The sequence below is a fragment of the Acipenser ruthenus genome, chromosome 7 (assembly GCF_902713425.1).
Source record: "Acipenser ruthenus chromosome 7, fAciRut3.2 maternal haplotype, whole genome shotgun sequence".
NCBI lineage: Eukaryota > Metazoa > Chordata > Actinopteri > Acipenseriformes > Acipenseridae > Acipenser > Acipenser ruthenus.
In genome coordinates this window covers 63849755-63915421 of record NC_081195.1, presented here as the reverse complement: position 1 = coordinate 63915421, position 65667 = coordinate 63849755, and the positions used below count along the sequence as shown (strand labels likewise).

Genomic DNA, 65667 nt, shown 5'->3' with positions numbered 1-65667 from the left:
ACATCCAATAACTAAAAACACTGATGTGCAGAATAGTTAAACAAAAAGGCACAACTTATATTCAAAATAAAATTCAATTATAAAAAAAAGAAATACAGAGGACTTGTGTTTTTAAGAACTAAAAAGAAAATGCGTGCGTCCGCATCCTGCCTTTAACATTGTAAGAATAATAAAAAATACTATTATTTTAACAGAAGTGATTTCTATCTGAGCTATGGTTGTTCATTACTGTTAACATGTTATGTCCAAAAGCAAAGCAAAACATTTGAAATTAATCTCACAAATCCTGACTAATTTAATTATCATACTAAATTCAGCTTCTTTTATATAATATTGCCATATAATTCAAACACAACATGCTTTGAAACAAAAGAAGGTAATTGGTATATTTAATAGATTTAAAACAAAACAAAACAAAAAAATGAATTGCCTTAATTTTTTAATCAAGAAAACGTGAATATGGCCTACTTCTGATTTGGCTTGTCCAAAGTGTGTATCCTAGCAACGTGGTACTCTACCGTACTAGCACTAAAAGAAGCGCACTCTCACACATTCAAGGTTTTAATGCAAACCGGCAACAGGAGACTTCAAACTGGGTTCTAATTTGATTAATCGACTCACCAATATGTAATCGAAACTTGGGACATGTAAGGACATAATCAATAATCGATGCATCGATTAATTGTTGCACCCCTATACGAAACGTATACAATTATATTAAACATCACAGAGTCTTTCTAAATATCTTCAATACCTGGCATAAAACATTTGTCAAATAATTCAATATTTGTCTTTCATGGTATAAAGATTGTGAAAGCATAGCAAAGTGTAAAAGTTAGTGTTGCATTGCAATTATGATTCCAATGTAGGAGCTACTCAGTTCTGTCCCACTACACTACAATGGTGCTTTAAATTTGAATCTAAAGATGGGTGGTGCTTGCATGAAGACCAGCTTAAAGTTACAAGAAACTTATCAATTTTACTACAATATTTGTTCGAGCTTTTTTAACTTATGGATGGATTAAAGTGCAGCATACTATGGATAGGAAATATCAGAGTTCTATTAACCAATGCATTCTCCTTTTTTGGATTATGTTTATATCAATTTCTGTTTCAGTCATCACGCCCTGCTGACTTTTAAAACTCCATGTGTCCTCCAGAGCTCTCAGAATTATAACTAGATGTGGATGATTAACTGCTTGGGTGTTTTCTGGGTTGCTGGCACAGTAAGTATTGCCTTGTGTTTGGAGTGAGATGATCAGCAACATGGAGTGTAAAGAGGCAACTGACTTGGTCATGGGATTGGAGGACACCCAGTGACCTTTAACAAATTCCTTTATAATGCATTATTATTTTAGCAATTACTCTTTATTGCTAAGGAATAGACATGAAAAGAAAATCTAATAGGCCCTTTCCTGAAAAAACAATAGGTTGAATAGAATGTTCTTTCGAAAGTAAACCTTAAATGGAGGTCCCAATAGAGTCTCATTAGAATGATGATCTTACCAGAAGAGTTTAGGATTCCTGCCCAAAATAAATCCAGTAAAGGGCTCTTTTAATGGTGTAAACACCTACCCATTTACACACCATTTTGACTACAATCTTCTCAAGAAATTCAGCTGTTTTAAATCTGAGACTGTCCACATTTTACATTGCCAGCATTGCCCTGCAGTCACATATAATTTGTAAAACAGGAATGTACCAGTTTGTCCATTATCTTAATAACATTCAATTGTAAGCTGCTCTCACATTAGAATTTTCCACTGAATTCCAAAGTATGTGGGGAACACCAAAGGCATAAATATTTATCATTGTTGTAACTTTATCGGTACTGTAAAGATGGCATATGATACCCATTTACAATGTGGTAATGTTTCTACTTATTTATTTATTTATTTATTCACTTTTGTAACTGTACTTGATCCTTCATAACAGCAACCATAGACATATTTTTTGCTCATCTTCCATTTCTACACAACTTCTCAACAAGCCAGGAACCCAAGAGTGACATTACTGTATGCCAATCAAAATACAGTTTATAGTCATTATTGACTACCAATAATATTTTTAATTCCTCAAGCTAGCTTGTCTTGAAAAATATTACACACCCTCTCCACAGTATGCAGATTTGAATTACGTTGTGACTTTGTGTCCTATTCACAAAGGGTGTCCCTCCCTATGATTGTTACCTTTATCTTTATTGTAACAAACACTGATCTCATCTCTCATCTCTTTAAAGAATGTGTTGAAATAACTGTCAAACCCATTCACATTCCCTGCTAAAAATGACATTCATTCAAGTTTTGCCTTCAGGGCTTCTTCAAGTTAGAAGGTAGACAAGAACTTACCACAGCAGACTATTTGCATACAGTACCTCGGGGCGTGGGTGTTGTACAACTGGATGACTTGTCTGTGTAAGTAAATCTTTTGTAGCAATACTATTGCACTAATGCACTATTGCACTAATGATACTGTTTGTGTAATAGGACTTATCAAACATTGAGACAAAATGGGCCCTCTAGAAAAGAATACATTTTAAATATAAAACTTACAAGAAACTACTCAGGAAAATAGTGAAACTGTTCCTTTCTGCAACTGTACCGTGTCTCCCTCGCTATAGGCTCCCTCACTATAAGGCTCTCGGTTATAACATGCCTCGGATACAACGCTCCGACAGCATGTCCCCCAGTTCCCTATATAGTCCCCGTGAAAAACGCGGTCACAGATCGCGGTACGATTTCGCGGAATGCACTCTGGGTTGCTGAATTATTGATTTTCCACGGCAACAAGCCTAACTAGCTTTCATAAGAACAAATTCAAGTTTTTTAAACAGTCCACAAGGTGGCACAATGAGGTTTTTGAATACCTCTGCTTTGTTTATCTTGCTCAACCCGCTCTTAGGAAAAGCAAACCACTCGTTTTAGACGCTGACGTGCTGTGGCTATTAAAAACCTCAGCTAACATGGATACATTTGTTAAGAGCAAACATGTGCCTGGAGACAAAAGCCACTTAGGAAATAAAACAGCCGCTGGTCGTGCTGGAGAATACCCGGGGCTCTTGTATGAGGAAGGGGGTTAACTGTTTTGCAAACCATTGCTCACTAAAATCTTTACTGTTTTTGCAAAGAGGAGATGATAACCTATCTAGGGATACCTCAATATTTAGTGAGCAGCCATCTAAGGGGGGTAAATGGGTCATCCAAAGACGTGCCCCCATGCGTTCTGTAAAGGTTATAATGGGCTACACTTTGGGGTGCTGCTGATTGTTGGGTATGGCTTGCTCACTAAGATATTTAGTGTTTTTGCAAAAAGGGGGTTAAACCCTATCTAGGGATACCTCGATATTTAGTGAGCAATGTGTCTAAGGTGGGTTAAATGGGGCAAAACAAGCGGGTAATATAGGGTACCGCTATGCTGCTGATACAGATTTGTTATTAATATTTTCATTTTTTTTTAAAGAAGGAGCGATTATTTTTTAAATAGTGGCAATATATTAATTGAGCAAGATGTGTAAGTGAGTTAAAACACACAGAAAAAGGACATGCTGCTTTGTCAACTACACCGCAAATAAGGAACCGGGAATAAGTAACCAACTTCCAGGTGGTGAAATTAGCAGAGCCCTGTTTCCTCTACGTAATCGGGAAAGCAGGACTTTAAACACCTGACACACAGTCCTGAGAAAATGGAGAACATTTTTTTTTCATTTATTTATTTTTATTTCAGGTAAATTTTATAGTCTGTAGTTGCAGTTGCTCACTTTCAAAGTATTTTTTTTCCTCATAGCAGTAAAGGTTTAAAACTGGAAAACGCCAGTATTTATTTGATAATTTATTTAATTTTCTAACAGCTGACAGTGGCCTCACAATTTTGTTTTTGGAATTAATAAAAGTTATTGAAGTTATAACAAATATTTGTGTGTATTCATTTGCTATTCGTTTTAGTATGTACTGTAATAAACTTTGAAAACAGCCCTATAAAAAAAGGAAATTAACAAAGAACCGGGTTGGTTTTAACTTTTAAAAGACTACCGCAGAATTCAAGAATTTCTGTTGCGGAAATCATAAGAACAAGAACATAAGAACATAAGAAAGTTTACAAACAAGAGGAGGCCATTCGGCCCATCTTGCTCGTTTGGTTGTTAGTAGCTTATTGATCCCAGAATCTCATCAAGCAGCTTCTTGAAGGATCCCAGGGTGTCAGCTTCAACAACATTACTGGGGAGTTGGTTCCAGACCCTCACAATTTTCTGTGTAAAACAATGCCTCCTATTTTATGTTCTGAATGCCCCTTTATCTAATCTCCATTTGTGACCCTGGTCCTTGTTTTTTCAGATCGAAAAAGTCCCCTGGGTCGACATTGTCAATAACTTTTAGAATTTTGAATGCTTGAATCAGATCACCGCGTAGTCTTCTTTGTTAAAGACTGAATAGATTAAATTCTTTTAGCCTGTCTGCATACGACATGCCTTTTAAACCCGGGATAATTCTGGTCGTTCTTCTTTGCACTCTTTCTAGAGCAACAATGTCCTTTTTGTAACGAGGTAACCAGAACTGAACACAATATTCTAGAAGAGGTCTTACTAATGCATTGTAAAGTTTTAACATTACTTCCTTTGATTTAAATTCAACACTTTTCACAATATATCCAAGCATCTTGCTGGCCTTTTTTTATAGCTTCCCCACATTGTCTAGATGAAGACATTTCTGAGTCAACATAAACTCCTAGGTCTTTTTCATAGATTCCTTCTTCAATTTCATAATCTCCCATATATATACACACACACACACATATATATATATATATATATATAGAGAGAGAGAGAGAGAGAGAGAGAGAGAGAGAGAGAGAGAGAGAGAGAGAGAGAGAGAGAGAGAGAGAGAGAGAGAGAATACAGTGAGTTGGAATGCTTCCCAGTGATGTCAACCTTGTTCAACATCGCCCTCTACTGGGCACACTACAATAATTAATCTGTAGGGCTGCTAAAGAAGCATTAAAGAGAGCCCTGGTACTAGGGACCCCCTGTGTCTGCTGGTTTTCATTCCAACTGAGCTCTCAATTACTTAACTAGACTCTTAATTGAACTGATAATTTGCTTAAATAGACCTTTGTAATTGTTTCCAGCTCTTAAACAAATAACTTGAACTCTGCAACTGTTTAAGAGCTGAAAACAATTACAAATTCAGTTAAATTAAGGGCATAGTTAAGTAATTGAGAGCTCAGTTGGAATGAAAACCAGCAGAGACAGGGGGTCCCCAATACCAGGGTTGGGACCCACTTAAAAAGAGGATAAAAAGTAACACAAAGGAAAAATCCTATGGAATGTATATCCTATACATTATTATAGGGAAGGGGACTTCGTTGCTGCTCTCCCTGGGGGGAAAGATCAAAGGTGTGATAGATGCCTAAGGGCTTTCTACATGGATAACAGATAGCAATTATTGTGTGAAAAGACTAGGATCATAAATTGGAATAGAAGATTAACACATAGGTTCTGATGGTAATTTATTGTTATGTTAATTGCTGTAACTGTCATAGTATATCATGCAAATTTAGAAAACTGGGATACAGATTCGATTTTGTTATGTCATTTGATTTCCTGGATCAAATAAAAGAAGTCTGCTGGCTGTTCAAAAAGCTTAAATAACATGGTTATGGGAAATTGTGTAGCACAGGATAACAACTGTGTTCTGAACTTTTGAACACTGTCTGAGAGGGGTAGCAAATGTTGGGGAAATGATTGTACTGATGGTGGGAAGAATCCCACTGGGCACCTGCCCCCTGCTGATTTCACCTGACCCTTGTTATTAGCTATGACAAGAAAAGTTAATTTTTCGAGAAACCACACATTCCCTGTCATCTGTCTTCCATGCATCAAATAAGCAGCTGTGATTTTCCCAGAGTTACATTTTGTCTGAAAATTATACTTTCATATTATTTCCAGAGAAGATTAAAAGACTCTGCACTGTTTTCATAAAGATTCCAGAGAAAATGATCCATTGCTGTCGCATATGTAATTTGATTAAAAATGTGTACATGAAACTTACACTATTTCTAATAATCATTAATATACCGCCAGTGTGTTCTTTACTTTTTGTCTTTGTAGCTGGTAGACCAATCATTGAACTATTTGGATTTATTTTCCAAGCAAGTGTGCCTTAAAAAACACAAACAAATGTATTTGTTTCTTCTTTACTGTGAAAAGGAACTGATTATTTTGTCTGTTGTGATGAAAGACACAAGCACCAGATGCACAGGAAACAGACCAGTGGGATGTGGACAGCAGGATTGTTGACAGATGAAGAACTCCTGAGAAAAAAAATAAAAGCTGAAGACTGAACTGATAAAACAGAGAGCGCTCCAGCCCTGTGCATGCTTATCAATGTACTGTAACAAAATGGTTGAACTTATAGTTTTAATATGAAGTCTTTATGAAGACATCTGGCACCACTTTCATAGATTGGTTCCTCTGTTTTGTTCAGTAAACTATAAGAGCACCTTGATGTTGTTTCTTGGTAGCTTGAAAGTTCACAGCTTTGAATCCTGCTGCCTTCTTTGGTGTTTTGGATTGTGTGCAGCTGCAGGAACTGCAATGTAAAGTCATGGCTGCATTTGCCTCTTATTGTTTATTTATTTATTTATTTATTTATTTATTTATTTATTAGCATACAGTCTTATCCAGGGTGAATTACAATTGTTACAAGATATTACGGGCAGCAGTGTGGAGTAGTGGTTAGGGCTCTGGACTCTTGACCGGAGGGTCGTGGGTTCAATCCCTGGTAGGGGACACTGCTGCTGCACCCTTGAGCAAGGTACTTTACCTAGATTGCTCCAGTAAAAACCCAACTGTATAAATGGGTAATTGTATGTAAAAAAAAATAATGTGATATCTTGTAACAATTGTAAGTCGCCCTGGATAAGGGCGTCTGCTAAGAAATAAATAATAATAATAATAATCACAGTACAAAGTATCGCTTTATAAAATATCACATTACAGAATATCATAATACAGATAAGAGCAGTGAAAGTACAATAAAATCAATTCAAGTAGGAGCAAAATAAACAATACAGTAAATTATAAGTAAGAGTGACTAAGACTAAAAGCAGTTTAAATTTATAGTAAATATGTGCTTATATGAGTAAAGTCCAGTAAGAATACGTAGTAAGTATGATAAATGGATGAGAATGATTTCAGATAAGAGCAATTACAAAAAATGTGAGTACGGTTACCTATAAGAGTAAAATCAAATACAAGATACAGTAAGTAGTTATAGTTAGGAGCAGTAGTTGAATGCGACAAGGTATGGAGCAGTTCAGTGCAAGCTGATGCAAGTACTGGTACAATTGGGAACCATATAGTCCAGTATGGTTAATATTTGTGATGTTTGCAGATGCTGTCTGAACAGGTGTGTCTTGAGGACGTGCCGGAAGGTGGTCAGGGACCGAGCAGTCCTGATATCTGTGGGTAGGTCGTTCCACCTCTGAGGGGCAAGGGTGGAGAAGGAGCGGGCTCTGGAGGCAGGGGAGTGGAGGGCGGGTACAGCTAGTCTGCTGAAGGTGGAGAAGCAGAGGGGGCGAGAGGGGATGTAGGGAGAAATGATAGTCTGGAGATAGGAGCAGAAAGGTGAAGACAGCGATAGGCGAGTCAAGTACAAGAGTTTTGAATTGGATGTGAGCAGCGATAGAGAGCCAGTGGAAAGAGTGGAGCAGCGGTATAGCGTGGGAGAAACGAGGAAGGGAAAAGACAAGGCAAACAGCAGAGTTTTGGATGAGCTGGAGCATACGGGTAGCAGAAGCAGGAAGGCCGGCCAGGAGGGAGATGCAGTAGTCAAGGCGAGACAGTACCAGGGCCTGAACTAGGAGTTGAGTGGAGTAGTCGGTGAGGAAGGAGCGAATTCTGCATATGTTGCTGAGGAAGAAATGTCAGGAGCGTGCCAGAGTAGAGATGTGTTGAGAGTAGGAGAGGGAGGGGTCAAGGGTGACTAGTGATAGAGATAGAGAGATCAGCGGTGGGGGAGGAAGAGGGGGGGAAGAAAAGGTCTTATTTGGAGAGGTTGAGTTTGAGATGATGCAAGTGCATCCAGGAGGAGATGGCCAAGAGACAGGTAGAGATACGGGAGGAAATGGTGGGAAAAGAGAGCAAGATCTGGGCATCATCAGCATAGAAGTGATATGAGAAGCCATGGGAGGAAATGAGGGGACCCAGGGAGCGGGAGAGAAAACAGGAGGGGTCCCAGGACTGAGCCTTGGAGGACACCTGTCGAAAGAGAGCAAGAGACAGGGTGAGCCACACCACGACACCCGGTACGTGCGCTCGGAGAGTTATGAGGAGAACCAGGCAAGAGCAGTGCTGGGAACTCCCAGGTCAGCAAGGGAGGACAGGAGAATAGAGTGGTCAACTGTGTCAACTGTATCATTGATATATGTTCTTTTACGGATAACTTGGTATCTATATGGTATCCCAATGGTATTTAACAGCTGTTTATTATAATAGTAAAGGTATATTAAAACCAGAATTCCTGCTATTAAAGAAAAAATACACAAACTACAAGATGTGATAGCCTATAACTATACACTAAAGAACCTGTATGCTCTTAGATAATCTACGATCACATCTTGATTGCTTCACGTTTCCGTATGTGTTGAGGCATCTGAATCCTTTTTGCAGCATTGTATCTCTATAAATGTACTATATATTAAATCCAGCACGGTACATTTTTTTATTGGTGATATCTGTGGGATGCTGTCTTGTTGAAAGGGTCATTATAGGAAATGCAGTATCTGGGGCATATCCCTGCAGCTTCTGCTTTTTGACTGGAAACAGCACGCATACATGTGACAGCAAATGATACCTCATTATATACCTTTATCCTTGAGGGAAATCAGTAAGCAAATCATGGTGTATGAACTATAATTACTGTAATGCTGGAATGTGTATTTCTGATTGTGTAATTTAGTGCAATCCCTGTTTGAACTACTCATATGTTCTCATTAAGCAAAAATGAAATGTGAATCTGGGAGAGAAAGTTACTTTACTTTCATAAACACTGGAATGCATTACACTTACTGCTACAGTATTAAAACATCTACCAGTACAAATATATTGCTATTTAATCATTTGGTATGATTTATGTTAATAGATTTCATTTTTTTAGATCAAAAATCTTTGACTGAGTAAACAAACCTAAAACAACGATGCAATTGTAAACTCTTTTGCTTTTTTCTCCAGGTTTTTAAAAACATAATGGGAGTCTGATAATCTGGGAGGAATGTAATACTGCAACCAGTTTGCACTCAGTCTAAACCTCGCTGTTCGTGGATGAATTGAGTGCTCTTTCCTTTTCAATGACAGTTACACAAGGTTTTTATTTGTTATGATATTTTATTGAAGAATCACACTGTTATTTGACAGAGAAAACATTGACAATACGCAAATGATCATAAAAATACAATTCCATTATTTATTTGCTGAGGCTGCTGGACTCATTTTCAGACTGTGGCTCATTTTAGGAGGATTCAGACACATTAAACATTAGACGTTCTCATCTGAACTCAGGTTATATTTCTTAGACAAAGTAATGTTTTATCAAACCTTAAATTGGATGAAGGAGACCACGCAAAGATGGAGATGTTGGTTTTCTTTTTATGGTACAAAGAGTTTTTTGAACATGATGGCTGTATTTAGATCTAAGTTTAGAACAATTTAATAGCATTGACTCTGAGATTAATATCTGTCCTCTTCATTCCAAAAAAGCGTAATTGCTTTTGCTGATATATGTTTGAGATTAATGTCAAAAATAACTATAAAAGAAAGCCACATAAATCCATGTCTTATGTTTGCACTTTTTTCTGTGTTTTCCTGAAGCGATGAATTGGTGTCGGTAATAGTCTCATCCCAAATCTCTAGCACCATCTCAGACCCAGCCATTCATTCTTAAATTGTTCAGGATCAGTAGACAAGTAAGATTTACACTGCTTCAGTTTGCCATGTGGACCTTTAATACAGACACATTTCCAGAATGTTGATTACAATGCTACTGGTATCCTGACAACACTAATTAATTAGCAACTGTGCTGAAGAGGAATGATGTGATTTTGTTCAGTTTGCCATCATAAATACTGCATTGCCTTGCATTATATTTCTTAAGAAAGTACTTTAGATGGAGAATTTGCTTATAAGGAATGGTCAAAATCCAAACCCATTAATAATACCAAAGAGGTAGAAATATAATTCGGATTACTGGACAAACAATAACTGCAGTTTTCGGTGTTTGGGATGTGGCCAGGAAGTGGTCATAATCAAATAAAGATAAACAAATATCCAGCTAACTTTACACTTCCTCCGTTAGAGCTGCACGGACCGATTATTCGATTATTGGGAATGAGCTCTCCACAGGCGAGGGTCTTTGGTGCGGATTGGGTTAATTTACCATTCCAAGTGAAACAACTGAAGAAACCGCTGCTTGGTTTTGTGTGGCTTGCTGTTCTCCACAGTCTAAGAAAAACAGCAATCATCACAAACCCAAGCAGCTGTTTCTTCACTAGTTTCACTTTGAATGATATATTAGCCCAGTCAACCCCAATGACCCTCACCTGATTGTCAGCGCCTGATTTCTTCGGAGAGCTCAATCCAAATAATCAAATGATCAGTTCATGCGGCATTATTCTCAGGGATGGACAAATCTGTAAAGCTGTTACAAATTCTGAAAATTTTAAACGCCAGTAAATCAAATTTTCACTGTGTTTGAATTTTGACCGCCTCTTGTAGGCAAACTCAGTAGATCCAAAGATACCTGGTTGAAAGACAAATCTCCTGAAGACTCTGATTCACATTAGGGATCATGAACTGGGCATAGAGAACATTTAAACCCATTTCAAGGCAGTTCCAGGCTGTGATTAAGTCCAAGCGATAATCCACCAATGCTCACTGGAGCAACAAGAGACATATTTACATCAATTTTGATGCCTATTCCAAAAGTAACCAGATAAGGGATTTATTTATTTATTTATTTATTTATTTATTTACACAATGCATTGTATCGAGAATATCTTGTGAACAAAATAAATGGTTTATTTTCAGTAGTTTGTGTTTTTTAATACATTTTAGGATCACAATTATACCTGTTATAACCATCATGTTTTACTAGTAAAAAATATAATATGATAGTGTGCATGAGAACAAGAGCAGTTCACAGGTTTGTCTGGGAAAATGGAATGGACACAAAAAATGCCACAAGCATGTTGTATATTCCGTAATAAAACGTTGGGAATGCTTCAACAGTATCACAAGGTTTAAATACTTAAATTAGTGGCAGTGGAGCTGCCGCAGTGAAATATGCAACAAAAATTTTAAGAACCTATTCAAACTAGAGACTTGTTTCTGTATGAAACATACGTGGCAGCAGTGTGGAGTAGTGGTTAGGGCTCTGAACTCTTGACCGGAGGGTCGTGGGTTCAATCCCAGGTGGGGGGGACACTGCTGCTGTATCCGTGAGCAAGGTTCTTTACCTAGATTGCTCCAGTAAAAACCCAACTGTATAAATGGGGAATTGTATGTAAAAAATAATGTGTAAAAAAACAATTGTAAGTCGCCCTGGATAAGGGCGTCTGCTAAGAAATAAATAAATAATAATAATAATAATAATAATAATAATAATACGTACATTACATTAACAGCAACAACTTGTAGGCAGGAACAAGTAATATATAAAACATCAGCACATCCACTGGATAACTCTGTCAATATTACATATTTACTTTGATATTACACATATAACACTGATGTGAGGAAGGTAGCTTTGGGAATCTGGTATGCTACAGTGTAGCATTTCTAATATCAGTCTGATCTAAATTAAAATGTATTATTGTTATTTTTTTAAAGCTGTAAAGCCCCATAATATTTATGCCCACGTTGATAATATCAGATCTGTATAACAAAACCACCATCTGGAATAAATAGAAACCCCCTTTAATTCCTGCTCTGTAACAGAAACTGAAGATCTCATTTATATCATATATAACCTGCTACTGCTGCAATGCCGGTTTAGTTTACACAGACATAACTGTGAGGTGACAACTTGTGTGCCTGTAACTGAAATTACATTTGGGGAAGGTAGACAAGCTGGATAGTCAACAAAGTCTTGTTTCTATGAAGTAGAGTGCACAGAAGACTACGTTATTGTGAATGTACATTACTAGACAGTATCTGAAGTTATACATTTAAGTATAAAGCATGGTTGTGAGACACTGCAGCTTTAAAAAGACAACATTCTTACAGGAAGTGAAGGATGCTGGCCTTGAAGAATCCCAATTGCTTTAATGAAAGTGTAAACAACACAAGTTCTACAAATGGAATACAATTAAATACAGATACATTATACTCACTTTATACTCACAGGATATGCAACCACAATTGTAAATTAAATAGACACAATCAACAAAAACTGGTCTGTTAGTTCATGTAAGATTTCATGTTAGCTCATGTAGTTCACATTTCTTATCTGTTTGCTTATAACTAGCTCAAATATTGTTAGCAAGTTTTTTTTTTTTAAGTTTTCATTAGGACTCCCCCCCCCCACACACACACACCAAAAAAAAAGAAAAGAAAAGAAACCCCAAACAGTCAATTAGCAGCATTGCGTTGTTTTAAAGCAATAGAGACTGATGGACCTGAATTTACGTTAGAAATATTTCCCAGTATGAATAGTCTTGGTAGGTTGTGGTGCTGTAATTTCAAATGTATTAAACTGACTTTTAAAGGTATTGTGTCCTGTATGGTTTATATATATATATATATATATATATATAATATATTTTTTAATTTTAGCAGACACCTTTATCCAAGGCGACTTACAGAGACTAGGGTGTGTGAACTATGCATCAGATGCAGAGTCACTTACAATTACATCTCACCCGAAAGACGGAGCACAAGGAGGTTAAGTGACTTGCTCAGGGTCACACAATGAGTCAGTGGCTGAGGTCGGATTTGAACCGGGGACCTTCTGGTTACAAGTATATATATATATATACACACACACACACACACACTAATCTTATTGAAAATCAGCTCTTTTTGTGTTTCCTCTGCAATATATAGCATCAGCATAAAACACATTTTGGGGAAAAAAGGCAACCAACCTTGTAAAATGTTTGTTTTAGCTTCCTGAGCGCTGCGATATAACCTCTTACTGCTGAAGGTAGAATCAGGAGCCTGTCTCTGTCCCTGTTTCAAGGTTCAAGAGGGGCAGGTGTCTACCTTCAGCTGAAACTTCCTTTGAGGAATGTAAACAAACTGGACTGTTTCCAGAAAAAGTAGTGTGTAAAGGTTACAAGACTGGATAAAACAGACATCAACCAATCATATTATAGAAAGAAAAAAAAAACTGAACATGACAACGTAACTCTAAAAGCTCTTGTGATGTAGTAGGACCTGTATTTAACCTCCATTACACTTATGCTTAGTAAAACAAACATCCTGAATGATTTACTGTACTCACAAGATATTTGTAACATTTGAAAGAGATTCTATTCTATTCTATATGCTAAATAAATAAATAAATAAAACACAGAACTGTCAGTTTACAGATTAGATGGAATAATGTAAAACTGATCATAAAATGAACTATTCTGAATCTCTACAGTTAGTAGATTTTGCTGCCACATTGTATTTATTAAATCTGTATTAGAATCATATTGTGATACTATGTGCATTCCTAAGGACAACAAAAATATGTTGCATTTACTTTTGTTTAGAAAGCAATAAATAGTAAACCTTAAGTAATTGGTGGTTATAAGTCAGTATGCCCATTTGTAATGCTATGATAGTAAAACCACTGAGCACAGAGCAACGACTCCTGGCAGATAGACACAAATAATGAGATTCTTGGACTATCCTCCATGGGTCATACCGTCGGTACTAAATGTTACATTAAATTAAAAACTGTAAAAGCTAAAACATTGGCTTTCAATCTTAACAAAAAAGAACCAGATACATTTAATTATATGTTTGGTTTGTACCTGTGGTTAAATCTCATTGTACATTATTAATGAATTAGGCTACTTAAAATATACAGTATTAAGCAAAAATGAGTCGCATGTTCAAACCTTTTGTCAACCTACTACACCTAAGAGGTCAGGTCTGAGAAGTGCCCAGTATTACACAATGTGCATTGTAGTTCTCCACTTACCATCAGGCAGTCGCACAGTGTACTCTCTGTGTATTTTAAGGTGAAAGTCCCTTATACAGTAAGCCTTGTATTGTTAACGCCTACCTCTAGCTTCTGTTTTTGCCCCTGTTGGTTTGCTCTGTGTTCAATATCCATTACATTATTATTTATGTTCTTTTGGGTTTCTATTTATTTTTTAGTTCTGACTGACTGACTTAGTTCCTACAATTTCAGATATTGTCACACGCCCTTCTTTTTCTTTCATCAATTCGCTTGGCAATACAAACAAGGTTTCTCATTGGTTCCTCTTTGCCTTGTTTGCTGTCTGTCTTTGCTAGCAGGGCTCGGTCATTGGCTCAGGCACTTGTCTTTTCTAACAGAAGCACACTAATCAGGTAAAGTGTTTTTATCCGTCTCCAGCACATTGAAATCAATTATTTTTAAAATGTCAACAGGATTAACCGCCATGTATTTTTAAGTTAATGTTCTGAAGTAGGTAGGCTTGAGACTTTAAAGAGAAATATCTATCTATCTATCTATCTATCTATCTATCTATCTATCTATCTATCTATCTATATATATATACACATACACACACACATATACAGTATATATAAAGAAAAAGGCACAGGTTTGTCTAAACAAGCTAAAAATAACAGTTTTATATAAGAAGAGCTGCGATTCTTTTGACGAAGGGAATTCTTGACATTTGCTAGATGAACCAAGTCTTCTTTAGGCACAAATTCTGAAAAAGAAGATACAAGTTTTAAGTAAAATACACATCCACTGGGAACAATGTGTAGGTGAGAACTAGTCTGTTAGATCAGCAAGGATCTGGAATAACAACCAAATATGAAATAATAAGTGCAATTTACTAGCTAACAGAGAGAGCCAAGTCAACTCATTATGTATTGGTGAGACGTACAGTTGGATAGTATGTATTAAACTAAAAGACTAATGTACTATATTAGATTTAATACAGCACTGTTCACTATGTCTCACATTCTTCATTATGAATAACCCCACTTCATTAAGCAATCCTACAGTACTGGAAAATACACATGGCTCATCAACCTCGACAGTGCATCTCTCCTTGATTTACAGGTGTGGAGGATTGGCAATCTGTTGTGGGTGCAAAGTACTCCGAGACAGGAGTCCGAGGTCTGGTGCAAAACACCACAAGGTTGTTGTTTTATTTAAACATGCTCACAAAAACAATGTAGGCACACATGTTAAACTGGGGTCTCTGTTAAAAACAGTCCAAATTGTGTCTGAGCCCATCAAAACAAAAATAAACAAAGGTATATACAGAGAAGCAGAGGGAGTTTACCTCAAAACACACTGTTAGGAGAATTCCCTTGGCGCTGGGTGCTTGCCACTCACCAACTGGAGAACAAAGGCCAGCAATCCTTATAAATTTATAAGCCTGCCTCCAATTTAGCTGTATCCAATTAGGGCGGCCAGCAGTTGAAACTAATTCAGTTCAAATTTGCCACTCTTAAACATGGCCCTCCTGAAACAGCTTCTGAAGTGCTGGTCTGCCCTTCACCAAGATGGCAGCTACCTTCCCTCCAATGGCGAAGAGCATGTTCTCCATTGGTGAGGAGTACCCTTTAAACCAGATGGCTGAACTACATGTTGATGGAGCTGCAATTGATGGAGCCTCAGACCCTCAAAAGGTTAATATTGTGCAAGGAAACATGGTTGTCTTTAGTAGAGGATACAGTCAAATCTAAGACTTAGCCAAAAAATAAATAAAGACTGTTTCTTTGCTATCTTTTAGTCAGCTTTTAGCTTTTAGTTTTCAATAATTTTCACTTTGTGTTGTGACTCTTTGGAGTCCACTAGTTGTCAGCATTGCTCTTTTAGCCAACACAGGTACAATGTTTAATTGTCCAGAGAAAAGCCATATTGTATAACAAGTGTGACTGCCATCTTGAAGTGATTATTCTGAACCAGTTTGGGCCTTGCTAAAGAACGCAATGTCACAGTGTGGCGCTGCATAGTGTATAGGGCTTGAAATAAGACCCTTTTGCAGTGATTTCTGGGATAACGATGCTCAGGTGCCCATTATCATGCCTCCAGTATTTTCATGTACCCATTTTACGACCAACTAAAAGAGAGCTAACTTATCTTGAGGCTATGTGTGTCACATCACTTCATTCTGCAGTTTGCTTGAAGAAAGTCCAAATTTATTGCCCACACGTGACCACACCCTAATGATCTCAAGCCTTTGTGGGTTTTAGACAGAATACTTATACCTTTCACTATTGGTCAAGGAGAAAATGTTAAATCACAGATATAGCCATTGTAATACTTTTCAATATGTTACCATATCCATTCCAAGGTAATGGTAAAACTGCTGACATGCCTTACTAGTTTTCAGTTAAAAGGCCTCTCAATTTCTTTCTGCTAAGTGCTCAATATTTCCTTAATGAATGTTGCATACATCTAATGCTTGCTTGCAAAGAAGATGCCACTTTTCCCAGGTACTTTTAAAATAATTGATACTGTATGGTATTAGTAGTGTGGTATGCTTCCATTACTGTCCATTACTTTAAAAATGTGAGTTTTTATTGTATATTCTTTACACTGCCAAAAATACTGTAATCCCTTTCAAGAGGAACATACTCACGAAACTGTGTAAGAAGCTTTCACATTTCATGTCCCCTAGGTTCTTATTGCAAATAAGATGGGGTGCATTAACATCCAACTTGTCTGCCCTCAGCACTGTGTGTGAAACGCATGGCATGTGTCTATTTATTTTTTTCCAACCCCTGTAGTACACTGTATGTTTGCTATTGGAGTCATGGCCTCACTTGCTTGACCCCGTTCAACCTGTAAAAGTAGGGGAGCTCTCACTGATGTCGCATTGCGTCTCCAAACCTAAATCATTCACATTATTGGACATTCATTTTTCCAGAGGTACAGGTATTGGTTGAACTAGTTAATCTGCGGTGACACATAGTATTGACTGTAGCAGCTTCTTAACATTGAGTTACTTGGGTGGTTGCCCACCAAAGAGCTAAGCAGTTTGATTCTTTAGACCTTCATCCCCCAAGCGTCCGGACAGTGTTTTGCCATTGATTAGGTAATAATCTCCGGGCTATTTAAGGACAGCTTTTTTTTTTTTAAAGGGGTTGTTGTCAGTACTTCCCTGCCTGATTGAGGAAAGCTTGGCTGGGTCTGACCTCAGATTCATTTTGCATATAAAAGATAGCAGTCACTTTCTCATACCAGCCAATAAAGTCCTAGAAACTAAGCCACTAAATACCACATTTGAGAAATTGACTTCAAAGTCCTTTATAGACAATGCACAGGTATTCCACTCTTCCCATCAGTGCTCTGCGAGCTCATCTCACTCCTAACCTGTATACTCCCTGCTTGTCAGTCCTGGGCCACTCTCAAGTAAACACACTGATCTGTGCTTTGAGCTATGATTTTTAACTCAAATTCAATTCAATCCTAGGATCTCTATAAACGCTTTTATTTTATAGACCAGTCCTAGCACTTCAGCATGTTATTTGCTTGTTTCACTCTTGATGTCATGTGTGTCTGTCTGCAGTGGTAACAGGCACCTCAGTGCTGCTAAGATTTTTAAGTAACATTGCTGCTGTTGTTATAAAATGTTTTAATTTTCACTACACAGCAGAAAGTCCTCTGGCTATATGTAATGTTATTTGTTCATGAGTTCTGACTAATTGACCTTTTGGTAATTATGTAAGGTTTTGTGAATACTACAGGCTCTTTCTTGCTGCAAGACCGTTGTGACATTTGTCATTTATTTCAAGTCAGCTTATGCTTGGATAGGTTTAAAAAAGCAATCCCAGTTTAGCAGTGCTTAGGGCACTGTTCATAAAGCTTTAACTCATGAGTTACATTATTTAAAGTTGTGTTGCCGATCACATAAGCCACCTTGTCAACGTTATAGTTTTCACATACACAATACCATTTTACTCCCTAACTATCACTCCTTGTTACCTAATTCAGATTCATAATTCGCTTATGACAAACAGCAAGGTTGCATCACCTACAATGAAGAGAGAACAGTAAATGTACAAATTAAATGCATTAAATGACCTCTTTGAACCACCCCTTAAACAAGCTCAGTAAAATTCATCATGCAGTTTCTGTCTTAGACTAATTGTAGCTAACAAAATAATTCCATAATTCTTACCTTCTTACCTTGCCCTTCCATGTCTACATACTACTATAGATCCCAAATGTGCAGTCTGGAAATCAACATGTGTTACAGCAAACATTTTCATTTTAAAACATGGTACGTGGTACTACTTTAAATGAAAGAAAGTTCTCAGTTTCTATGCCGCCTTCTTTGGATACCTGTTACACTTGCACTTCCTGAGTCATTTCACCTCAGCAGTGTCTTCTGGGTCAAAACATGCTACTGACTGAAAGCATGTATGTCAATAGGGGAGCAGCTGGTGGGTTAATTACAGGAAAGAAACCATTTAAGTGGTGAGGCCAATTTTGCCCTACAGGTGAAATGAACCAGCAAGTTCAACACTAACTGAAGGCATGGCTTGAAAACAGAGATTTCTTTACCCAAGTGTAGTACCATATATCATGTTTTTTGACTATAACAAATTTGACATTTGAGAGGTAATATTTATGAAATGATTTTTAGTTAGCTACAATCACTTTAACAAGGCTCATTATACTCTGTACTGTTCCAAGTAACCCAGATCCACCCTAAACCAAAGGCATGCCTCATCCTTGGCTCTCTTTTCGTGTTGTCTGACTAAAGATAGAGACCCCTAAAGTCACTGTTTGACAAGCTTGAACAAAAACCACAAGGGGTCCTTCAGTCCATGGCACAACTGATAAGCCCCTCATCCCGATTTATATAGCGAGAGTGTGAGCGAAGGAAAAATCCTCCGAGGCCTGCTGGGTTTATGCAGGGCAGCAGTCAAGAGTGAGACGCCCAGAGAAAACACTGACTGCCCATTCCAGCACAAAGCTCTTTATTCTTGGCATCACTCAACATACTGCACACTAGACTTCACAATGTCAGGACACCACAAGCTTCAAAATGCTGTAAAAATATATAGCATAGTCAAGACCATGTTTACCTCTTTGTAGATCCACATATGCCTTGTTGGCTAATAATGTGAATATATACTGTTCTGTATAGTTAGCTATAGAAGTATTTAGAGATGTCTATAGAATATATATTCATATGGTTAACATTATTTTACCATTTTATAGTATGCACATTTCAGTAGAGTTCCATAGAGATACCCTATCTATTACAATCTCTTCTGTAGATATTGTAAAAGTGTGACTTGTGCACCTGTTCTGTATCCCCTGTGGGGGATAATAAGCAAGGTATCTGAGTGGGGTAAAACAGGTAACAAATGCCCTGTCTGATGCCCCCACTTGCAGATTAAATTCAGACCTAGTTATGTCCCCCTTGTAGCATTAGCATAGTACATCCACTCCATGCAAATGAGTTGTTAAAACACAGACTAGCACTAAGTTGTATTTACCAGGACCATTCTAACCCCAGAGGAACATCAGTTATGTTACAAATAACCCCATTCTGAACTTTTTTTTCTGTTGCTGTTAATACATTATAATGTCATGGTACCACCCTATACACATTAAATAAATGCAGCACAAGCTCTAGATTATTCTCACAATGACAAATCTATTTTGAAAACATTGAATAAACCATTTGAATTTGAGTTTGATAATGATGAGTTATCAGGTTACAAAACAGTGCTGTATCAGTTTTGAATCGGTTAGCAATGAATCGCTATCAGTGCCAAAAAGGTGCTCTTTGAAGTGAAGTTCTTGTTCCTTTAGGCGGAGCATTTACAATGGGACAATTCTGTTTCACCACAAGGCTGTTCCCTAAGCCGTTAGGAGGTTCCTATACACGGAGACAACTGTACACTGGTATTGTAATTGTATGCTGCTGTATTTTCAAGCCTTTCTGTTTAGGATAGAAATGAAAGAGAGTGAACATGCCACTTCCATCAGTTTTGTTAACATATGGGTTCATCTGCATATCTCTTCTTGGTTTAGGCTAATGTTTGACTCTGACTACACAGTGTAATAATGGATCCTGTCTCTCCCTGCTATCTGCCTGGCCACCTGTAAAGCGTGCTGAAGGTCAAGATGACCTATGTAAGATTACGCCTGGAGATTTCTAGGACAGAGTCTGATAACAAAAGACAGGGCACCTTAGTTCCAGGTCCTTTTCATCAGACAATACTGTTGTTACAAAACTCACTGGAAAGGTGATACTCTACTCAGTGAAGTACTGAATGCAGAGTCTAGCAGGTGAAAAGCGGAATCCAATATTGATACGGTCAGCTTTCTAACCCCCCCTCTTTCTCGGAATTGGGTGGTGTTACTGGTACTAAAGTGTAACTGATGCTGCTTATTGTTGCAAATTAATTTTTTTTAAACTCAGTCAAAGATGTTTTAATGTTTGTACCCATGTGCCTTGGGTCTACCCTAGCCATTTCACCCACCTTAATGTAAATCTTCTGAACGCCATATTGCACACACTTGTGTTTTAAATTAAAAAAAAAAAAAAAAAAAAAAAAAAACCTTAATCATCTACTTTTACTGAAACAGAAAACAGCAAAGCAAGTTCAGAGGTTTTACTTGCACAGAAACATGCTTCAATATGAGACCCAGAAGAGATTCTTCACAAATATACAGTACAAGCGGTGGGGAGTGACTTCAGTAACATTCCCCTGAAGATGAATGATCCAGGATGAATGATCAAAACAAGCATGAGGCAGAAACAGTAAGCTGTGAGAATCTGATGAAAGTCAAGAGAGTTCGCTAAGACTCTAAAGGACTATTTACTAAATAAGGCAAAATTAACACATTAGCATTTTTATTTTTAGCCAGACATGACTAAAAAAGGACTGCATTTGACAGCACTTGAAACCCAGTCTTGCCAAGTTTCATCGCTCTGCATAGTTGTTCCCAAGACCATCTTGGTTTTCTAAAGATTTTCCCACAGACCACTACCAGCGTGGCACTAAAAACATACTTATTGATACTACATTTAGTACAAACTACACAAGTAGTGGTAAGTTAGATATTATTGTTAAAGGGGTTATATTACAGATAATGAAATTATTCTAAAACTCTTAAATGTCATGCATTTCCATTCACTATGCAAGTCTCGTGTGAACACTTCATGAAAGAAGTTCACATTATAGCAATATATATATATACTGTATATACAATTATAAGAAGTATATAAGAAGTACAATTATAAATAGAATAGCAGAGCCAGTAAGAGTCAGGGGATTATTGAATTATTTATAACCTCTTTAATTAAAAAATACATAAATAGGTTAATTATACATTCTATTGTCTAGTTTGACCAAATCATTACACAAATGAATGTCAAATCCATATGTTCATTAATAACTGGTATCTATTTCCAGTATTTCAATTACCAAACGTATACCCCAATAGATTTTTTAATCTTCTATAAAATCTTAAAACACACCACCATGCGCAAAATGACTCTTGCCCTAGTTGGTGATGTCCGTGCACTGTAGGTTTTTCAGCATTTATTTAGTGGGACCATTTATAAAATACTGTCCTCAAAAATAATAAAAGGACCATGCACCTTGAACACACGCGCACACACACAAACACACACACACACACACACACACACACACACGCACACACACCCCAACACACACACACACACCAACACACACAAGCAGAGATATGCAGACACACACACGCACCCTTTCCCTCTCCTTAACATCTCCAGTAATTAACTAAAAGCTGGTGTTTGTTTATTGTTCCAATGCAGACAGACAGAGAGCTCCATTACAGGGCTGGATAAGCAGAGGAGTGCTCTTGTGCTCGACCCCCCCCCCCCCCCCACTGTCTGGATATACACTTACTCTGGGTCTCCAGTGCCTCTGACTCACCAAGGGTTCAGTTTCACTTCCCAATTAGCACTCTTAGTATGTGATTCTCCATGTCTATGACAGCTCCCCTAACACTGAAACCTGGTAACTCCCCTCTAATCCCACACTCGATCACAATGCTATTCAAGTGGAACCACTTGCCCAGCCAAGGACAGACATTTACCCCTTTAATCGCCATCTGGACCGCATACAGTCCACCAAAATGAAATGATGACTCACTAACTAGCAGCCCCCTTGAAACAACTGGCTTCTAGTGTTACAAATGGAAAAATAGGGCTCCCGAGTGGCGCATCCAGTAAAGGCGCTCCGCGCAGGATGTGCCCTATAGCCTGGAGATCGCAGGTTCGAATCCAGGCTATGTCACAGCTGACCGTGACCGGGAGTTCCTAGGGGGCGGCGCACAATTGGCTGAGCGCTGCCCGGGTAGGGAGGGCTTAGGTCGGCAGGGGAATCCACGGCTCACCGCGCATCAGCGACCCCTGTGGCCGATAGGGCGCCTGTGGCTCTGCAGCGGAACCGCCAGATCTGTGTTGTCCTCCGGCACTATAGGTCTGGTGGCATTGCTGTGGATCTGCAGTGCGAAAAATGACGGCTTGGCAGGAGCACGTTTCGGAGGACGCGTGTTCCAGCCTCCATTTCCCGAGTCGGCGCGGGGGTTGTGAGCGGTGAGCCGGGGATACAGATAATAATTGGGCATGCTAAATTGGGGTGAAAATCGGGGTAAAATAATTGGCGACGACTAAATTTAAGAAAAAAAAAAAAACAACAAAAAAAAAAAAAAAAAAAAAATGGAAAAATAAATAATCATAACATTTGCAATTTCCCCTTTGCATACATTTGAAGAGGAGGCAATACATTCTCAATGTGTTCAATGTATATATTAATTTAAAAAATCTTTGTATTAAAGTTCCACAATATAAAAGTAGTGCCTAAGGCACATACTGTAATGCAGTTTAGGTATCAGGTCTGTCATTTTCCAAGAAGTTAATCCTGTTCAATCACAACAGATGGTAATGGTGCCAGTGGACACACAAAGAATTACATGACTCTCACAGTTATGAATGACTGCGTCTTCTTCAGTATTAAGTTGTATCAGTGTAAGCCATCCCAGTATATGCAATGGCATGAGGCAATATCTGCAGAAAGCACAAGAATAGAGCCCCTGGGGTTGATGCTTGGATCATATTGTATTTGTTTAAATAACCATGACTACTTGTGAACATAACCTACAATATCCTGCTCCAATAAAAAAAAAAAAAAGAAAAAGAAAATTGGGCAACATTTGTAATTCAATTTAATTTTAAAAACATGGTTGTAAAACAAACAACCAATGCGTTTCGACACTAACGTGTCTTCATCAGGTTCTTGCGGTAAGCCATCAAAACTGAAAGTTTGGCTGAAAGAGTTCTGAACTTTTGTATTGCTGTAAAGACATATAGACAGACATCTCTCTCTCTCTCTCTCTCTCTCTCTCTCTCTCTCTCTCTCTCTCTCTCTCTCTCTCTCTCTCTCTCTATATATATATATATATATATATATTTTAATGAACACAGATTTTCATTTTATTTTATTAGCCAGAAACGGTTAATTTGCCAAAGTACTGATATAGTCAGCTCTGTTTATTATTATAATTTCTCCTCGGTCCATTTGAAGTGATATTGAAGGTTTTGACAGACAGTTTATTGGGAGTCATGTTTGTCTCACCAGTCAAGCTATGATAAAGGATGAGGAAAACTACTATGACTACCTACATAGGACCAAACTTCATAGGAAACCTAGGGTATTGCCACAGCTATCCCAGGTGTTTCAGTGCCATTTAAATTAGTTTTGCTGGACAGCGTCAAACACTAACATATCATACAAAACAATATTTTATTATCTGTTGGTATAATAGGAGAGGAAGGCAGTACAAGGTGAAAACACATTTTTATTCATGCTCTCCTTGTTGAAGAGGAAAAAACATATTGTAAATGAACATGGTTCCTTTTATTTATGTACCTACTGGTTCCTTCTGCAATAAAAATGTGGCAAATCTGCCACTTGTGTCTAGTTTAATTTAGCCATTTTTATATTAAATGTCTAAATTAAACAATTAAAGGCATGACCTGTTTTTGTATATAACTTGGCCGGTCCCTTTATTCTAACATGGTTGTTTTTGTACTGTACATGTGAAATGTTTTTGGACAGATATTTTATTTTTTTAATGTAAATATCCAGCAGAGGGCCCCAGCACTCATCACTGCTGCTGCTGTAGAGGTTTCATTCTGTTCCTTAGACAGCAGTGCAGATGGAACTGGTCTGTGTTCATTTTAACACTGCTGGTACTGTATGCAGGTCACTGGAGTAGGACATAGAGCTTATCATTTCTCTCCATCAAATAATCTTTTTGAACGACCGGTAGTATTCAATTTGTGGACTGAAAGGTTTATTTCTATAAACCATATTAAACAATATGGTTGGGCTGGTGTAAAAAAAATACAGTGACACCAAAAAAAAAAAAATTCTAATATTTTAAAATTCATCTTTACACAATTGTTTAAAAACCAACTAAGAATGATACCTACCTTATTATTAAAAATTAAAACAGATTATTAAAATAAATAATTACATACAATGTACGGTATTGTACATGAGTTGGAGAAACAAAAACATTATTTTAGCAAGAAAAAATTCCATATTGTGCTAATTAAACAAATTCATGTCAATTGAATAAGCGGTCAGGTTATTTATGAAGCAAGCTTCAGGGGTGTATTACTAATGGCCTAGAAAAATATAGATTACAGCAGCAAAAAGGTAAGAGCTAACATTACAACCCTTAGAAACACATTTTAACAGTTATATATATATATATATATGGAATAACTTTCATTAAAATTAATACGTCTTTAATAGTAAAACATACAAAAAGTCAATCTTAGAGTACTGTGATTCTCCTACCTGTTTTACGTACTGGGGACGTCCTATCAAAGCGTTCTTTGTTGTGTTGGTGTTGTCTTGTTCATCGATGGGTGAGTCTCTGGCTTCAGTGTTGGATTTTCAAGACACAGAATTCTAATAAAACACAGTGGGAGAGTCATAAACACTCAATGTGACGACACCAAGGATTTATGATTTTCTGACAGTACTGTTCAGAAGCCCAGTTTAAAAACATGATGTACATCATACAGCATTTGCACAACAAACTCTAGTGGTGGGTAGCTGAGCCTGCGGCCTACATGTCTCTCATCTTGAAACAAGCCATTCGGAAACCCCTGTCAGTTTTGTAATTTAATATTGTAAATATGCAACTGGTGCACCTTGTTAAATATTGACAAGTACTTCCAATACTTATATTACATTGTGTCCCCCACGCTGTTGGTTTAGTTTTATAAACGGGATTTAATATGCTTGGTCAGATTGCATTATGCTGGTGTTTGCAGGTTGTTAGGGATTCAATATCCACAGGGGTCCTTTTCTGATGACTCTAAAGTTAATAACAGTATGAGGCCTCCTCCACATGCAGGTGCTGGGAGTAGAATTACAGCCGTTTACCTACAGTGCATATAGTTTGATAAGGGAGGGATTTTCCAGTATCAGTATCACATTTTTTTCCCTCCAGAAGATCAAACATCCTATCCTGCTACTTGGTAGACTTGGGAGGGATTGAGCCATATTTGTTTGTAACAAGAAAACCTAATTGTTTATGTATTTATTTATACAAACATAGTAACAAGTCATTAGAATGCTTATTTAGGGATTAGTATGTGTGTCTATACAGTTAGTTGTTACTATATATTTTGGTTTTGTTTACTTTTTATTTTCTTTCACTAATCTGTTTTCATGTTACATGCCCAAGACAGAGAAGGGATTTCAGTCCATATAATCCAGTTCTTTCTCTTGAAAACACAGGAATTGTGTGATCCACATAATGATACTGTGGAAGTTGTTGACAGCACTAAACTGGAGTGACAAGGTTCAGATGATTTTGCAATTGGAAAAAAAAAAGGTTGAACTTCATACTGATTCAGAAATACGAGATTTGTTACCAATCTAACTTACTGTTACAATCTTCTGTGGTGTACCAATCCCTGCTGCAATATGTTTTTCAACCCGGTCCTAGGTCAATAATCAGCTGTGGAATAGAACCAACAGTCCTGTATAACTTTAACATCTGCTCACACTGAGAACCCTTCCGCTGAAGGTCCTATCCGTTTTTCATATTCTAATGACTGCTCTACTTTAAAACTGTGGTTCTACAGCTGCTGTTTAATTTGTTCTTTCCCATCGACATGTTTGCAAGGAGGGAAAGAGGATAAAGTTGAATGGAATCCTTTATAAAACCTTACCATGATATATGTTGATCAACTCTGAAAATGGTCTGGAAGTCAGCATGCTTTGGTGAGTGTTAAGAGTGAGATGTTGGAAGACATAGTTATTACAACACTTACATTTCCACTCAAGGGACAAATACTTTGATAACAACATACAGCATAGTTTAAAGATGGATTAGTCCCCTTCAGTGTGGGTGTTTACCAGAGCACTATAAATGACAGCTGTTGAGGGGGTGATCAGTCAGAAAATGGATATGCTTCCTCCTACCCTACGATAAGATGTAATAAATCGTGTGATGCACTAAATTGTGTTTTTTAGTAGCCTATTTGCATTAAAAGATCCATTGTAATGTACAGTAGAACATACTGGAGCTACTGCTGTAGCATCTGAACGAAGGCAGCACAACCTTTGCAATACAGTAGAACCTCAGAGTTACGAACACCAAAGTTACAAACTGAACGGTCTACCAAACACCCCACTTTCAACCAGAAGTACACAATCACTCAACCATGAGTGCAATGCAACCACATAGGCGCTCCAATAAGCAGCATGCTGGTCATGGAGAAGGTAAAATTACTGAACCAACAAATGCATTCAGAAAGGTGAGGCAGATTTCAAAGCAAGTACCAGCAATTTTACTGGGAACATTTTAGTTTTACACAAAGCACAGTTTTCTTTTTTTTCAAGCCAAAGGAGGCCTTTCTGACTTGTATCTATCATTGATTCATTCTGAATACTTTAAACCCGCCCCAACTACTGAGTGACAGCACATTCCTACATATCTGTTGGAGACTCTGCCTGCGAGATTTAAAACGAAATTACAATCAGGATGGAGGCTTGTTAGCGGGATTTAAAACCGTATTACAATTAAGATACTGAGGATTTAAAAATGCATTCAGAAATGTGAGGCAGATTTCAAAGCAAGTACCAGCAATTTTACTGGGAACATTTTAGTTTTACACAAAGCACAGTTTTCTTTTTTTTCAAGCCAAAGGAGGCAAGCTGCACAAACGCATTGTGTTTAAAACAAGCACGACCTTAACCCAGGTTTTCATATTCATTTAAATCTGTGTTTTTGATACAGTTACGATTTCAATGTCAATTTAAATGTAGCCTTTTTCCAATTATAATACTGTTTTAAAGACTTTAGAACCATAACAATATGAGCATTACATTACTGTACTGTGTCCTTGTATTATTCTCCAGATTGAGGGTGTAGATAGCAGGTGTCCACATTTAATAAAACCACTGAAAATTCAGTTTTCAGAGTTACGAACATTTCAGACTTACGAACTCTGAGGTTCTACTGTATCACATCTGCAAACAGACTCTCAGACGCCCGATACCTTTCACAAGCAGGCTTGATTCAAGATCAACAATGTCCTATGAAGATTCCAGTCCAATTCAAGACAAAAAAAGTATTAAATTATTATCATTTAAAAAAAGAAAAAGTGTACTAGAGAAGGAGAGTTTTCTCCAGGTAGACTCAATGCATCCTCTAGAAAAACCAGAAAAACTGTGGAAATGGTTAATCAATTAATGTTGACTCCACCTTTTTCCCATTAAAAATTAAAACCTACTACAAAAATAATAATAAATACATTTCCCAGTGCTGCTGGGCAATGTCCCGCCTTTCTGACTTGTATCTATCATTGATTCGTTCTGAATACTTTAAACCCGCCCCAACTACTGAGTGACAGCACATTCCTACATATCTGTTGGAGACTCTGCCTGCAAGATTTAAAACGAAATTACAATCAGGATGGAGGCTTGTTAGCGGGATTTAAAACCGTATTACAATTAAGATACTGAGGATTTAAAACAGAATTGTGGCGGAATGTACAAAAATGCCTACACACAAAAACCCCAGAAGAATGTGCACGTAACCATAGGGATTTCATTGTGGAAGACAGCAAAGGAAAGAAGGGACAACTTAAGTACTGTCGAGTTACTATACATATTTTGACACAAAAAAAAAAAACGCTCAAGCGTTTTGGAAAGTAACCGAAAACACTCATTTCATACTATATCAAAAACGAAAGCCTCGAAAAAAACATTTTACATAAAACTCGAAAATAGCTAAAAATAAGCACCGAAAAATACAATTAATAAAACCAGAAAAACAGAAGCCCTAAATATATTGTACCATTAAAAACTGCCCCCAAAGTTTTTCTAATTGTAGAAAAAAAGATATGAGGACATTATTATATGTTTATTTAAATAGAAAAGTTTAGTTAACAGTCTTTTTTTCTGAATAAGATATTATTAATTGAGTACTTGAACCATCTTCAAGTATCCTGTTTTAAACGGCCTTGTTGATGTTAAACAACTACAATGGCTACAATCTAAGCAGGTTTGAGCTTGGCTGCCATTTAGAATTCTATTAATCAGGTAGTGGAGGCGCGTGCTAGTCTGTGATGTTATTACTGCACACTTGAAACCACTTCAGATAAGATAAGAACAAGAAAACCGAGGACCCTCCTACTTACTAGTGCAGTATCATCTTTTTAAAATGTAGCTTAACCTCTGTGCCAGATCAAGGGTTGTCTCTTACAAAATATCATATGTGACACTATGTATTATATAACCTAATTCAGTAAGCTGTAATAGTATAGTAATGATACTGAATTCAGTACAAGGACGTTACTCTGCAAAATGTATTCTGACTGCAATATAAAATTCTGTGATGCTATAAAAATGAAGCCCATTTATCCAACCACACTGTGGATAGCTCTCTGTGCAGCAGGTATTGGGATCCCACTTGACTTAACTAGAGTCATATTTGCAGAAAAAAGGGAATTGTATGTTTCTATTAGGATGCCCAATACCTGTATCACAGGAAGTGAATCTGCAGTTTAAATGGAGTCCAAATTAAATCAACAGAAAGTAAGTCGTTCTGCTAATAAGAGCCATAAAAGCAGTGGAGTTATTGTACATACAGTACATGTACTTGCTTCCTATACACATTCAGCGAAGCGATGTTGCTTTAAGCACTCTTTCAGAAATGTTACTCTCACTTTTAACCAGCCTGTAATCTTTGCTGTAGTAACCAGCCTGTAATCTTTACTATAGTAACCAGCGTGTAATCTTTGCTGTAGTAACCAGCGTGTAATCTTTGCTGTAGTAACCAGCGTGTAATCTTTGCTGTAGTAACCAGCCTGTAATCCTCATTCCAGTGTTAAACTGGGGCTGCCCAACAAGAGAAGGCTGTATAATAGGTGTGAAATGCGCAAGATATTAACTAAAATGCACTAGATACAAAACAAAGGAGGTCACAATATTTCCTAAATGTCCAGTCAACCCAAAGCTTGCTGCTGTTGGGGGCTCCTAAGTGGCGCATCCAGTAAAAGCACTCACTAGAGTGCAGGATGCGCTCTATAGCCTGGACGTCGCCGGTTCGAGTCCAGGCTATTCCACAGCCAACCGTGGACGGGAGCTTCCAGGGGGCGGCGCTCAATTGGCCGAGCGTCGTCCGGGGGGAGGGAGGGTTAGGTCGGCCAGGGTGTCCTCGGCTCACCGCGCACCAGCGACCCCTGTAGTCTGGCCGGGCGCCTGCGGGCTTGCCTGTAAGCTGCCCAGAGCTGCGTTGTCCTCCGACGCTGTAGCTCTGAGGCGGCTGCACGGTGAGTTCGCAGTGTGTAAAGAAGCGGGCAGCTAACAGCACACACTTCGGAGGACAGCGTGTGTTCATCTTCGCCCCTCCCGAGTCAGCGCAGGGGTGGTAGTGGTGAGCTGAGCCTTAAAAATAATTGGGCATTTCAAATTGGGGAGAAAATAATAAAAAAAACTAATTAGCAACGACTAAATTTAAAAAAAAAGCTTGCTGCTGTAGACTGTAGCAACCTGTCACAGCGCTTCAACTAAACTGTTTCTTGCCAGTTGCCTTTTTGATCTTGCTTGAAAATAGGGCCTTGGCACGCTGTCTCATAGACGCCCGCTTCTGACCCCACAGAGCAACTACACATCACAGCCATGTCAATCAAGCTATCAAATTAAAGTATAACCTGATGCAGACCAAGAGCCAGCATAGAGGTTTCTGTCAAATCATTTCATATTTTTCTATAGCAGTATAGTACAAATCCTGAGATTATACCAATTTTACCATATAATTGCTCATCTTAGAAGGGAACTGTAATTAATTACAAGATGCTTTTTTTCATTTTCACCAACACAGTGATTACAGATCTTAGGGATGGCATTGCTACTGAACTGGAATTCATACGGTCAGCAGAATGCACAAAATAATAATACAAGAATCACTGTAGTGCGTGTTCCTTATAGACAGTAGATGGCAGCAGAGAGCCATGTCTGTAGTCGACATTCATATTGTTTACCAGCTGCAGGGAAGGTGCTACAGCACAACATCTGTGTCATAAAGAGTATATGAGGTTGCTTTTTCTCTTTTGATGGTTACATGACACCAGTACTGCATTATTTGCTTGTCCCATATTATAATCACAACTTTCCTAATTTTTTTTTTTTTTTAATGGATCACAGGCAGATATTATTATTATTATTATTATTATTATTATTATTATTATTATTATTATTATTATTATTATTATTAATAATAATAATAATAATAATAATAATAATTATTTATTTATTTCTTAGCAGACGCCCTTATCCAGGGCAACTTACAACTTACAATTGTTACAAGATGTTAGTTTCAGGTACTTCATGTGGTGAAACTACAAATTTTCTTTTGCATGCATTCAATGAAAGAATGCCTACAAGAGAGAGCTAATTTGAGCTGCTTTTGCAAATTGATAGATCCTATACCTATAATACTATCATTCTGAGTGATTCTGAGTTTTAAAGCACCAATATTTAATTTGAATCTGTGCTCCACCTTAACCATGCTGTTACTACGGAGCCAGCAGGGTTGAAAGGTCACTGCATCATGTGATGTGCCTTTCTGGTTCACTAGCCAGGTCAGGCAAGGCTGGTGTTAAGATATAATTGGCATGCAGCTTCTTTCAATACCTCTGCCCAGTAACACTCTGGGCTAGGTTTCAACTATTCAGAAACTAAATCGAATGTTACCATAACAAGTAGCTGGGCAACTGAGACCTGTTGCACAATTAATATATTTTACTGATGTTTCCGTATAAACTGAGTCGCCTCAAAATCTGTATGTCACTCTAAAAGGTGATTTGTTACATTACTGTGTGTATTTATCAAATACAAACACAGATAATAAAGGGTCCTTGAAAGAAGTAGCAAACAGTCAGCTGGCTTGAAAATTGTACACTAAAATATAACTTCTTGTTGTCTGTTTGCTATTCCTTGAAGTTAGTTTCAGCTTTTCAGCTATTGGGAGACTAGCTTTCTCTTGAAAGCTGCTTGCCACTGCATCAGTCTATGAGACATGTGGGCATGCCCTAGCAGAGGTTATACATTGCATCTTAATGCTGTCATAGCTCAGGAAGCAAACAGACATTTACATAGGGTTACCATGTGGCTCCTGATTAACCGGACGTTATGAGACAGAATGGGATTTCAAACTTGCCCCTAAATTGAAATAAATGAAGGTGTAAATGAACCATCCTTAGCTACAATTAATAAAGGTGCTTAAATACCTGCATGCGCGTCAAATAATTGTATTATACCAAGAATGAATTGCAGCCAGTCGCTATTTTTTTCTGTTTGTTAAAATTCAATCGCTCATATTATTCTGCAAATACAATTTCATCATCATCTCGTTGCTCTATCGATAGATTAGCTATTCTTTCATTAAGATCTGATCAGAAGCAGCTGATCAGTGTGAATTGTTTGCTGCGCCCAAGCAATTCCACCACAGCAGGATTAATCCCAGCAAAGGTGGAGATCATTTATACGTGAATTACTTTCAATTTAGGGGGAATTTTGAAATCCCGGTCTGTCTCAAAGCATCTGGTTAATCTGGAGCCATATGGTAACCCTAATTTACAACATTGTACGGTTTACTGGTTTAAGAGCCACATACTACTACTACTACTACTACTAAGTACTACTACTGCTGCTGCTACTACTACTACTACTACTACTACTACTAATAATAATAATAATAATAATAATAACACAGATTGTTTTATGATGATAGGTTCTACTGCTGACACATGGACATTGCTCTATGTGTTATACTGTATATTAGTAGTATAATCCATACATTCCCCCTGGGGATTTATATAGCTAGACAAAAAAAAATAACAGCTTGTTTACGGTTGTGCTTTCCATGAGGAGTAGCGGGTAAATCTCTTTTTCTTGATTAAATGACGTGTATTAATACCTCCTTCACACGTTCATGTTGCATGCTATCCATAGAAAACATCAAATATCATATACAAATTCCATGCCATGTTCTTCATGATACAAAATCTCATGCAAAGAAAAACACCCACAATAGAAAAGGACCAGGCTGTTGCTTTCACCATGCAATAAAGTTCACATACAGTATGTTAACTTTGTGTTATTATTATTTAGCTATAGATGCACTGCATCAGCGTTTAAATATATTTAAAAAAAAATATTAAAAAAAGAATAGTATGACATATAGAAACGTATATGTGACAATAACTATTGTGTCAGTATACATGTAACTCTTGTCAAAATGCAAATCAAAACAACCACAAAAGCTTAAAGGATCAAACAAGCTTATTTTCACAAAGAACGGGCATGCTGCTGCAGCAGTACATCAGTGCACCAGATTGTTAATGGGATATGTGAGTACTGTGCAATACGGAAAACCTGCACAATAACCCAACAGTTACGTGCAAGCAGCCAACAGCAACAGACATGTGCATGTCTTTTAATGTACCCTTTTAACAGTAAGTCAGAATATCCAGAGGCTCCTCCAGTCTCTTCTTCTAGACTCAAAGGTCATTTATCACCAGAGGCACCAGTAGCTGACTACATTTAAATTTCCGTACTTTCTGTACTTATGAAGGAAATGTATTCACTTGTTTATTTATAGCCTACAATATCGTACATACTAAAATACAGACAAAGGTAGATGTCAACATAAGAAAAGAAATTCCATCCAAGCCTACATAGATGGCTTACGGTATTTTTTTTTTCTTTTTAACCAAACAAAGATTGCAAAATACTAATTAAAACATCCTCCTGAAGGGCTCCAGAGTGGCGCATCCAGTAAAAGCACTCACTAGAGTGCAGGATGCGCTCTATAGCCTGGACGTCGCCGGTTCGAGTCCAGGCTATTCCACAGCCGACCGTGGACGGGAGCTTCCAGGGGGCGGCGCTCAATTGGCCGAGCGTCGTCCGAGGGGGAGGGAGGGTTAGGTCGGCCAGGGTGTCATCGGCTCCCGAGTCAGCGCAGGGGTGGTAGCGGTGAGCTGAGCCTAAAAATAATTGGGCATTTCAAATTGGGGAGAAAATAATAAAAAAAACTAATTGGCAACGACTAAATTTAAAAAAAAAAAAAAAAAAAAAAAAAAACATCCTCCCAAAAGACTAGTGGGGTTTCATTTTTATTTATTTATTTATTTATTTTTTAATCCATGCCGTCAGATTTTTACCCACGCGCCAGATAATTGTAAATCAGCATTTTATATGTGAAGTGTTCTAAATAAATGTCCATTCTGCATGACAAAATGTACAATTTTAAATGAAGTTCACAACATAAATATTCCCATTACTTTTTATTTCAATTTGGCTGCTGCTCGCTGGTGGGAGAGCCGTCTCCCTGTACGCTAGTAGTTTCCATAACAGCAAATTATGCTTCCATTCATTGTTCTTGATCTCGTTAACATGCATTTTGATTAACGAGTTCCCCTTATCTAGTCATTGAGACAGGAAGTGATGTAGGTGACCTGCGACAATTAAGCTTTTTAACGAGAAATGCGTTCATTAACGATCTCATCGACTCAATTTCAAAGCATTAACGGATTGATTTAATTAACACATTTCGTTTGAAAATCACTTTCTACTAAAGCTCTTGTTACTATACCATGAGTTTGATACAATAACACTGTTTTTTTTATTAAATCCTGCCCCATAGATTTCAAGTTTAAACTGCTGCTTCCTGGTTATCTAATCACATCCTGATTGGAGTGAGTTTCATCTGAAACAAAGCAAAAATGATTGGGTACCTTTATAGAGTGAACACTTTTACTGAGGGTTTCACAGATCCGGATTAGCATCGTAAAATAAGGTGGTCCAAGACTCGTTCTAATCATTGGTCTGTGAAACAAGCTATTAGTCTTAATTAGATGGCTTCAGCATTGATGTAAAATAAAGCACAAAAAAACCCAGGCGGAGTAGTGATCATGACCTAGCGCTTCTAATAAAATGAGTGCTGAAGCCTTGCTTATCATTCCTTTAAATATGAATACTAGTGTCTTATTCCTAGCTATGTGCAGTAGGGCAAAGGTCTTGGGTGTCGGAGTTAGGATCAACCCTGATTACAGTGCATGCAGCCCTAGTCTCAAAGCCTTCAGAGCTGGGCATGAATGCAGTACATAACATACTATTGAAATGGAAAGTCTAAACCTCTAAGCCTGCTTGGAAAGAAATCTAAATTTATTTCAGCCTGGGCAAAGTTTCAAGAGTCCCACTTGAGATCCCACCCAAAATGCTTTATAACAATCCTGCCTAGGAGTACAGTGCAGCTCAGTTAGTCCACATTGACAAGGGCTGGAAACATTCCCATTGTCAGATGCTCCTAACTCATTATTATTATCCCATGCTGGCGATGAAATCCCCTGTGAAGGGGCTATAGTGGAGGTGGTAGGACGTACGTATGTCACACTTCACATATTTTTGGATTCATCAGGTGAACCACTTATCCATTTGTCATGAAACTTGATATTAACACTATTTAGCACTAGTTATTGAGAATATCAGATCCTGGAAATAGATGGGGGTGTCCATCTGTATGTCACACTTACATTTGCATAGATCTGGAGAACCGCTTGTCCACTTGTCATGAAACTTGGTATTAACACTATTTAGCATAAGTTAGTGATAATATTGGATTCCAATGGAATTTTATTCTTTAAAATATTGGAGATAGATTCTGATTTTTTTGGTTTTGTTTTGTTTTTTGACACAGCTTGTGGTCATTAGTTAGCATTCTATTATTGTATACTTGGTTTTCACTACACCAGGGTTTTTGTATTGTATTATATAGCCCAATCTAACTGACCATCAAGGTGAAGAGGTTGGTTAAAGGAAGACAAGTACTAAGCAGCTGAAACTGATACAGAGTCCAAAGAAATCTGCTAAGCTCAAAAAGCTTGTTATGGCAAGTTGTCAAGTTGCTGCTAAAACCAAAGAAATCCATACCAGACTGTCAATATTTGTAGTTTTCTTTTACTGAAAATCTTTTTTTTCTTTTTTTAACTTTATTAATGCACTCTGTAAATTAAATGACTAAACTGCTTCTTCTTAATAGCAATTACAATTACCTAATTAAAAGCATTTAACATCCAAACACAAGTTAGGTCCTATAAAGTGCATATAGTACAGCCACCTCCATTAAAGTACACAATGCAGACTGTACTATGTTGTCGGGCCAGTGTCTGTTCATCATGATACAATGCAATAATTGAGCGTGGATGAGATCCACCTTGGCAGCTATGGTTTATTTATTTTTTGCTGTTCACTTGTAAACCTGCCAAAGAATGTGAAAGTCAAATGCTGGAGAATATGCTGATATTGTACCAAACTTTGGTACAGTAAACTTGAATATATAAATAGAGAAGCAATACATTCCAGTAAATGAATATCCTACCACGGTAGTTATGAAATTTGTAGTCCAGTGCCAGTTTCCCCCCCAACAAAAGAAATTTAAGGAGGCAGTGTGGTCCAGTGGTTAAAGTCCAGGGCTTGTAACCAGGAGGTCACCAATTCAAATCCCACGTCTGCCACTGACTGACTCACTGCGTGACCCTGAGCAAGTCACTTAACCTCCTTGTGCTCCATCCTGCAGATGATATGTTAAATCAATGTCCTACTGTAAGTGACTGCATATAATGCACAGTTCACAGCCTACCTCTGTAAAGCGCTTTGTGATGGTGGTTCACTATGAAAGGTGCTATCTAAAGATATTATTATTATTATTATTATTATTATTATTATTATTATTATTATTATTATTATTATAGCTTCAGTGTTCTTAAAGTTATGTCCACTGCTATTGTTTTGTTCAGCTTCTTATTTCAAAGTCTTCTCTTCTCTGAAGCACACTGACAGCTGCAATCTTCTCCATCTTGGTATGCACTTTTTTTAGTTTCAAAGGAAATGTTTAACTCTCTCATTCCATTTTAGTAAAGCAGGGTGGTGCAGTATTGTGGAGTAACCAGAAAGCTACTGTATGTCATTTGTCCACCAAAGAGCTTGGTGAACTAGCTGTAGACTTTGGTGGAAGAAAGGGCTGCTCTTCAAAGAAACTCTTTAGTAGGAAGTATTCCTTTGTCTTGTCTGGGCAGTTACCACACTGTCTGATTCGATGCCTGATTCAATTTACGCATAATGGTGTAGTCACCTATACATTGAATGTTGCCATGGTGACTTGTAGAGCCTTGATCACACGATGATCGCTATTGTTTATATTGCTGCTGAAGAGGCAGGACCCAACCCGAGCATCACACTTGTTGCACACAGGAAAGTATGAGGGGTTACGTGGGGTAGCATTACATGTAACGCAGGCTATGAAAAGGATGCCCCCATCAGATGTTTATTGTTGTGAAAATAAACCCAGGAAATAAACACTCTTATCGACCAAACTAAGCGTTAGAGCTGTTAGTTAGAGTTTTGCAATTAATGAGGTAAGAAGGGTTTCTGAAGAAATCCATTACATGTTATTTTTTTTTTAAAGCACAGTGGGTCACATCCATGTTTCTCATCCATCTGTGCATTATTTTGCAGATACATTTTACTTTATTTGATTGAAGAATTACATAGCTGGAATTCCTGCTAGATACTTGACCTCTATGGAAAGCAAGGTCATTGTATTTTATACAGACGTGCTCAAATTTGTTGGTACCCTTACAGCTCATTGAAATAATGCTTCATTCCTCCTGAAAAGTGATGAAATTAAAAGCTATTTTATCATGTATACTTGCATAGAATAAAGCAAAGAAGCTGTGAAAAGAGATGAATTATTGCTTATTCTACAAAGATATTCTAAAATGGTCTGGACACATTTGTTGGTACCCCTTAGAAAAGATAATAAATAATTGGATTATAGTGATATTTCAAACTAATTAGTTTCTTTAATTAGTATCACACATGTCTCCAATCTTGTAATCAGTCATTCAGCCTATTTAAATGGAGAAAAGTAGTCACTGTGCTGTTTGGTATCATTGTGTGCACCACACTGAACATGGACCAGAGAAAGCAAGTTGTCTGAGGAGAAAGTTGTCTGAGGAGATCAGAAAGAAAATAATAGACAAGCATGGTAAAGGTAAAGGCTACAAGACCATCTCCAAGCAGCTTGATGTTCCTGTGACAACAGTTGCAAATATTATTAAGAAGTTTAAGGTCCATGGAACTGTAGCCAACCTCCCTGGGCGCGGCCGCAAGAGGAAAATCGACCCCAGAGTGAACAGAAGGATAGTGCGAATAGTAGAAAAAGAACCAAGGATAACTGCCAAAGAGATACAAGCTGAACTCCAAGGTGAAGGTACGTCAGTTTCTGATCGCACCATCCGTCGCTTTTTGAGCGAAAGTGGGCTCCATGGAAGAAGACCCAGGAGGACTCCACTTTTGAAAGAAAAACATAAAAAAGCCAGACTGGAATTTGCTAAAATGCATATTGACAAGCCACAATCCTTCTGGGAAACTGTCCTTTGGACAGATGAGTCAAAACTGGAGCTTTTTGGCAAGTCACATCAGCTCTATGTTCACAGACGAAAAAATGAAGCTTTCAAAGAAAAGAACACCATACCTACAGTGAAACATGGAGGAGGCTCGGTTATGTTTTGGGGCTGCTTTGCTGCGCCTGGCACAGGGTGCCTTGAATCTGTGCAGGGCACAATGAAATCTCAAGACTATCAAGGCATTCTGGAGCGAAATGTACTGCCCAGTGTCAGAAAGCTCTGTCTCAGTCGCAGGTCATGGGTCCTCCAACAAGATAATGACCCAAAACACACAGCTAAAAGCACCCAAGAATGGATAAGAACAAAACATTGGACTATTCTGAAGTGGCCTTCTATGAGTCCTGATCTGAATCCTATCGAACATCTATGGAAAGAGCTGAAACTTGCAGTCTGGAAAAGGCACCCATCAAACCTGAGACAGCTGGAGCAGTTTGCTCAGGAAGAGTGGGCCAAACTACCCGTTAACAGGTGCAGAAGCCTCATTGAGAGCTACAGAAAACGTTTGATTGCAGTGATTGCCTCTAAAGGTTGTGCAACAAAATATTAGGTTAGCGGTCCCATCATTTTTGTCCATGCCATTTTCATTTGTTTTCTTATTTACAATATTATGTTGAATAAAAAATGAAAAGCAAAGTCTGATTTCTATTAAATATGGAATAAACAATGGCGGATGCCAATTACTTTTGTCAGTTTCAAGTTATTTCAGAGAAAATTGTGCATTCTTCGTTTTTTGTGGAGGGGTACCAACAAATTTGAGCACGTCTGTACATAATACCCGCTATGGACAATGTTAACTATGTTATGAAGTAAAAAAAAAAAAAGGGGGGGGGGAGGCGACAATGCAATCTAGGTGGATTCCCTGTTACTTTTGCTCTAAAGGAAATCCAACTGTGAATTATCCCTTCAAGATTTAAATTGATCAAATCAAACCCTTTTCGAAGAGAAGATTTCAAAGTGAGGGTAATGTAATATAATGCCCGCCCTACTCAGAACCTCAGAAATAAAACCTCATGAAAAAACTGCAAGAATATATCTGGTTAGCCACTTATTATATTGCCTCAAGAGCTTACCCCTGTCTACAGGCTGTACTCATGGTTTGTCAGGTTAATTTATCTTTTCGGGCTTGTTTGTAGTATAATGCAAATGCTAAGTCAAAGTGAATCAGAAAATGCAGCATTTATGTCACAATGCAAGTGACACATGCATCCGGCACAAGGACACGTCTGCCATGCTTTGCATCACTTGCATGGCAACTACAATCCAGTAGTGAAGGAGGGAGGAAACAGTTTCGTACAGAATTAAAGGTGTAGTAAATATTTTTTCGCAAGATTACCCATATATCAAAGCCCATATATCAAACACCACAGCTGTTTGATGTACAATGCTATAAATACACACAAAGTTTCTTTCCTGTCTTTTCCATACAATTAAATGCTATACACCTGTACATATGCAAGATACGCTGTAGTACTTAATGAAAAAGGGATGGTTTCTTATGAGGGCTTTCTGTTTGTTTACAAACATTCCCAATATATCAAATCTTAAACGTGTAGAAAATGAAAGTAAAACCCTAATTCCTGTTTGTCTCACACAGTGGCTTAATAGCAAGCAGGCTTGAATGGGGAGGACAGTAATACTGCACCTTTGGGTATTACAAACAAGCTCAAATGTTAATAAAGTTGAGGACACACAATGCTTAACTATGAAGGACTGCACTAAACAGAACCCAAGGAATATATTTCAGTGTAAAATTGAACATACATGTGGGCAGCTTTAAGCTACAGATAGAGACTTGGCTTTGCTTGGTCTCCTGTATGGCAGTGGGTGGAAAGGGAAAACACATGCTGAGCCTGAAGAAGCAAATGTTCTCCCAGCTTTACCAACGTGACACATTTGAAATATTACACATTGCTGTTATGTCGCCCTCGGCCGATGCTTAATCCAGTACATTCCAGTATGTCTTTGACGCAATGCAATCAGCTAGTACATCAATCACTAGTACATCAATCACCAGTACATCGCGATTCACATTATTTCAAGGAAAAACAATATAACTATGTTAAAAATAGTTATTAATGACTGAAATGAGAAATGTTAAAATCCCAACTTTCAACTCTCTTTGCCTAATGACTGGGGGAATCTAGAGCTGGAAGAGCCAGGGATTCAATATTTTCATTAATAGCCCATGTTTGTGCTTTTTGTTTCAATCAACTGCATTTTCCTACTTAAAGAAGTGAAACAGGCTTGGAATTGCTTTGTAGCATGGTAGTATATGAATCTTTGAGTCTGTCTTTCTAGTGTCACTGTTTGTCAGATCAATGCAACATCCAGTGAAATAGCCTGGAATGAGCTTTAGTGTTTCTTTAGCACAGGCTCCTACTAGCCTACTGCTACTGAGCTGCGATAATAAAACAGCATACCCTCTCTCTCCCTCTTCTATCTCTGTTCATTACATGCAGAACATTCTTCCCTCTGCTTCAAGGCCTCAACAACAAAACAAGGCATCGCCCAGGTCACCATGGAAACCAATGAAACGACTGGATTCAGTTGCATAATTGCCATTCAAGCTGCAGACAGTGCAGCACAATAATTTTCAATTTTCAATCTCCTGCATATTCAACGCTGTTAGAATGCGGTTGTTGTTGACATCACTATTTGTTTACGTTCTCTCTGGGAATGCATAATATGACTCCTAACAGTGGTGTAAAGAATGATTCTAATGGGGCTAAGTTTACAGAATGTATTCAATCTCCTCAACTGTGGCTGCAAATACAACATTAGAGCTGTCATTATCATAAGAAGTAGCTTTTTACCAGTATAGCAGAAGGACTGGGTGTATTACCCTCAAGTGTAGTCCACCTGCCTTGTCAGTCACTATTGCAGAAAATAAAAAAACAACAACAGCAGTAAATGGATGTCAGTAAGCATTATTATTTGGGGTACCACTGCACGATCTGAGTGGGGTAAAATGCCAGCGTATGTAACAAGTTTGACACCGCTCTATATAAACAGTTACCAGGTTCTCTAGTAAAAATGTAAGTGTGAAACTACATCTATGCGTACGTGCGTCTCCACTATATCCCTGTTGCAGGGGATAATGTAACATTTTACAGCCTCCATTATTTAGGCTACCTCATTTCTGTCAAACAAAGGCCTCATCTATAAATTATTGGATGTCAGCAGTCCAGGACACATCAAAGTCACCACTAAAAGCACCTGTACAACACGCTTAGCTTTAACACTAGAGTAACAAACCAAAGCCAATGCAAAACCCACAACCTGAATCAGTCTGGAAATACATGCACCAGAGAAGCCATTGGTAACACAGCATTAATCTCCATACTTGAAAGAATATAGTCTCTGTGCTATGAAACCAGAAATTGGGTCATAGATAAAGAGGTTAGGCTGGTACCTTTATTTAGATTTAGCTCTGGTACAGTCTATGAGTTATCTAATCCAAGTTTTATCTTGCTGAACTCTGGGTAATGTTCACATAATGGATGCTACAGGTAGTGGACAAAAAAATGGAAACACCAATGTAAAGTCACTTAATAGGGCGTTGAGCCACTATGGTATCCTGCTTTGTGGCGTTCTCGGCGGACCATTTTTGATGAAACTGGCTATTCATGCCCCAGGTTGAAATTTGAAATCAATTGATCTGCAGTTGCTCGCCTGTTTTGCCTTGCACTTCAAATTAATTTTTCAGCCTTTAAATTAAGTATTCAAATTATAAAGCAAAAATTTTAAGTTGATGCTATTTTTATGACCTATTCTAATACAATGTCAAAGCGATTAAGTTCATTCATATTTAAAAAAAAAAACAAAAAAAAAAAAACGCATGCACACACAGACTAGACTATAATTCCGAGCTTTCTTTATTTTTTCAACAGATACCGGTACTGTAGTGTAAGAAATGTATTATAATATAGTGCTTTTCATGTAAAACATCTCAGAGCCCTTCACATAACTAAATATTGTACATATAAAAAAAACTAAAATAAATAACATTTGAACAATTCTAGTACTAGTCGCCATATTTAATGTCACCAAATTGTTGTTTTAATCCAGTCACCAGTGGATGTACTTCCGGCTCACTGATAAATTTGCAGCAGTGAATAAAACAACTCACCCTATTACTGCTCATTTTGATGGTGGTTGCTGTGACCTGGAAGACAAAGCTTAAAAACTATGTGTGATTGCAGTCATTTAGCTTTAACCATAGGCTGGATTTAGGGTTACAAATGTGGGATGGGGTGGGGCAAATTCACAGCTACAATGCAATATTCATGACCAACACCATGGCATGAGATCATGAACTGTTTGTTCTGTTTTGGCATTTTGACATACTGAACACATGGCATTGGTATTTATTTACACTGTCTGGTGAAACAGCTTGACGGCAACAAGTTAAACTGAAGGGAAACTGTTCTATATCTGATACATTCAATTTAGTACATGACATCTAGTTAGCATTGTATTTTAAGTTCCATGTGCTAAGATATAAAGTATTTAATGTAGCTAATCATAGCAAGAACTGTTACAATCACAGCTGGTCAAGAAAGCTATTTACTAGTTATCACAAAGAATGGCACTTATCAAGTACTTACACCGATCAATTCTTACCTCGAACACAGTGCTTTGACCATGCTTGTCTCACTGAGTTAAGTAACTGCTTAATATGAAGAAGCAGTGATGTTTTCGCGTGCCCTAGTCTGAGTCCTATTGTTTCCAAGTTGAAACTCCCTTCCAATTGCTGATATTAGCTTTATGATGCAAGGGCTGATGAGGTTATGCAGGCCTGCTCAGTAATAGGTTACAGTACATTAATGTTCTTCAGAAAACAAAAAAAAAAGAACCTGTTATGAGCATTGTGTTTATACCTCCTGTACTGCTCATCATGTGTTCACTAGACCCAGCAGCCCTTTTGTACAGGTTGTCAGAGAGACAGTGCATCCACTGTAGCGCCTGTGAATTGATAATTAACTGTGGTACCCGGCTAAACAAGATCTATTCATCAGTGGATTTTGCCGACACAAGCCTATTCTTGGCTTGTTGTTACTATGCTAAAAATGTGCTTCCCTTGCACTTTTTGCCATCCTGATCAAAATTGATAACGAAATTGTAATGTTTGCTTCCTTGTCAAAATCAGCCACAGTACCTTTAATAATCAAGAAGTCGTCCACAATGTCAGACATCTAATCGTAAATACCGAGGTGAAACTGCTCTATAAGAAACTGAAGGCCCAATTCAATTATCATTTCTCTGGGGAAAAGCATAGCAGTAAAACAGAAATGTATGCAATAAACAGTGCTTTCAAATCCCTGTTAAAAACAATACAACCTGCCCGTCTTTTAACTGAGTGTTCTTTTTACAACTATCTTGTTCCTTAGGGCTTTCCCAGAAACCTTTAATAAGCAAGCAGCCAATTAAAATAATCATTTTACATGCAGAACAACAAAGGGTTCTATAAAATTGAACAATTGGTGGTTTCACAACACAACAATTTAAATATGTATATAATTGAGGAACCATATGGCATTAAAAGGAACTATATTTTCTTAGCTCTGCCTAAATAGATTGAACGCAAAAGGACACTAAAGACTCAGACTAGTCTACATGATTTTAAAGACAACATTCTTTTCACCAATCAGGAAATAAGTAATACAGAGATGCATATTTCCATATTTTTCAAATAAATCACAGTGCCGATACCGCTGTACAAAAGAGCTGGCTCATTTGTATGGAGCGTATATCGGGCTTATGTCTTCGCGTTTGATTACGTCACCTACCAGCCCTTCTGCTGCCCTACCCCGTGCACGCTACACTATCTCCTGCAAGCCTCAAGTCTGCCCCGGACTTGCTCACCAGGCTACAGTGGGTACTTGCATCCCACACTGACACCAATGTAGTGATCACGGTTAAAGCAGGCAGGCGCATGACACGGCGAGGCATCCACACACAGGCGAAGGGCGAGAACCCGGGACCTCTCGCACTAAAGCATAGCGCCAATACCGCTGTATACCTTGCAAGATAAAACTAAAACTCAAGGGTCACTTATAACTGAGATGTTTGTCGTTAAATCATAGGTAATCTCGTACTGTACATTAATAATAATAATAATAATAATAATAATAATAATAATAATAATAATAATAATAATAATAATAATAATAATAATAATAATAATTTGAGCACTTTGCAATTTGAGGTCAAAGTTAGGAAGAGGCAGTGCTCATAGTTATTATAGTTATAATTAATATTACCTTGATATTAGCGGATTCTTTGTAACGAAACGCTTATAGATGCCCACCTCTCAATTACTACAGTAGCTTTTCTATGTGCAGCTGAGCTCCACATTTAAACTCCTACTTGAGAAAACTGTTAATGCTCAGAAAAAATTGCCATTGCATGAACGAATTAAAATGATTGAATACTTTAGTGGTGTTTTTCTCTTTTTCAATCTTAGTGTCCTCAACAGCTATGCTCCTTAACATACCACCGGTATATACATTTTGAACATGGCCTAAACGCTACTACACTTTCACGTTGTGTCATAAAAAATGACAACATCCAAAAAGGTTTAATTAAATTGTTTTAGGTGTTTTACCCACAACAAATAATCCGATTGTCGGTCTTCCATGCATATTTAAGTTGTGTGCCGATATAAACGAAAACATCTCAGTCTCTTAACTGTCCTATCAACAACATCTTGTAATCAAATGAGTTTTACGAGTTTGATACACTTGCCTTTCGCATCCATGCCAGGTATTGCGTGGTGCTGAAAGAACAGCGCCAAGTGACTCAACTGTTCGCCCAGCTAGAAACGATAGTCAAACATTAACATTTTCCGAATTAAAATAGAACGCACAGTTTTAGGAACTCTCTGGTCGTTACTATCCTTTTCCCCAAAATGTTAGACAGTTCTGGGTTTGTGTTTTATTTGATAAATCTGAGTGTAATCGATATACCTACATAGGCCGTTTTATGTTGTGAACACTTTAATTTACGGTACAATTAACTCTTATGCACTGTAAATGCTGGTAAATAAAAACACAGTTAGGTACTTATATAGACACTAACCTTTCTTCTTTGCCAGCAGGCACCGGGGCTCTTCTCGTGGGATTTGCTTCCTTATTTTACTCCATCAACTGACCTCCTGGTCTGCAAATGTTTTCGTTGGCTATCCTCGGGGAATGATGGCAGATTCCCTCTGTTCTTTAACGCGGTCAATTGTCAATAGATTCCTCATTGAAAACGCTGGGAGATGTTACTGATAACTTTCTTAGCACGTTCTTATGTCATTGCCATTAAAAGGATACAACCCAGACCCGGTGAATCTGACAGAAAAGTAATTTGTATTTCAAACATATATGGATCTGCTGCTGGGTGTTTTTGCAAAGTCAACTGTTGCATGGTGCGTTTCTTTACATTGTTCAGAATATCGGTTTTAAAACACAAACAAAAAATCCATTAGAGTTTTGAATGTTCCTGAAACACGTGCTACACTTTTCTGCCACAGATGGATACAGTCAATGTGGGTATTAAAAAAAATAAAAATACTGCAACATAAAACGACACGATCTGTTATGGTTCTTCTCGAAAACCCTTTAAAATAAACACAACGTTCATGAGTACATTGTTAAATATAGAGAAGGCTGTAGAAACTCTGCAGCTGCAAGTACGGCTTCTTTGGATATGAAGTAGATGGATGAGAACAGCAACACTAGGAACCGCGGTAGTTCTAATAGCTAACGAGATATTCACACATATATAGATATTTGTGTTCCTAATATTCAATATATTCAATAATATATATATATATATATATATATATATATATATATATATATATATATATATATATATATATATATATATATAAGAAATGATTAAGAAACAATTGATGATTAATGGTTCCCTATTCAAAATAAAAGCTTTTTTTGATAAGCGTGCTAATTCCTGGTGCAGTTTATAGTTTGGATTTGTTTCAAAAGAATGAAAAAATGAATCTGTATTTCTTTCAAAATCAAACCATGGGTATCTAAAATATAGTTTTAAATTGTTGTTTTTTTCCATCTGTTACAAAATATAAAGTTAATTTCAAAATACTGTTTTTTTTTCGTTTTTTTTAATACCACCACATACGTTTGCGTTTAAAGAGCGACAGCTACTTCTCTACTCAACATCACAAAAACAGTACTGTATCAGTATTGAATACTTACTTTCGGTTATCTGTACTGTAAACGTAATACATTACAAATCTTTAAGTAGTTTCTGTTAAAAAGTCTACACACGACATTTATGGGAATAAATGTGTTGATTGATCTCACTAATACTATAATATATATATATATATATATATATATATATATATATATATATATATATATATATATATATGCCTATATGCAGTTTATATGGGCTTTTTCGATATACAAAAGAAAGCTCTCAACAGCAAACACTGTCTATATTAGTATTGATATCTACTGTACCTAACCGAATACACACTTTGATTTACAGGTCTGTCGCTCTACTTGTGTCTAAGCAAAGCGCATAAAGAGACCTTTTAAGGTCCAAGTTGCTATTTGCGTTGAGGCTTGTTTTTTCCATTGACCGTCCATTGTTGACCCCATCACTGATTTCGAGTTGAGCTGTAGACTTGTTAAGAGATGCGTTGCTGCGGCTCATCTTCAGGTCACTACAAGGGCTTTCCTGGCCACTGTTTGGCTCTTCCTTAAGAGAAGTGTGCTCTTCCTGGTCAGTCTCTCTGTGATAGAAGTAATTGAAGTTGGACACAATGACAGGTACTGGCAATGCAATGGTCAACACGCCGGCAATAGCACACAGAGAGCCTACAATTTTCCCTCCGACAGTAATGGGTCGCATATCTCCATAGCCTACGGTCGTCATGGTTACCACAGCCCACCAGAACGCATCAGGGATGCTGGAGAAATGGGACTCGGGCTCATCTGCCTCTGCAAAGTAAACACCGCTGGAGAACAGAATGACACCGATAAACAGAAAAAAGATTAAAAGGCCAAGCTCCCTCATACTGGCTTTCAGTGTCTGACCCAGAATCTGCAGCCCTTTGGAGTGTCTTGATAGCTTAAAGATCCTAAACACTCTGACCAGACGAATTACTCTTAGGATCGACAGTGACAACGCCTGTTGCCCGTTGTTGCCTTGTTGCTCTGCTAGTTCTGTGCCCAGGGTGATAAAATAGGGGATGATAGCCATAATATCTATTATGTTCATCATGTTTTTGGAAAACGCCGATTTACTGGGACAGGCAAAAAATCTTACAGTAAGCTCAAACGTGAACCAAATCACACAGGTAGTCTCTACTATAAAGAAAGGGTCTGACGTGCTACTCGGTGGTAGAGCCTGAGTAGTATTAGTTCCACTGACAGACAGTAGTAGCTCTCTCTCATCTCGAAACTCTGGCAGCGTTTCCAAACAAAAGGTTATAATGGATATGACGATCACCAGAACAGATACAATGGCGATCCCCCGTGCTGGATTGGAGCTCTCCGGGTACTCGAAGATGAGCCATACCTGTTTCTGGAAGCCACTTTTTGTAGGCATAGGTTTCTCTTCCTCCTTAATAAATCCCTCGTCCTCCCTGAACTTCTCCATTGCTTCTTCCCCCAGCTCGTAAAAACGGATCTCATCCGCAAATATATCTATGGAGACGTTCACAGGTCTCCTTATTTTCCCACCTGATTGATAAAAATAAAGTACCCCATCAAAACTGGGCCGATTCCGGTCGAAAAAGTACTCGTTTCTGAGGGGGTCAAAGTACTTTATCCTTTTATGGGGGTCCCCGAGCAAAGTGTCTGGGAACTGGTTCAGGGTTCCCAGTTGAGTCTCGAACCTGAGTCCAGCAATGTTAATTAATACCCTTTCGCTGTTCTCACCATCCATATCCAAGATGTCTTCATCTAAAAGATGAGGGCTGTGATCAGCCCTCAGCAGAGCATCCATGGCATTCTCGCTGCTGCTACAAGTATTATTCATGTCGTTCACATTCCAAGAGTCCTTTTGCAGGCTGTTGCAAGAGTTCATCTCTTTGCCGTAGACCTCGTTCAACCGAGATTGTGCAAAAGGTGCTTGGGGGAGATTCAGAAAACTCGCGCACCCTCCACTGGCATTGCCTCCGCTCACAATGGCAGTAGCACCACGGTTTTCAGTTATCAACCCTATCTCCATTCCGAATCCATTAAATATTCATCAGAAACACACAACTGTGCAGTTAGATCAGCACTTTCCGTTACTGCACACGCGCTTTCTTCAGATAAAGAGATCAGCACCAGATTAAACTCGAAATAATCCAGAACTCCCCCCGAACTCCCCCCCGGAAATGATAATAACAAAAAATTAAAATATAAATAAATAAATAAATAAATAAATAAATAAATAAATAAATAAGACCCTAACTGTCAAGCAATCTTCTTTTTTCTATAGGCCCTATATAATAACAAGTAATAGAGGGTTGGACGGCGAGGGCGTCCCGTGCGTGTTCAATTTTCACGCATTTCATCCAGCAGGCACTGAACAATCTGTGGTTGAAGGAAAGACAGCTGTAATTACACTTTAATATCCCATAACATATTTTTTTTCTAAAATACCTGGTGCTTTATGAAAATGCGCTCCGTGCATGCAGGGGTATTATTTTCCATTGAAACTGAAACAGAGTACCAAAAAAAATCCACTTGTGTATTTTATTCCCTAGAGTACATAAACATACGCCTGTTGTTGCGTTTTATGAATATTTCAACACAACTTTACTGCACTATGTTAAAATGTTTTGTCGTCTGCCTTGTCATTCAATATTCTTGTTCTGTATGAGATAGCCTATAGTATTTAGCACTGTCAGTCATTTGAAGAAACGTGAAACCCCTGAAGGAGATTGGAATTAGCACCGACAATAACCGCGTGATTACGTTATACAAAATTAATAAAGATGCTGATACTGGATGTGGGTAGTATAGTTAAATATAAGCAGTAAGATCTACTGGTCAGAAAATCAACACAGATTATATCTGGTCAAAAGAAAGTTGAGTTATATGGGGCACAAATATTTTATCAAGAGTTATTAATTTTTTTCGGATTAAAAACATGTAATTATTCCAAGATTTAACAAAAAAAAAAGAATCCATATTTAGCTTAATACATGTTAGCAAAAACATACTTAAAAGTTTTGAAATGTGTACTTTTAGATATGATTTATAAATATTGAAAACCCTCATCACAAATTCAGCATTTAAAATCAATATGACAATTACATCTGGAAGAAAAAATGCTTCAGTCTTTAAATCTTTTTTTTTTTTTTTACACCTGGCAAGTCAACATTTATCTGACATGTTAAATCTGGGAATCTAAAAATAAATCTGTGAAAAAAAAACAGGGAATTTATTCACGTGTTTATTTATTTTTACACTTGGCGATAACATTTAGCTAACAGATGAATCCGAAAAAAACATGATCTTTCAGCATTTTAAAGTAATTTAAATGTTTGTCATTAGCAAAAAAAAAATCTGGAAAATAATTCTAGAAAAATAAATGTTTTTTCAGACGAAATATTTATTTTGCAAGCTAAACCTGAAGCTAACACGCAAATGAGTCCCCGCCCATTTAAGCGTTTTTGACTAGGCATTCTATGCATAGAGGCGGGGGCGTCTTTTTTTCCTACCCAGACACCCCTCAATGAAGCTGGGGGCGTGACAAGGGGGTGGTTTCAACTGAGAGACAAGACAGAGTATCTAATTACCCTGTACAAATACCAGTTTATTTTTTACTTCAGAATCTAATAAATTGGATTGTTATGATGACGGAAGTATTTGACCTGAGTGGTTCAGTTTCCATACTACACTGTACATATAAGAGAGAGAGACTAGATTTTCAAACAGAGCTGTAGGAACCATAAAGCATTCTCTAATAATCTGTGTAAATTAATCGATTAATCATGCCTGTGGGTGTTCATCGATTAAAAAATAGTTGATCGGTTAATCTAGTCTACCCACGTGCTCTAGCAAAAGATGGTGGAGAGTACCGACATTTTGCCATAGCTCAGAACAGTCTCCAGGATAACTGACCCGATCAACTATCGTGGCAGGGATCGCGTTCAATGTGACCACCCAACCCCAACCCAACGGTACTTCAGTGTGGACGTTTTGAGCTGGATTAATTAGAGCGGTTTTGAGTACGGTTCTCGAGATCGGTTGTGTAGTGTGGACAGGGCCTTAATCTCCTTACTTTCTCAAGTGGAATGAAGAACGAGAAAACGACAGCTCAACATTTAAGTGACTAGTTTTTTGTATTGGTGTTAATACAATTAGAATAGTGATTGTAATAAGGTGTATCCATCTTTATATATATATATATATATATATATATATATATATATATATATATATATATATATATAAAGAAGGGGGCAGGGAGCAAAAAAATATCTGAAGGTGAGCGTAGCAGAAAAGGTTTGGGAACTACTGGTTCAGAAGGAATAAAAGACAACTTGCAAGATTTGATCTTAGGGGCTTTCCTTTCACGGCAATACTACAAGTTTATCTTATCATCTGAGTCGCAAGTAAGTTGATTTTTCTTTTTAACAATGTATTCCATTAGTTTAAATATGTACCACAGCAGTACATTTACAGCTGTAGCCAAAGTCTAAGTCTTAACTGAATAAAACAAAATTAAACAACACTTCTGTACTCATCGCAGCATTGATTATATTTCTTTCCAAATGGCTTGCTTTTTCTTGTTTGTGACTATATTGTTTTGCTTGGCAGTAAGAATAGATTTATATTTATGATACTGAAGCAATCCGGGCATTTATGTAATTGTGTAATAATACTGTAATCTCCTCTGTAGCTATGTGTAATTGTAGCCTGCGCGTGTGGTGCTGTCTGTGTCTCCCCTGTAATTGGCTGTTGTTTGTCTGTGCCCATTGGTCCTGGTGTGCGGTTGCGGACCAATGGGATGTCTGTAAGCTCCGGTACCCGCTTAACATAAGGGGCGGAGCTACGTTATACTTATGTGTGGTTGTTCCAGAAATCAGTGAAGCGGTCAGAGCAGTGGTCTCTGAATGGGTGCTAGAGATAGCGTCCTGAAATAAAGCTTTGGAATTTAATCAGTGTGTTGTCACCTTTCTTCTGCCTGCCTGCAAAACGCTACACTGGCGTCAGAGCGGGATCAAGCAGGAGCGGCTAGGAGATGGAGAGACGGGCAGCGAGAGGGAACTGTTCCAGCACATCCAGGGACTCGAGGCAGAGGTTGCCCAGATGATGGAACAGCTCAAGAGCTGTGCTGAGAGACAGCAGTCACTGGCGGCAGAGTGCTTGGGGCCCAGCTGGGTCCCGCAGAGCGCCGTGCCAGATGCCCGAAATCAAGCAAGGCCAATCAACCAGATGGCAAAGGCAATACTGCAGGATGGCGGGGCGCAAAGCTGCCCAGCTTTGATGGCACCACAAGCTGGGATGCCTTCAACGAGCAGCTAACCATGCTGGGGAAGCTGTGCAAGTGGAGTGAAGAAGACAAAGCACAACAACTGATGGCGGTGCTGAGAGGGGAGGCCCAGATGGTGCTACTGAATCTGGCTGAGGAAGAGATGGGCAACTACAGTACCCTGGTGGCCACCCTCCAACACCAGTTTGGCAGTACAGGGGAACCAGAGCTGCTGCAAACCAGGTTCCGAAAGTGAGCATGGACGGTAGGGGAGTCCCTGGCTTGATTAGCCACAGACCTGAAGAGGGAAGCCCGGTGGGCATATGCAGACACTGCCGCCCAAGAGCAGGAGGAGTAAGCCCAGTTCCAGTTCATTGAAGCCATGGGACCGGGCTAACTCCGCAAGTACCTGCACCTTGCCAAACCCTGGTCGCTACAGACCGCCCTCCAACTCGCCATTAATCATGTATTAGTTATTTAAAATGCAACTATCATCAGATGTATTTAGATATACACATTGTATTCACATGAACGTGCATTACATACACCAGACTTAAAGAATTAACATTGGTCGTAGTTGCGTTTGAACTAATTGTGTGTTGGTGCACCAGACGTATTGAAAACAAAAACAAGTCAGACGTATTAACGTCTGAGAAAGGGTTTACGACTGACTATTAATACTTGGACTTACGTCTTGTTGGTGCACTTCAGCCCTGATGTTTTTAAATAATGACCCCAAAATCTGTGTCTGTTACTTCTCTAGTCTCTTTTTATATTTATTTTCTGTAAACATTAGTGTATGGATAATCTTGTTTGCTTTAAAACAAATTAAATTGTTACAACAAAATTAGCATTCTTTACTCCATTCATTTTAATTCCGTAGATGGTCTTGTTGTAATAGTGCTAAAATATACAGTTCCTTTTTTCTTTATATATTTACCTGAAACCTTGCTTAATATAATTTTAGAAAAAAAGCACTGTACTTGCATCCAGAGCACGTCTGCCGATTAAACTAAAAATAAGGCTAAAAACAAAACAGTATTCGGTTCAACAGAGACTGTCAGTAGCTTAAAAACAAATAAGCTAAATGCTCCGTGTGTATCTGTGTAGTTTGAAATTTGAATGTCCCGCCCCTGCCTGCTCTGAAGTGCTCAGCCAATGGACAGGGGCGGGACGTTCAAAAGAATTGTGGGAAATGGCGTTTTAAAACCTAAAATATACCTTTGCTTCTATGACTCGATCCCACACATCCCACAATTCTTTTCAACGTCCCGCCCCAGGGGTGACACATTCAAATTTCAAACTACACAGATAAACATGAAGCACTTAGCTTAACCCTCCTATTATGTTCAGAATTTAGGTACATATGTTATGTTTTGAGTCACATTGACCCGATACAATTTCAAACTAATTTAAACAGCCCTAAAATGATTGAATGTTTTTATTTGCAAAGGTTTTACTCTTTTATGCTCTTTTAGTCCAGGAGCTGTGATAAAACTTTTTTGACTGCCAACCTGGGAGCTCCTCATTTTGGAATGTCTTTACCAGTGATATGCTGTTGCAATACTGACAGAGAAAATTAGGCTCTGCCTTGTAGATATATACTGTTTGTTTTTTTGTTTATAAATATCTCCAGACAGTTGCAGCCATTTCCGGAAATAATAATACAAATATAATAATAATAAAATAACAAATTTACGAAGTTTGTTTATCCCTGCACACAAACCTACATAGATAAATGCCACGGGTCACGGTGACCCGAAACATCTTATTTGTAGACATGACCTGTTCTAAAAAAAATAAACATCTCAAAGGTTCTGTTTTCTGTGTATAATTTCATGACCCCAACTTAGGAAAAGTCATAAAATATTATACAGAAAATAAAAATAAAAATAGCATTTAAGCTAATTGGAAACTAAAGTCGGGTCAAATAGACCCGAAACCTAATAGGAGGGTTAAATGTGTTTAAGCTACTGACTGTATCTGTTGAACCGAATACTGCTTTGTTTTTAGCGTATTTTAATTTTCATCGGCAGACGCGCTCTGGATGCAAGAACAGTGCTGACACGTCTAAAATTATATTAAGCGAGGTTTCGTATAAAGAAAAAAGGCACTGTATATTTTAGCACTGGTACAACAAGACCATCTACGGAAATTGGTTGAAAATTGTCGTTATAAATAACAAATAAATAATCTGTATAAATGCAACAATTGGAATATACGTTTTGAAAACATAACAATTTCACCTGCAAAGCATTGTGATTGATGCAGCAAAAACGCTGAAATACATTGTGTAGGTAACGTTTCACAGCCTAGTGAGAACGTTAGCATGATAACGTTTATTGCTGTAGGACCAGGTTGTACAGGGAGAGGGTGGTCAAGGAATGGGGTTAAACTCAAGGTCTGTAACAATGTAATAACCATTTATCTTTTGGCAACTGCTTGCAGTATGTCCAATACACTTGCATTGCTTTTGAGCTATATATGCCTCATTGAGCTTCACAATATGTCTCCTCTGATTTAGAGGCGAAGCATCCCATGCAAGGCTATTAATAGCATTTAATAGACTACAGGGGTATTCTGAAGTATTTGGTCGAAGCAAATACAGTCAGTGTTGTGTTTATAAGTGCGACATATTTATAATGTAGACGCAAAATACTGACTCCATTTAACCAATGTATTCCTCTTTTATGTTTCAATTGTCATTACTAATTTTTCAGTATCTCAGTTTTAGAAAAAAAATGGTAAGGTTTTAGGAACTCTCTGGTCGTTACTATCCTTTTCCCCAAAATGTTAGACAGTTCTGGGTTTGTGTTTTATTTGATAAATCTGAGTGTAATCGATATACCTACATAGGCCGTTTTATGTTGTGAACACTTTAATTTACGGTACAATTAACTTTTATGCACTGTAAAAGATGGTAAATAAAAACACAGTTAGGTACTTATATAGACTACTAACCTTTCGTCTTTGCCAGCAGGCACCGGGGCTCTTCTCGTGGGATTTGCTTCCTTATTTTACTCCATCAACTGACCTCCTGGTCTGCAAATGTTTTCGTTGGCTATCCTCGGGGAATGATGGCAGATTCCCTCTGTTCTTTAACGCGGTCAATTGTCAATAGATTCCTCATTGAAAACGCTGGGAGATGTTACTGATAACTTTCTTAGCACGTTCTTATGTCATTGCCATTAAAAGGATACAACCCAGACCCGGTGAATCTGACAGAAAAGTAATTTGTATTTCAAACATATATGGATCTGCTGCTGGGTGTTTTTGCAAAGTCAACTGTTGCATGATGCGTTTCTTTACATTGTTCAGAATATCGGTTTTAAAACACAAACAAAAAATCCATTAGAGTTTTGAATGTTGCTGAAACACGTGCTACACTTTTCTGCCACAGATGGATACAGTCAATGTGGGTATTAAAAAAAATGAAAATACTGCAACATAAAACGACACGATCTGTTATGGTTCTTCTCGAAAACCCTTTAAAATAAACACAACGTTCATGAGTACATTGTTAAATATAGAGAAGGCTGTAGAAACTCTGCAGCTGCAAGTACGGCTTCTTTGGATATGAAGTAGATGGATGAGAACAGCAACACTAGGAACCGCGGTAGTTCTAATAGGTAACGAGATATTCACACATATTAGATATTTGTGTTCCTAATATTCTGAAAATTAATGCTCAAATATAAAGAAAAGATTAAGAAACAATTGACGTCCCCCTGTTTTAAACTGACAGCACCAAATTCCACACATTATTATTATTATTAATAATAATAATAATAATAATAATAATAATAATAATAATAATAATAATAATAATAATAATAATAATAATAATAATAATAACTTGTTCCTTTTTCAAAATGAAAGCTTTTTTTTATATATACGCGTTCTAATTCCTGGCCCAGTTTATAGTTTGGATTTGTTTAAAAAGAATGAATCTGTGTTTCTTTCAAAATCAAATCATTGGTATCTAAAATATAGTCTTAATTTTATTTTTCCATCTGTTTACAAAATATAAAATTAATTTCAAAATACTTTTTTTTTTTTTTTAAATACCACCACATACGTTTGTGTTTAAAGAGCGACATCTACTTCTCTACTCAACATCACAAAAACAGTACTGTATCAGTATTGAATACTTACTTTCGGTTATCTGTACTGTAAACGTAATACATTACAAATCTTTAAGTAGTTTATGTTAAAAAGTCTACACACGTCATTTATGGGAATAAATGTGTTGATCGATCTCACTGCGCAAATACTGTAAAAAATATATATGCATGGGCCTATATGCAGTTTATATGGGCTTTTTCGACATACAAAAGAAAGCTCTCAACAGCAAACACTGTCTATTGATATCTACTGTACCTAACCCAACACGCACTTTGATTTACAGGTCTGTGGTTCTACTTGTGTCTAAGCAAAGCGCATAAAGAGACCTTTTAAGGTCCATGTTGCTATTTGCTTTGAGGCTTGTTTTTTCCATTGACCGTCCATTGTTGACCCCATCACTGATTTCGAGTTGGGCTGTAGACTTGTTAAGAGATGCGTTGCTGCGGCTCATCTTCAGGTCACTACAAGGGCTTTCGTGGCCACTGTTTGGCTCTTCCTTAAGAGAAGTGTGCTCTTCCTGGTCAGTCTCTCTGTGATAGAAGTAATTGAAGTTGGACACAATGACAGGTACTGGCAATGCAATGGTCAACACGCCGGCAATAGCACACAGAGAGCCTACAATTTTCCCTCCGACTGTAATGGGTCGCATATCTCCATAGCCTACGGTCGTCATGGTTACCACAGCCCACCAGAACGCATCAGGGATGCTGGAGAAATGGGACTCGGGCTCATCTGCCTCTGCAAAGTAAACAGCGCTGGAGAACAGAATGACACCGATAAACAGAAAAAAGATTAAAAGGCCAAGCTCCCTCATACTGGCTTTCAGTGTCTGACCCAGAATCTGCAGCCCTTTGGAGTGTCTTGATAGCTTAAAGATCCTAAACACTCTGACCAGACGAATTACTCTTAGGATCGACAGTGACAACGCCTGTTGCCCGTTGTTGCCTTGTTGCTCTGCTAGTTCTGTGCCCAGGGTGATAAAATAGGGGATGATAGCCATAATATCTATTATGTTCATCATGTTTTTGGAAAACGCCGATTTACTGGGACAGGCAAAAAATCTTACAGTAAGCTCAAACGTGAACCAAATCACACAGGTAGTCTCTACTATAAAGAAAGGGTCTGACGTGCTACTCGGTGGTAGAGCCTGAGTAGTATTAGTTCCACTGACAGACAGTGGTAGCTCTCTCTCATCTCGAAACTCTGGCAGCGTTTCCAAACAAAAGGTTATAATGGATATGACGATCACCAGAACAGATACAATGGCGATCCCCCGTGCTGGATTGGAGCTCTCCGGGTACTCGAAGAGGAGCCATACCTGTTTCTGGAAGTCATTTTTAGGCATAGGTTTCTCTTCCTCCTTAATAAATCCCTCGTCCTCCCTGAACTTCTCCATTGCTTGTTCCCCCAGCTCGTAAAAACGGATCTCATCCGCAAATATATCTATGGAGACGTTCACAGGTCTCCTTATTTTCCCACCTGATTGATAAAAATAAAGTATCCCATCAAAACTGGGCCGATTCCGGTCGAAAAAGTACTCGTTTCGGAGGGGGTCAAAGTACTTTATCCTTTTATGGGGGTCCCCGAGCAAAGTGTCTGGGAACTGGTTCAGGGTTCCCAGTTGAGTCTCGAACCTGAGTCCAGCAATGTTAATTAATACCCGTTCGCTGTTCTCACCATCCATATCCAAGATGTCTTCATCTAAAAGATGAGGGCTGTGATCAGCCCTCAGCAGAGCATCCATGGCATTCTCGCTGCTGCTGCAAGTATTATTCATGTCGTTCATTTTCCAAGGGTCCTGTTGCAGGCTGTTGCAAGAGTTCATTTCTTTGTCGTAGACCTCCTTCAACCGAGATTGTGCAAAAGGTGCTTGGGGGAGATTCAGAAAGCTCGCGCACCCTCCACTGGCATTGCCTCCGCTCACAATGGCAGTAGCACCACGGTTTTCAAAAGTTACCAACGCTATCTCCATTCTGAATCCATTACATTTTCATCAGAAACACACAACTGTGCAGTTAGATCAGCACTTTCCGCTACTGCACACGCGCTTTCTTCAGATAAAGAGACGAGCACCAGATTAAACTGGAATCCAGAACTCCCCCGAAATGATAATAATAATTAAATAAATAAATACATACATAAATAAGACCAGCTTTTATAAAATGAATAACACCACAAGAGGCGAGTGGAGACCCGGATGAGAAAGTAATGATTATTCCTGACGTCAAAATAGCTGTTCTACAACCAACGCTGCCAGGGAATCCTTTGAAAATGTCTCTCCCTAACTGTCAAGCAGTCTTCCTTTTTTGTCTATATAATAACAAGTAAAAGGGGGTTGGACGGCGAGGGCGTCCCGTGAGTGTTCAATTTTCACGCATTTCATCCAGCAGGCACTGAACAATCTGTGGTTGAAGGAAAGACAGCTGTAATTACACTTTAATATCCCATAACATATTTTTTTCTAAAATGCCTGGTGCTTTATGAAAATGCGCTCCGTGCATGCAGGGGTATTATTTTCCATTGAAACTGAAACAGAGTAACAAAAAATAAATAAATAAATAAATAAATAAATAAATAAATAAATAAAAACATCACAGCATTGTTTGTCATCTTTGAATGCTACAGGCTTGAATCCACGTGTGTATTTTATTCCCTAGAGACAATTAGGTGTTTCGTCGTTGTTGTTGTTATTGACATACACCTGCATTCTTTAAAATGTAAACTAATTCAGTCAATATTTTAACAATGTGACGTTGCTCTCAATATATAAAGGATGGTTTGAGTTCTTATGAAGAATGCTAAAAATGTTACATACACATACGCCTGTTGTTGCGTTTTATGAATATTTCAACACAACCTTACTGCACTATGTTAAAATGTTTTGTCTGCCTTGTCATTCAATATTCTTTTTCTGTATGAGATAGCCTATAGTATTTAGCACTGTCAGTCATTTGAAGAACCGTGAAACCGCTGAAGAAGATTAGAATTAACACCGCCAATAACCGTGTGATTACGTTACACAAAATTAAAGATGCTGATACTGGATGTGGGTAGTATAGTTAAATATAAGCAGTAAGATCTACTGGTCAGAAAATCAACACAGATTATATCTGGTCAAAAGAAAGTTGTTATATGGGGCGCCAAGTGTAAAAATAAAACAGCACAGCGGTGCTAAATTGGGGTGTAAATCAGGTTAAAATAATTGGCGACGACTAAATTTTTTAAAGAAAAAAAAAATCAGTTGTTTTTTCCCCGGATTTAATTTAAATCATGTAATTATTCCAAGATTTAACAAACACAAATTCCAGAGTTAGCTTAATACATACATGTTAACAAAAACATACTCAAACGTTTTTAAATGTGTACTTTAAGATATGATTTATAAATATTTGTAGCGTACACAGGGGAAGGCAGCAGTAGGGCTGGTAGGTGACGTAATCACACACAAAGACATAAGCCCGATATAGCTCCTTGCGAGGAGCCGGCTGTTTTGTACAGCGGTATCAGTGCTGTGCTTTAGTGCGAGAGGTCCCGGGTTCGCGCCAGCCCTCCGTCTGTGTGTGGATTGCCTCACCCTGTGTGATGCGCCTGCCTGCAGGAACCGAGATCGCTACATTGGTGTTAGCAGTGGGATGCGGGTACCCCGGTACGCACTCGTCGAACTCTAGCCTGGTTAGCAAGTCCGGGGCGGACTTGAGGCTGGCAGGGGAGAGTGTAGCGTGCACTGGGGGAAGGCAGCAGTAGGGCTGGTAGGTGACGTAATCACACACGAAGACATAAGCCCGATATACTCTCCTTGCAAGGGAGCCGGCTCTTTTGTACAGCGTTGTCGGCGCGATGCTTTAGTGCTAGAGATCCCGGGTTCGCGCCCGCCCTGCGCCTGTGTGTGGATTGCCTCACCCTGTGTGATGTGCCTGCCTGCAGGAACCGAGATCGCTACATATTGAAAACCCTTCATCTAACATCAGATTACATGCAAACATTTTCATTTATTGTCAAATTGTTACATTGAAGATGCCTGTAAAACTTTAGGTGTCATTCATACATGCTTGTAAAAAATAGCATTAATACCAAGCGTTACTTTTAGTTGTATTTCACAACAAATACATATTATAGCAAACGGGTATGATTAATCGATTAATTAATCGTCCAGATGGGATGATTAATCGATTAAAAGAAAATACCAAGATTAAAACCCCTAGTATTTACGCAATGTGTGTCTAAAATATTGTCTTGAGAAAGAATATTGTATAATATCGAAAACTACAATGATAAACATATATTAGATATAGCCTATCTAGTAGACTATTTTAAAATAAAATGAGTGATACAATGTCACCATAACAAGCCAACGTATCAGATTCCAAGTTAAAAAATGAACTAGTATTTGTATAATTAGATATTCTCCCTGTCTTCTTAACGCTCCGTCTACTCTCCCTCCCTGCTTCAAAACTCCACGTCCAATCACAACAGCGCTAGCCTCTCAGTTTGTATCCAATCACAGCAGTCCCTGAGTTAAAACCACACCCTCATCACGCCCCCAGCTTCATTGGGGTGTGTCCCTTCAGGAATACGGGTAGGAAAAACAATTATCTAGGAGGGGAGCTTTGTTTTCCTTGGTGTGCCGTGTGCCCTTCAGTAAAATTGGGTTATTTCGCACAAGTATTTCGGCGGGCAAATGGTCTTGTATCTTTTCATACAAATCAAAGATGTCATCGGCCCCAACTTCATGATTTTGGTGCCAGATTGCGAAAGGCTGCTGCTGCTTTACGTAATAGGTTGTGTAATATGTATTGTAGCGTGGGAATGAATACAGACTCCCACAGGTTTTTCAGGTTCTCCAATGCAGCGGTTTATTAAGCAGGAACTCTACACTTAACAGTTAAAGTATGCTGCTTTACCAGCCAGTGGTACGTACAGCTAAGCACCGTAGTGTTACTCAAACTGTGACAAACAATAAAAGAAAATAAAGTCCAAAGCACACTGTTTTGGCCCTTGTGCTACAGCTAGAAAAGTGCAGTCTCCAATTTCATTCTTTGTTCTCTTAATCCCCAAGTCTCTCTGTTCTTCAGCTCTCTTTTGAACCACACCACACGTTTGTCTCAGCAGCCCCCCTAGAACTACTTACCCACCTCGTCCAGACCACACCCCCCGTGCACCAGCCACCAATCCCAAGCATGCATGGCTTCCCGCTCTAGATCCTCTGATTGTTGCAACATCTTATCCACTGATTTGTGACAACACTGTTGCAACCAGGTCCCGCTCGCGCCGCAAGCCAAATTTATGATTGGTGATGATTTTCCCGTTTCTGACATCCCTACTGAACCTTTGCAGTTGAATCTTTGACTCTGCGTCACAGAACCTTCCCTAATGCGGTTACAGCAGACCCAGGGTCGTTACAATATTAATGAGAATGGTCCTCAGGTCCCTGATTTAGCGGTGAGCTGCTTCCACGCCTCCTCTGTGCATAGAATGCCTACGTCAAACGCTTTATTGGGCGGGGACTATTTGCACGTTAGCTTCAGATTTAGCTTGCAAAATAAATGTATTTTGAAAAAACAGATTTATTTTTCCAGAATTGTCTCGCCAAGTGTAAAAATAAATAAATAAATAAAATAAAAAAGATTTAAACACTGAAGCATTTTTTTCCCAGATTTAATTGTGACATTCGTTTTAAATGTTGAATTAGCTATAAGCGTTTTTAATGTTTATAAATTATATCTGAAAGTATACATTTCTAAACTTTTAAGTATGTTTTTGTTAACATATATTAAGCTAAATCTGGGGGGAAAAAATCAAATTTTGTTTGGTTAAATCTAGGAAAAAAACTGTGATTTAAGTGATTGTGTTTATTTTTAATTTCTTTTTTTTACACTTGTGTCTCATAGTGTTACACTGTACATAACAGGTTTGTACTTACACCAAAACATATTTGTGTTATATGTTTAAAAAAAGAGGGGGGGGGGGGGTATATATAGTATTGGTACTGAGTTGTTCAAACACTCAAGTTTTCTTTTCACATTGCACATTCAGATAAAATTACGTATGTAAAAGGTTCTGGCCGAGTTTATAAAAAGCAAAAACCAGATGTCATTGCCATTGAATTCAGCGTGGGAAGCTGGAGCTCCCTCAGCTGCATTACACATTCCCATGGGATCATATTGTACACTTTTCCAATCAACCATTTAAAGAGCCTAAGATTTTGTTCCCATATACACTCATAAATAACACTATGGTATTAGACCCAACCAATGTGGAGCTTTTTTTGTGTGTGTCTGATTTTTTTTTAAGGTATTAATTCTAAATCATTTGTAATACTTATTTTAAATCATAACTAAAATATAAACAAAGTTAATTAAATGTGCAAAGTTGTTATCAAACACAATTCCAGTAACATCTACGAAAACTATGTTGTTGTTAATCACACATTTACCTCAGCGAAACACTTTTCTAGGCCCTTTAAAAAAAAAGTGCGTTCAGCCTACAAAAATATACTGTGCTTGCGAAAGAGCAAATCTGTTTTAAATAAAAAAAAGGGGGCTCCCAAGTGGCGCATCCAGTAAAAGCACTCGCTAGGGTGCAGGATGCGCTCTATAGCATGGACGTCGCAAGTTCGAGTCCAGGCTATTCCATAGCCGACCGTGGACGGGAGCTCCCAGGGGGCGGCGCTCAATTGGCCGAGCGTCGCCCGGGGGGAGGGAGGGTTAGGTCGGGTAGGGTGTCCTCGGCTCACCGCGCACCAGCGACCCCTGTAGTCTGGCCGGGCGCCTGCGGGCTTGCCTGTAAGCTGCCCAGAGCTGCGTTGTCCTCCGACGCTGTAGCTCTGAGGTGGCTGCACGGTGAGTCTGCAGAGTGTAAAGAAGCGGGCGGCTGACAGCACACGCTTCGGAGGACAGCGCAGGGGTGGTAGCGGTGAGCTGAGCCTAAAAAATAATTGGGCATTTCAAATTGAGGAGAAAATAATAAAAAACTAATTGGCAACGACTAAATTATTTAAAAAAAAAAAAAACGACCTCTCGATGTTAATTTAGCAAATCGTTTTTAGAATGAATGTACAATCAATCTTTAACTATACGTTTGTGGATTTTGTTTTCTCTGTAAAAAGAAATGAGGGTACAGTAAGCTATATAGTTCAGGTTGTGTGACTAAACTGCATTAATCCTTGCAGAAAATTAGAGAATGGTTGTGGAAATGGGGTGTCTCAGGGAGATCAAATCATCTTCATGCAGGGCATAGTGGGGGAGTGTGGCGGAGTGTCCCGCCCCTATATATATATTTATTATTATTTTTGTTTGCGGCGCAAATCAAAGCGCCGCGTATTTATTGTTTTAAAAACCTCGTGAGGATGCGTGGCTGATCAGCTCCTGATTATTTAACTAGCTGACAGTCACGCATCCTTACCAAACTCGTGCAGACTGTGGCCGAGGGGTAATACGATAATTAAAAGCTAGTTAACCCCTCGGCCAGAGTATAAGAACCTGCAGCTGTCTGTGCTGCGGGGAGGAGTGTACAGAGGAGAGTACTGGGAGCAGAGAGAACGAGGAGAGAGAAAACAGTTAAGAACAATTGCTATATTTAAGTATACTTGTTTCTGTTTATTTGTTTGGCCAACGTGCCTTTTTGTTTTGTGTTTTGTTATTTTTTAAATCTTTTGTTTTGTATTATTATTTATTAAATACGCTGACTGCAGTAGCGTTCAGCTTCACCCGCCCATCCATTGTTTTGGTTCAGTTACTTCCTGGTCCGTGACGTCACCACACCTCACCACTGCAAGCCATCCTGCCACATATGGTGTCCTGCGTGGGACAAACAACGCCTCCAGGAGCCGGACCAGGAAAGAAAAGGTCATTTTTTTCTTGTTTGTTTGTTTTTTCGAATAAGTGTTTTTGTGTTTGGAGGAAAAAAATAATAATAAATAAATAAATAAATGGATAAAGTGGATGCCTATATGGAGAGGTGGCATGAGCATCAGAGTTGAAGGAAGGAGGGGTTACATGGTGCCTCGCCTGCCTGGAGTATGGGCACCTCCCTGAGGTGTGCCCATATGAAGACCCCCTCTTTGTGCAGGCCTTTGATCGAGGTGAGGTGGAGACTGCGGAGGAGTGGATCCACCTGAAGGCTGTACCATCGCCGCAGGTGGATCAGGAAACCTGCCTCACCTGCCTCAAAGGGGAGGAGTGGTGCTTTGCCGTCGGCAAGGTCGGGCACAAAGCACCCGACCAACCCCCTCCATGGCAGGAGGTGGAACTGCTGGTCTCGAAGAAGGGAAGGCCAAGAAGGCTAAGAAACAGGCTACAGCGCCCGGAAGGGGGGAGCGCGAGCATCCAGTGCCCAGAAGTGGGGAGCGCGAGCATCCAGCGCCCAGAGGGGGGGAGCCCGTGCATCCAGTGCCCAGAAGTGGGGAGCGCGAGCATCCAGCGCCCAGAGGGGGGGAGCCCGTGCATCCAGCGCCCAGAGGGGGGGAGCCCGTGCATCCAGCGCCCAGAGGGGGGGAGCCCGTGCATCCAGTGCCCAGAAGTGGGGAGCGCGAGCATCCAGCGCCCAGAGGGGGGGAGCCCGTGCATCCAGCGCCCAGAGGGGGGGAGCCCGTGCATCCAGCGCCCAGAGGGGGGGAGCCCGTGCATCCAGCACCCAGAGGGGGGGAGCCTGTGCATCTAGCGTCCAGGCCTCCACCAGCAGAGGAAGAATACATGCTGCCTCTGTCTCCGCCACCTCCACCGCTTCCACCAGCAGGAGCAGAGCAGCGGGAGCTGCCTCTGCCTCCACCACCTCCACCGTCAGGAGCAGAGCAGCGGGAGCTGCCTCTGCCTCCGTCTCCACCACCGCTAGGGGCAGAGCAGCAGGAGCTGCCTCTGCCTCCGCCACCTCCACCAGCAGAGGGTGAATGCCTGCTGGTTCCGTCTCAAGCACCGTGGGAGGACTGCTTACCGCTCCCAGCTCCACCAGCAGAGGGTGAATTCCTGCTGGTTCCGCCTCAACCGCCATGGGAGGATTGCTTGCCCCTCCCACCTCCACCAGCAGAGGGTGAATACCTGCTGGTTCCGCCTCAACCGTCGTGGGAGGACTGCTTGCCTCTCCCACCTCCAACAGCAGAGGGTGAATGCCTAGCTGGTTCCGCCTCAACCGCCATGGGAGGACTGCTTACCGCTCCCAGCTCCACCAGCAGAGGATGAATACCTGCTGGTTCCATCTCCACCTCCACCAGCAGAGGGTGAATACCTGCTGGTTCTACCTCCACCAGCAGAGAGTGAATACCTGCTGGTTCTACCTCCACCGTCATGGGAAGGACTGCTCCTGCCCTGCCTTGCTCTGCCCAAGGATGCCTGCCTCGCACCGCCCAAGGATGCCTGCCTCGCACTGCCCAAGGATGTCTGCCATGCATCGCCTGGGGCTGTCTGTGGCTCCGCATCGCCTGGGCCTGCCTGTGGCTCTGCATCGCCTGGGGCTGCCTGTTGCTCCACATCGCCTGGAGAGCCAAGGGTCCTGTTTTGCCTGGGTTCGCTACCAATCCTGCCATGCGGCAGGAAATACTGTGGCTGGAGCCCCTTGGAGGGGAGCTGCCAGTCATGAAGAAGGGGGGAGAGGTCAGGAGACCACCCCCAAAATTTCCTTGGCCGGAGGAGCCAGCCTGTGCGCGGTCCACCGGAACGCTACGGCTGTTTGGGTGGGAGGAGGACATCCCACCGTGGCCGCCACCTTTGGCCCGTTGCTGCCCTGTTCCTGGGCCGGAACTGCTAGCCGGGACTTTGGCGACTAAGGGGGGAGGTGGCCGAAAAGGCCATGTGTGCTGCGCACAAGGGGGGGCATGTGTGGCGGAGTGTCCCGCCCCTATATATATATTTATTATTATTTGTATTT

At 38.9% G+C, this 65667-nt stretch overlaps 2 protein-coding genes across 3 annotated transcripts; both read right to left on the bottom strand.

Moving 5' to 3' along the window:
- Positions 1-9373: 9373 nt before the first annotated feature.
- On the bottom strand, positions 9374-58045 carry LOC117416232 (potassium voltage-gated channel subfamily A member 5-like). 2 transcript variants are annotated; one of them, XR_004546515.3, is made up of 3 exons: positions 45316-46010; positions 25040-25153; positions 9374-14907 (listed from the first exon to the last, which is right to left on the bottom strand). XR_004546515.3 is itself a non-coding variant. In XM_059027569.1 (3 exons), exon 1 carries the CDS (start codon positions 57779-57781, stop codon positions 56087-56089), a length of 1695 nt encoding a protein of 564 aa, XP_058883552.1. In that variant the 5' UTR covers positions 57782-58045; the 3' UTR covers positions 9374-14907; positions 25040-25153; positions 54646-56086. The 2 variants fall into 2 exon arrangements, 1 of the variants encoding a protein (XP_058883552.1); XM_059027569.1 differs by lacking the exon at positions 45316-46010 and adding an exon at positions 54646-58045.
- On the bottom strand, positions 46648-48444 carry LOC117415120 (potassium voltage-gated channel subfamily A member 1-like). The gene has a single exon (XM_034025099.3). The coding sequence runs from the start codon at positions 48442-48444 to the stop codon at positions 46750-46752; it is 1695 nt and encodes a 564-aa protein (XP_033880990.3). The 3' UTR covers positions 46648-46749.
- Positions 58046-65667: the final 7622 nt, after the last annotated feature.

What these genes read in the sequence shown, in the direction of transcription:
- LOC117415120 (XM_034025099.3), bottom strand. Translation starts at nt 48,444, where the DNA reads ATGGAGATAGGGTTGATAACTGAAAACCGTGGTGCTACTGCCATTGTG.
- LOC117416232 (XM_059027569.1), bottom strand. Translation starts at nt 57,781, where the DNA reads ATGGAGATAGCGTTGGTAACTTTTGAAAACCGTGGTGCTACTGCCATT.